The 72089-nt window shown below is 42.0% G+C and overlaps 2 protein-coding genes across 2 annotated transcripts; both read right to left on the bottom strand.

Moving 5' to 3' along the window:
- Positions 1-8132: 8132 nt before the first annotated feature.
- Positions 8133-26289, bottom strand: hs3st3b1b (heparan sulfate (glucosamine) 3-O-sulfotransferase 3B1b). The gene is made up of 2 exons (XM_030754816.1): positions 25430-26289; positions 8133-11097 (listed from the first exon to the last, which is right to left on the bottom strand). Exons 1-2 carry the CDS (start codon positions 26008-26010, stop codon positions 10479-10481), a joined length of 1200 nt encoding a protein of 399 aa, XP_030610676.1. The 5' UTR covers positions 26011-26289; the 3' UTR covers positions 8133-10478.
- A 3525-nt stretch (positions 26290-29814) lies between these two features.
- On the bottom strand, positions 29815-64256 carry cox10 (cytochrome c oxidase assembly factor heme A:farnesyltransferase COX10). The gene is made up of 7 exons (XM_030754815.1): positions 64131-64256; positions 62702-62844; positions 62150-62546; positions 61504-61628; positions 37385-37455; positions 34038-34270; positions 29815-30877 (listed from the first exon to the last, which is right to left on the bottom strand). The coding sequence occupies exons 1-7, from the start codon at positions 64159-64161 to the stop codon at positions 30444-30446; spliced, it is 1434 nt and encodes a 477-aa protein (XP_030610675.1). The 5' UTR covers positions 64162-64256; the 3' UTR covers positions 29815-30443.
- Positions 64257-72089: the final 7833 nt, after the last annotated feature.

Raw genomic sequence — 72089 nt, 5'->3', positions numbered from 1 at the left:
TTCACCTACAAACTGCCAGCAAATACAGGGAGTACACAGTTATGTCACTGAGGCCTTCACTATTTGAGGAAAATCATCCTTAATCAATCTTATTCTGACTAGAGCAGCTTCAGACAACTTCAGTCTGTCAGATACATAAAGATTTAAATGTTTAAGAGCTACAGTTTGTAAAATTTGTTTCCTTTTATGCATTCCTTATTTATTCAGTTGGTTACCATTAACCCAGAAGCAGGTGGTACAGACAAAAGCAAATGCTCATACAGCGCGTTTGTTTGTTGAGGCTTTTTTTAGAATCACATTATATAGATGCAGAAAGCTGCACAACTACTGCATGTGCAGCGAGTTTGCATCACATATAAACCTACAACCTACCATAAAAACAGCATCACTTATGGACTTGAGTGATACACTTGTAAGTGTATCACTCAAGATGTAAGTTAAAAAAAAAACAATGTTCTAAGCTTTGCAGTCAGAATGGACTTCAATGGAAAGACTGTAAAAATCCAACACAGCCAGAAGCCATAAAAAAAGAAAGAAAAAACCCACCAGCAGTCCCGATCACTCGTACTGAGGCAGCTCTCACAGGTGTATCAGCACCAGTCAAAACATCTGTCTTACATACAGTTATTTTATTCATTCTCTTTAATCAGTGGAGCCCACCTGCCTTCTACTCTGCCTTTACATTTCCTCATTTAAAAATAAAACAAACTCTCGGCCATCAGACAGGTGTGTGAGGTAGTTTGCTGCTTCCTGTGTCTGCTGGTGATAGAGATCCATCTATAGAGCCACCAGGGGATTCATGTGACCTGAAGGGAGGATTTACACTTGTGCAGCACTCACTGGTTCTCGCAGATATCATGTCATGAAAGAGCAAAGATGAACCTGCATTCATAAATTAGAGTGAAAGAAAACAAATAAATCTCTTAATGTTCAGTCACTGCATTTTAATTACTTCTGTATTCCATGTGTCATGATCCGAGAGTTTCCTGTGAGACAACATCCAACTTCACTCTACTGTAAATGAAAAAGAGCATAAAAGAGGACAAGCCAAAACCTGATTGTGGCTTTAAAGGATAACAGACTGATCTGAGAAAAACCAAGCCTGAGCTGCATAGGACCCCACTCTGTATGTAGAGGTCATAACCTTCATGTAAACCACCACTGACTTCTGCTCAAGTGCAAGGGCTAATCTACCTTCATACATGCAGTTTACCTCTTGATCCGTCAGTTTCCTCTCAGCGTACCATCTCTGGGGCTGAGCCTGTTGCAGCATGTCTGACATCTGTCAGACAGAGGAAGCACTGGACGGGGAGGAGGGGCGCTAGGTGAAGGGAGGAAAGCCTTGATCAAACGTGGCCCCAGATGTAAGCACTGTATTTGGTGTGTAGCAGACCTAACATCCACATGAAATCTACTCTCTGTTTTCTCAAAGAGTAAACTTAATATGCCATCAGATGTCGTTATGAGTCAAATCTGGATTGAAGCTCAATATTCAGCACAGAAAAGAAAAAGAAATAAAATAAATAAGCACAAAAATCCCAGTGAAAACTGACTGGAGTATATTTTTCAGTAGGTCACTTTTGATCTCTGCTGCGGGTTTGTACACTGTGGGGAATTCCACTGAGACGACGCAGCCTTTTTAGATGGAGCGCACTCTTCTTTATCTTCTTCTCCCACTTAATTCCACTGACACGTATAGATGTGTGTCTAAATTTACTGTATGCTATTCCTGTTTTCATTGTTTATTCTTGTTTCTGACCCAATAAAATGTTTACTATAAAAAGCAAAAATTAATTCAGCCTGTGGAAAAATGCAGTCACTTATGACCGGAAGGCAAAAAATAGTAAACACAATGCAGGAATATATCAGCAACTGCCCAATATGAAAGATTAATACTTTGAAAAGGACTCCAAATATTAGAACAACCTGAAAATGTTGGAGAACAGAATTAGCAGCTGTAAGGTTTGTCTTTGACTCAGCACAGCTTCCCAGACCCATGCTTCCTCGCCCAGCACTTATCCACTGGGATCAGGCGGCTGACTGGAAGCCAAAGATCAGGTCGCTTCTCCGGCCGATCATCATGCAGGTTGGTTGTTGTTGGCTTCTATGGCACTCATGGTTCCAGTGTCAGTGTGCCATAGAAAGTAAAGGAACTCAGGATAAGATCCAGAGGCTAAGGTTAAGCAGCAGCTGAATGCTGAACGAATAATCAGACCAGATTCACGTTATGTAAAATGAACACCAACATGCAATTTCAGGGTTCTTCACAGTTGCTATAGTTGTATATATTGTCAAACACCCAAACAGATTTTGAGCAAAATGTTAGGACCTTATGCATCTCAGCTCGAGTTCTGGCTTGGGTCATGGAGAAAGGAGACCTGTGAAGACCTTTAAGAAGATTCATATTTCTGGAAAGCTAAATATAATTCTCCACATAGACAGATGTTGCAAAACCTTAACAAAGAAACCCCCCAAATATCCAAACAGTCATATACCACAGTAAGTGCCTTTCTTGGGTGAGTCAAAAGCCCAAATTCCATTTCAGAGTGTAGGTAGATGAGGTACAGCAGAGCTGCTCCATACTGTAACCCCCCCCCCCCCCCCCCCCCCCCCCCCCAACACCATCCCTGTGCCATGTTTCTAGTCATTCTGACAAGGTTGTTTGGATATTGTGCATTTGTTTTGCAGCAGCTTGAAGCTAATATGATCAAACACACCACACAGCAACTGCTCTGGAGGTACAGCGTCAAGGGACAGGAAGGGTTGAGGGAAAGGGGGGGCTGAATTGGGAGGAGGTGATGAATGGGAAGAGTCAATAGGGGTTCGCGTGTCTAGTGCTGCCAGGTGTCTGTTCCCATCCCAAAGCCCAAAGCAACAGCCGCCTGTACCCATAACAGCCCTGGAGGCACCCTCGATGACAATAAGAGATCATCTGCAAACTCAACAATTACCCCCTGTCACTCTGCCGAGCTTCTCTGTTAATTACACAAACCATTTCCTTCAAGATGGCTCGCTTGGCTGCCAGCCCGGAAATCTATCATTCCTGTATCTGCATCAGTCGGCTCCATGAACAGGTTAATCAGGTTAGTCGCGAGTTAATACAGGTGGCTTAGATTCAGGGGACAAGCTGGTTGCACGCCAAAAGCACACGCTCCACTTGAACCTGCCCGACTGGGGCTTTTTCAAAGCCTTTTTTTTCCATCACTCACACCACATCCTGTTTGCCTTCCTCTCTGGCATGTCTTTCAGTGCTCCAGCTGAGCAATTACCCAGCCCCAGACCTGTAAATATCAACGATGATTTTCTGATGAGAAGCAAGTCACTACCTGTTTCAGGATAGGGAAATGGGCTTGGTATGAAACCACATGCTGCTGATAGCTCTGTTTGCACTGTATCACACTGGGATGAATCAGGGACTTATTTGTTTACTTGATAAGATATAATTTCCATTGAGGTTAAGCAGCTTAATAGAGAAGCAGTGCCACAAGCATACGCCATCTCCACAGTGGTATTATTGTCTGATAATGTCTGAGTCACATCTTTGACCTTGTTTGGACACCATCATGCTGCCACACATTTATGCCAGTTCATCTGTGGATGAGTCTTCATATGTCATTTTAAGCCTAACAGCAAGCTTTACCTGCCTTACTTACTTTTATGCACGCATTGTGAGGTCATACAGAAATACCCACGATACACATTTTTTGCATATTGGTAGTTATTTTCCCGGGAGGATGTCTGTGCCTGACAGGAAAGGCGCTGCTTGCCCACCTATTTATTTGCCACTACATCACAGTTTGCATTCAGCAGGGATTTCTGCTATGTTCCAGTCATTACAGCCCACGTGTTCCTTGGGGGACTGGAAACCATGACGCAGCCCATTTGGTGTGTTCAGCAAATACAAATTGGGAAGGGAAGTGTAATTACATTAAAAAATGTTCTATTCCATCTGAGTCTGCACCAGTGGGATCAATTCAGACTTGAGATATACTGTTGCATTTTGGTAATTGTACTAAAACATTTCAAAGTATTAATGCTTCCTTATTTCAATAAGTAATATTTTTAGTTGTGTGTTGCAGCAGGGGTCCTTTGTTGGCTTCGGGCAACCAAGCGAGAACACATAAACAACCAACAGGATGTCAGTCAGATATAGACCATCTGTACCCATGATACCACAGAGAGAAAACAATGATTCAGAACTAGTTTTAACTTTAAAAATAGCAGTCATTTCAATTTCTTATTTTATGTCTAAATATTTTCCAGTCAATGCCTAACCCTAGCAAATACAAAAAAAAAACAGGACAAAAATGAAAAACTGCATTTTTCTCAGTACTGTAGAGCTGCAACCTCCACCTTCATATTACCTTTGACCTGATATTACCTGATATTACCTGATATTAGGGCATGTATCTAAATGCAAAACTCTGACAGCAAATTAACGACAAAACAGAAGTCTGCACTGCACCATACCGCCAAGTCAGTGTGATATTTTGGTGGTTAAAACATAAGCCAACTTTGAAATGCCTGAAAGTGCAGTTCTTTGAATGACCACTTGAGGCAGGCATTCAAAAGTGAGTCAGTCCCATAGACTCTCATTGTAAAATCCTCAACTTCACAGCATAAATAAACAGCCTGGTACCTTTAGCTAAATTTTCTCTTTTATGAAAAGTTCTAACAGGTTAAACTGTATTAAGGCTTAAAGTCATGCATGGTGGCATGCAGACTGAGACAGCAGTATTGTGTAGTTGTCTGCTGGGCATCACCACAACTATTTGCAGTCATTAAGTTAATCCTCTCTGCCATGTTTGTGGTGCTGATGCCCCTTGGAGAATTTTGATTGCAGTTACCCTATAAATAATATGGCTTGCTGTTGTACTGATAGTCCATGCAATAAGTCTGCGCTCTGGTTACTAACTAGCAGGCATCCAAGCTTGCTGTTGTTAGCCGATAAATTTACACTACCTTTTCTCTCCCCCACAAAGATGGTGAAGGCCAAAATGCTAAACTCAAAGTCTTTAATAGTGGACTGACAAACCACTTGGAGATGGCGCCGTCACTATGTTCATCTTTTATTTACAGTCTATGGTTGGAATATGCAGAGGCTTAAAATTGTGAAAATTTCAGAGAACCAAGCAAACTTCACTCACAATGTGCTTCGGATGCCACCTTCCTGCCCTGCGGACAGGTAGGTAAATACATCACCTCTGGTATTGTGAATGAGAGTCCTGTTGATACAAAGAGGTGTTTCACAGCCTTGTAAATAAACAGCCCTGGAGGTGTATCTCATTATGAGCCATAAGGAAACACTGGCTGTTTTTACAGGGAGTCAGGGTGTGGGTAGTGAGAGAGGGCATTTCCGATAAGGCAAGCAGACCCACCACTACCAGCAGCCAAACCTCCCACACAGCTCTGGGTCCAGTGAAACCACACGTGCCCCCCACTCCCATAACCACAGTGCCACGCTGAGCAGGAAACAGAAAAACAAAAAATTAGCCAGGACACCCCCCCACCCCCTGCACCAACCCCATCCTCTCACCTACTCCACAGAAAGTCATCCTATAACATCCAGCCTCACACCAAATGCTCTCAGTAGGGTTAAAAGGAAAGTAACAAATATATGTGCCATACAAAGCAGACACACAATAAGAGCAACACAGCAGAGAAAGGAGAAGGTTGTTAGGCTCCCAGAGAAAACTGGTTTGAAAACAGAAACTGTTGAAAGCATTGGAGGCATTTTCTGTTTCCTGTCTTCTTGTTGAATGCTCAGAACATGTTCAGTCCTCGGTCCCTGCAAACTGCCAGAGCCTCCTCAGCTGAGACACCAAACCCCAAGTCGCTCCTGATGGCAGGCGAGCGCCTTTCGTTGCACTTGTGTGTGTGACTGAACTGTGACTGAATGAAAAACACGTTACAGTGAGCTTTGTAGGCTAGAAGGTGCTATACAAGTGCAGACGATTTACCATCTATTGTATATCATCATCTAAGACAAGCACCAAAACAAATATAATGTAATATGATCTGTGGTCCATAGAGATAGGTCAACTGTACACTCTATCAGCAGCAGCAGTCATTCTGTATTTCACATTCACAAGTCCAACTGCCTGAAGCCAAACAGAAGGAGAGGATATGCTCGAGGTTTACAATAGTTTGGGGTATATCAGCACACATAAAGCCTGGAACATGCATGAAGAATAATAAAGTAATACCACTTGAGTTTAAACACTGTTTGTGTCATGTTTAATTCATATCTAGCATGTGTCAAGCTGAACTGAGTTTCTCATCAGACTTTAAAATTTCAGTGAAATACTAACTAGCAGGAAAAGCCTAAACAGCCGCACAAGGAAGCAGCTAAGAAACCTGGATCAGGGAGCTAAAAGAAGCCCCATCAAAATCCATGCACTGCATCCATGGATGCAGTGCATGGATTTTGATGGGGCTGCATCCATGCAGTAACACAGATCTCCAATTCATCAGCAGCTCAGCAGAGACAACACATCAGCTCCAAACATGCATGAATAACCTACCCGAGTGAATTCACAACAAAGAGCGTCTGATACATTTTTCAGCAAAGGCTCACCTCATGCATGCTGGCAGTTGTTGTGCGGCATCAAAACTAATCAAATTAAAGGGTCAGTTCATGAAATATCTCCCTCCAACACTTCCAGCATTTTGTTATTAATGTGCATAGTCGTAGTTTGATTACTATAAATGGACAGAAAGAAAGCTGGTACTAATTGTAGACTTATTTATGGATTTATCACTTATATTATTTCTAAATGGAAGCCACTGAAATTGATGCCGCTATCAATAATTACTGAGTTAGTGATCAGAAAATATTAGACATAAATCTCTTAAGAAAATGAAGGAGGCTTGGGACAGCTCACCACACATTTTGAAATGTCTGTTTTTTATCACTTTTAAAAGATTGTTTCAAAGTTCTTAAAAAAAACTCCTGCACAAAGAACTGAAGAGCATCTGCAGGTTATACAGGTTGTGGTGCAGTATTACAAGGCAGTGTGTTGTGTTTGCTGCTGTTCAGGAAATAAGTCCTTATGAATGCCATGACAAAGTCAGGCATTCACACCGAGGCCATCAGCTACGAGCTAAATACAGAAACCAGAGCGCTGGTAACGACAGTCTGAAGCCAAAACTCTGGAAAAGGTGCAGCTGGCCTTCACTGCTGCTGCTGCTGCTGATGATGATGATGATGTGTACAGAAGACAGTATTGCTGCTATCTACACATTCACACTCTGATGTTTCTTTACTTCACTGTAATTTGCATGGACTGCAATAATCTATATCGGCTTTTTAATAATTCATTTATACTTCATGTTTCAATATAAAGAACTTCAATAACTAACATTCAGAATCCTTGTACACCTCACAGATACTGTATACGGACAGCATACAGGCTTTAATATACAGTCTCTTATGTAGAGTATCTGGTGTAATTCATATTTCTACTTTGATACCTCATATTTATTTTCATATCTTTGCAGCACACATCTGCAGCGGGTCGGGGAAACGGCATCATGATCCTGTCTATGCACATATTGCAGAATTGACAATAAAGTTGACACTGGCTTTGAATTTGTTGATATTTAACCCACATACTTAGAATGAGTCAGCTTCGGTTGAAGCTGACTCATGAAAACGCAACTTAAAGGGACAGTTCACCACAAAATCAGTTCTGGTGCACCAACTGTGCCTTTTTTTGATGCTGGTCTCCTTTTTTTCCCACTATAATTATCCTGTCTGACCTCATACTGTTGCAAATATTGACACAACATGGCTGAATTACTCCATTTCAAACAGAAATGACAGACGCCATTTTGTTTCTAAGACTAAACACCCCCCAGTAGTCTTAAAGGTTAATGACAAGTATTCTACATAAATTCTTTGTTATTACACATTTTGTCTCAGCTTTTATAAAAGATTTTTCTTTCATATAGTTGAACCTTGGTGATACCCTGTGTATGCAGCTTTCATGAAAATGATTATTTAGTGTGTAGTTTGCTGCGTAAATAATGTAACCATGAATCAAGGAAATACAAGTGAAGCACGGGAGGGTTTGGTAAAATATATATATTTTTATTTATTTCTTCATACAAAGAAATATTATGAATGTTCAGTATTTAATCATCTAGAAACATCTGTTCCATTTTGCTCTTGCATCGTGTAAAATTAATTCCTTTGATGTACATACCACAAAATACTTGATTTACACGTCCTTTTAATTTTTGTACATACAGATCTGCTAGTCTAAATACATATTATATGTGGATAAGACAAACATTTCTAACATTTTTAGATCTGAGAACAGGTTGAATAAAACTCAACCGTAACATATGCAGCAACATGGAGTAAACCCATGGGTGCAGGGGTTGGTTTTCCCTCAGTAAAAATGAACAGAAGTCAAATGCAGCCCTCCATCAGCTTACAGGAAAATGTCTGACTTTCCTTCCACAATGTGACAGCTTGCTGAAAGAGGTCACCATAAATGCTTTTTAATAATCAAACATTGCACTAAGGAGAGAAGAGGCGATGAAGGCTTTCTTCAAACACGTTCTCAGTGGGAATACCGTCACTCAGGCAGAACTCAAAACGAGCCTCCGTCACCCCTGCTGGCGACCGCTGGTTTGAGGCCAAACCAGGTAGCTGCTTTCAAATGGAAAATGAGAGAAATAGCAGAATAAGCCATTGCCTGTTTTAACACGAAAGCAGGCTAACTGTGTTGGATGAGACAGTTAAAGAGGCACAATATTTTCTTATTTTCAGAAGGACAATCAAATTTGACTTTTCGCTAAATGGCAGTCCGACTTGAACGAGTTTTTGTGTGAGCACAGGTTGTCTACATTCAGTCTGAGCTCTGCATAAACCTTTCTCTGGACACTAATAATTCATTCCCATCATGCTTGCATTTTCTGGTGCCACACTGAGCATGCATAGCTTAGCACAGCACAGCGTAGCGTAGCATAGCTTGAACGCAGCCCCGTGCCCTTATGATGGTGTACCATCCGCTTGCGAAGACATCACATCAAAGATGACCACCACACATTTTCTCCCTCTTGCATATCAAGAATTCAAGTAGAAAGACAAACACTAAGAAGCCGTGCCGGGGACGAAAGCAGATCGCAACAACGCTGTGTGAAACACGATATCAACATAAAGTTTTTTTTGGCAACGAGTGTTAAGATCGAAGAGGTGACACTTGAGAAGAGTGAATAAGGCATAAAGTATAACGGCCATGGATGATGGCACATGAGGTTTCCTGATGACACAGGAGGTTAGACACTGAAACCCTGCCTGAGGTAATTCTTGCTGTGCTGTGAGTGCTCCACAAAAACCTTTCCTGTTCCTTTGATCTGTTTAGTGTGGGATCTAAGATGGGGCCTGGTGGACTTCTGTTTGAAGAAGTGCCATTTCAGTGAGGTGAAACCTGGCTGTCATTCCTCTGTCATCTTTTCTATCTTTATGCTCGCTTTCTGGCAGATATGCCTCTGCTACCTCATGTAAAGAAGAAGAAAAGAAAACAGGGCACATGCTCCCTCTGACCTGCTGCACTCCAACACTCCTTTTCTCAACAAATCAAATGCCTCTCAAGGAAATTTGATTGAGACTTTGCGTGACCTTTGAACTGAGTAGATAGGGCAAAAGCCTGGCTCTCAGCCAACACTGCTACTAACGGGGAGTTAGAGAGCAGAGGCGCGATCGATCTGCCGGCTGCCTTTACTTGATTAGCATAACGTTAACATGGGCCCTTATGTGGTCCGGGATAGGATTTAACATTTGATGGATGGGCCATTCATTAGAGCAGGCAGCAGGAGCACTGAGAATGAAAGGGCAGCTGTATACCTTAAGCACGAGTGACACAATGAGTATCAATTAGGTCTATTGATCTACCTGTTATTGAATGGAATGGGACAAGAGAGCTGCAGCTCAGGCCAATGACAGTGCCGGAAAACTGCATTATGAAAAAAAACTTAAAAGGATGTGAAACACCTTATAAAAGAATCCCTTTCAGAAAGGGTATGAAGAGGATGAAGGTAAAGTTGTGATGCAAGTATACATGAGGATGCACATGGATAAGTATTCTCCACTTCTCTGTGAGCACTCTGTACCCGTAATATGGTGCGTTTACATTTTTCCGCCCTAGTTTCTGCTTCAGTCTTCGCTGATTATCTGCATTACGAAGCACCAGTAAATCCGCTGAGTTTCCAGGACCACGAGGGAGGAGCGTGAGAATTCAAAAGAAAAATGAGGAATGTTCAAAACAACATGTGGGTCAGATGTTATGTACAAATATGATTAGGCAGCTTAGTGAATTAATTGCTTAGAAATAAAAATAAATTATTATAAAATAGATTTTCTGTACATTTTACATATATATAGCAATACTCCACATCTTGCCTTTGAATTACAGAAAAAAAAAACTTCTCAACAAATTAAAAAAAAAAAAAGCCTTGTAATTTTCACATCAATCCCAGCCAAAGTTATGTCCTGTCATCTGGTAGAACTTCATGTTGAAGGGTCTGTAGAAGTCTCGTAGTCTCTGCACCACCTCAGGGTCAATGTTTGGATGGGTGCGCCCTTTGGTTTTTCCAAGGCAGTGGGGCTTGCTGCTGCCTTCTGCTTTCTTCAGGCACGGGAATCCCTTGGTCTGGTTGAAATAAAAGTGTTTGTCTGTGATGATCCTCTTGAGCCCGAGAAAGTCCTGCACCCGGCCCAGCTCTCCAGCTGGGTCGCTGATCAAGCGCTCGCCGCTCACAAACAGGATCTGGTCCATGGGGAAGTACTGCAGCCAGTTGTCCAGGTGCTTGGCGTAGATGCCAATCTGGATGGCGCTCCATGAAGTGTCAATGAGGCCCGTAGTCCTGTTTTTGAAGGTGAGGCTCTCAAAGGAGGGAATATCGGGCTTCTTAGACAGTGTCTGTGTGTAGTCCGAGATAGCTCTAGTGACGGGGTCCCTCACTACGACGATCAGCTTGGTGTCCCGGGACATGGCGGAGATTCGGGCAGGAGCCTCTCTGGTCACGAAGTAGCTGGGAGTTTTCTCCATTGTGATTTGGCCTTCCAGGGTCTTGGGCATCAGCTCCCTGCAGGAAAAAAGAAAGCAGGCCCAGAAAGAAGGTTAGGAGAAGGGTAAGATGCCGTAAGTTCTTGCATAATGCAATCAAGTTGATGGAGTGTACTGTGCTCTGCAATCAATGACTCACTAAGCCTGTAAAGCCTTATTATAGGGCTTGAAAACCTATTAGTGCAGGCAGCTCTCCAGCATCAACAAGCTCACTCACTCATAAGATATCTCACTTCTGAGCAAAAACAGAAAACCTTTATTTACTCTATAATCAAACACAGGGAAACAACTGCAGGGATTTCTAAGCATGACCAGTCCTCTTGTTAACCATATTAGGTTTTCTCACCCATGCTCATACTTACACCACCTAGATGGTGCAAGATTTCATTTCATTTCACTGTGAATAATTCTGATGAGCCTTTTTTTTTTTCTATATTAACTCACAGCATGTGCAAATTCCATTATCTGAAGTATTCTCCCTGAGCTTGCCTTTCCCCAAACCTCACTGCTGGATGTAATGTTTCAAAGTGGTCACACTTCATCAAAATCCATCAATATGCCAGTGGAACAAATAGGCACAAACATGACTCAGGTATATTTGTGTAATGATTCCCTGCCCCCCCAACAGGACCCTCAGTAAATGCAGCACCCCTGAAAGGTGGTGATGCTTGTTTCAGAAAGGGGATCTGTTTTTTTACAAGACTGGGTTTGGTTCTGAGAAAAGTCCAGTTAAGCTTTAAACAGACATGTCACATGCAGACATATAATCAAAAGCTACATGGGAACAACTGGTTTTGAAGGAAAAGTGAATGCAGTCTGCTCTCTCCGCATCAGATTTCAGAGCTGGTGGCCAAACACAGAGTCTAGATTATGGCGGAAGAGATAAGAGCGGTTTGACTGACACTGAGACGTGGATCATTTTCTCCCTTTGGCCCCCAGACAGGCAGAAAAGAGTAGCCTGTATAACGTACATATGAAATATGTTTCTGTTTTTGGCTGGATGGAAGGGATTCATAGGACTATTAGACACACACACACACACACACACACACACACACACACACACACACACACACACACACACACACACACACACACACACACACACAGCTGACACTTAAGACAGAAAAAAAATCCTAACAAAGAGTTTAAATCATTCCGAGGAAAAATGAGAAAAGGAAAAAATGAAGACAGCGAGCGATATCTGAGGTCAGGGATCTATCAGGGAAACTCTCACAGAGAAGGTTCCTGTTAGGCTTTTGTGCCCTGAAGCTCTTTGAAGCTTTGTTGGTAAGGCCAGAACACTGATATGCCATTGTGTAGACAGTACTATAGTACTGGATCCCATTCAAATACTTTGTAATCCTATGCAAAATGTTTACAGGTGACAGATGCTGAACACGTTCTGTATACTCGGATATCTGAACTGCTTGATTCATCCCCAGAGCTCCAGCTGCTCCTCAGGAATACTCCAAAGCCTGGAATCTAGTTCATGTCCATCTAGCTTATGGTTAATTCATGCAACATCAGCTCTCTGTCGTCAGTGCACGTATCTATGTGAGAGTTTACCCAGGGCAAGGTCAGGAAATCACCTAAACGTCTCGTGGAAATGTTACTGGCATTTTTGTAATCTTAATGCAGCGCCTGTGATCTAATTACAATGACATCATCTTGATTGCTGACACATCAGCAGGGCGAACGGAGCAAATGGGGGAAAATCAAGCACATTTCCAAAAGCACATTAATCGCCTGTTGAAACCTAAACATGCATGACAGCAAGCCATTTCTGGAGATAGAAATGCTAACAGGACATGAGCACACGCTACGTTTTTGTAAAGCACCTCTTGAATGTCCTCAAGGAATATAAACCAAACATGCTCGAGTCAAACTGCATGCCATTCTTCATTTTCTCGATGCACAATGGCGATACTGCCTGCGAGCTTTTTGTCATTCCTTGTGCTAACGTACAAAAAGAGTTCAGAGCCAAACAGAAGAGGCAAATGGCTCCCGAGCTAATCCGATTTCAATGCGACAATGTGGCACGGAGATAGGGAGGAGGCCTGAGTTACAATGTGCATAGTGATAGATTATGCTGATCTAAGCTCAGGGAATCCTAAAAAAAATCAAGTGTTGGGGGTTGCAGAAGCATAAAACTAGGGGATGGTCAGAAAGTGGTGAGGAAACCCCTAAAAGGCGCCAAATCCACAAGAAGAGGGCCCCCTAATAAAAAATCTCCACCTCAGACTTTGCCCACTCTTTCTGCCAAAGAAATGGGAAAAAAGGCAGGAAAGGAGAAAAGAGAGAAAAGGAGGGGAATTTAAGTGGGACAAGTAGCTCTTAGAGAAACAATGCCTATTATGCTCTCTTTTGATTTATGAGGTGCTGCTTTTAAAGATTCCGTCAGCAAACAGGCAATTCTGTGACACCGGGCTCCTCTTTCTTCCTCCTTCTCTTTGAAAGTGAGCCATTGTCCCCGAGCGGAGGGGTGAGCAGGGCAGCGCTGAGGGCACAGGGGCGGGGATGGGGGCAGGGTGGAGAGGGGGCAGAAAGTGGAGGGTGGGTGCTTAGTGGGGGCTGAGTGAAGCCCTTCTCCATCCTTCTCGACCTCAAGAGAAGCCGTTTGGAGAGCTCTTAAGTGAAACGTGTGCCAGAAGTGCCCTGCAAACATCACCCAGTCCCACTGCTTTATACAGGAGACAATAAAACTCCAAATAACTTCACTTCATAAACTATAGCACAAAGCACTTCCTGGCTTGGTGCTAATTTCAAATGTAGTATATATATATATATATATATATATATATATATATATATATATATATATATATATATATATATATATATATATATATAATGTATCATGTTTCCATTGGGAATGTTTCCAAGTTGAAAGGGAAGCCACAAACAATGATAAGACAGAAAGCAGAAGCTGCTGTCACAGCACCACAGAAGGGCCACTGGAGTGGCCTCTTGGCCTGCATTTTAAAGAGACCTCATCCCATCGGTGCTAAACGGCGAGCAGAGAGAGGGTTATTTCTATCTGATGTTTCTGCCTCCCTCCTGTCACATTTGATTTGATGATAACGGGCTGCCGCTGAGCCGTCTGTGTCACAGCATCCCTGACAAAATGACTGGTTTGCTCACAGACAAAAGGAAAAGAGCTATTTGGCGTGTGCCGGTCGATTTTACATTTGATACAAAAGGTTTTCAATTGTCTCACATGTCTGGATGTTGAAAGCATTTGAATCTCAAATTAGGGTTTGTTTATTTGAATACAGACAAATCGGAGGGCATTTAGTATCGACCAGAAAAGGGAGGGTGTGGCTTTACTCTTACTGGCATTTAAAGCTAAAGCGCTTGAATTCCCTGGAGCGAGTGTTATCGTCCTGTGGGAGGTAACAACAGCCAAAACAACCGTACTGTACAGTGCTCTGAGCAGCTCTGAGTACAGGCTGAATTAACCAGTGTAAGAAAATCAAACAAATCGGCCACTTCAGGGAAATCAGGCAAACACTTAACTTCATGCTGAGTTTTCTTTACATCCACTCTGGTCTCTTTTCCAATGATCTACAAGGTTCACTCGACCCTTGGCAATCAGGCCTTGAAGTCTGATAGCAAAGTGACACTTCACAAGCGGAAAGAAGGAGCGGGAGGAAATGAGGGAAGAGGTACTGAAAGGCTCCCTTTCTTTGCCAAGGGCCTCTCTCTGAGCCCTTCTCATGAACCAATGTGCATTTTACAAAGAAACATCTTTATTCCTCGCCCGATGATAAGGATCTCGAGCACCACTTGTTCGTTCGCAGTCAAAACTGTTTTAAATTCGACCTTTTCAACCCCAGGAGACAAGAAGCGTTTGAGCCCGATGTGCAAACGCAGCAAAATATGTTTGATTTATTTTTTGGAAAACAATGTAGAAGATGGAATACTATGAAAATTCCTTTATTCTGAGTTTTGGGGAAAATATGAAAGTATTCATGGATGAGGTTTTTGTTCACAGCAGCCTGCATATTATAAAACAGCAGTAAGCAACATGTTTATGCCACACACACACACACACACACACACTCTTCAGATACTACTAAGGGAGGCGTGCATGCACGGCTCTGCTGGTTCACAGAATATTTTCAAAGTAGCATTTAAGTACATGCAGAAGCCACGGTGGAGTATATTTCAATATTTTGAAATATACTCCACCATGCCAGGAGCCTGACATTATATTTACCACAGAGCATGGCTTTGGCTAAATTAAAAGAATAAAGAAGATGGTTTATGGCCACTCCAGTGCAGAGAGGGAGGAGAGCTCTGAACGCAGTCGCAGAAGCTTCGTCTGGTCTCTCTTTCAAGCGCTCGAAGAGGAGTCCAGGTGTTAGTATGTGGCCACTTAAAGCTTTTTGACAGTTCATTTCCTGGCTGAGAAGAGCCAGATACCCCTGCTTAAAGATGAGATCTTGCAGGAGTGTAGGCTGAAAGGTGTCTGTGTACATCTTTATCTTACAGCTTTATGTTGATGTTTCTCTGGCAATTCCCAAAATAATATACATTCCTTTGGGCATACAAGCCTTCATATTTATATGTACATTTCACACATATGTGCAAATTAATACCTAAAAAGTCACCAAATGAAGTCATCCTACAGCTTGGGTTCACTGCATAATGGTTTCACTATAAAGGGAAGGTGGCTGAGTGCAAGCCCTTCCAAATCTTCTGTCTGCTAAAGGGATTAATAATGCAGGCTACCCTGGTATCACACTCAGACCTCGACAGCAGGACCCTGCGTGGGATGGAGCATATCTTGCAGCTAAAAGGAGGAGTGCAGCTTGAAAGCAAAATTCCTCCTCAGAATTGCTGGGAATGCTGCTGTCAAGAGTGCCTGTCAGTATTAATGGAGCTACTGCAGACCACTTTCGACCCTATCTCTGTTGCTCTACTAAAAAGAGATTCTGTTTAGAAAGTCCCATCAGCTCACCAGCAATAGTATTTATCACAGCACTTCTGCCAACAGGGTCTTATCAAGTGGAAGAGAAGGGAGCCAAAAGGAAATGGCCAAAGATTTCATAACCAGTTCTCAAAGGTCAGAGTATAATAAAGCAGCTACCATCTGAACCGTTCCTGGAGCAGCATAGATTAGAGCGGCCAAACTGGGGGAGCCTTCATTTCGTTTCTTGCTCTCTGACACTGAAATTCTGGGCCTGAAGTCCTGATCAGGGTGATGAATGTAACTCCCAGACCCTGAACTTCATCAAGACGCTGCGCTACGTCAAAGCAGCCTGGGAATATTCTGACCCTGCAAGTAAACAGAACGGCTAACCCAACCGTCACAGCCCGTCTATCCATCATTTTAAGCTGAAGTCAGGGAGGTGCACCTCACTGGTGTGGAGCTCTTTTTTATTATTTTAGCACCTCTTACAGAAGGACTGTGAGTGTGAAACGGTGTTTAGGAGGGAGGATGAGTGACAGAGAGGGAAAGAAAGAAGGGGAGCCGGGCGGTTTGCAGACTGGTTTTAGATCAGACACTAGTAAAGTAGAATAAATAAATAGAGAACAAACCACCACATATAATGCCATGGACTTTATGTTTACACCCCCTCTGTAATGTCCTGAAAACACTTAAGTGAGGTTGAGACATTCCTCTCTGATGGGTAGCACTGCAGAGGCGTGACAAGCACATATTATTCAATTTTGAAACTAACTATCATTTTTCCTACTCTGAAGATCTGTTTTCAAGTCCATTTGTTGCTATTTGGCACCTTTGGAAAACAACACAGGAATGTACGGAGCCGCAGGGATTTTTCAGGAACCACACCGGCCTGTGGCCATAGGCGGCTGCCTGGAATTACTGAGCGCTAATAACCCTGCAGTGAAGCGAGGGAGCTCACCATGTGGCATAAATAAAACAGAGGAGTTGCTGAAAGGGATGGTGGAGAGAAGAAAGTACCTCCTCCTGCCTTCAGTGTGCAAAAGTGTCTCTTCACAAGTGCTGGCCTATTTTTCTCCCTTCAGCCTAAAAGAAAGATCCCATTATCTGGGTCTCACTTAAGACTACATCTCATCACTTTGTTTGACACGTGATACAACATGATTCACCTGACACTGCCGCAGCAATCAAGCTGCTCACTGTGTGTCCTCAGCCAGGAGATGGACACACTTTGAAAGCCTCCACTTGGTGATACTAGCCAAAATTTGTTTAGCACTAGTAATCCTTTCTAATCAGTGTGAGTGTTTGCTGAAGGTGTTACCCTGGAGCCAGCCATGCATTTCACCACTCCATCAGTATGAGGGTGTGACTGCATGACAGCTGGGATGAAGTAAACCGATGAACCGTGAAAGAAAAAACAACAGGGCAAACAACAAGGGGAAGCTGCAGGTGAAGACTCGGTTTGAGCAAGTGCTTGTGCACCCTGTGTGTATTTGTGTGTATTTGTGTGTGTGTGTGTGTGTGTCTCAGCAGATCTGGGTGTTGTTGTGTGGGTGTGCAGGCAGAATCAGCCATTCTGACTGCTTTCCTGACACTTGACATGCACCAAGAGGCACATGACTCCTTGATCTAGCTACAGCAGAGATGAATAAAAGATGAAACAGACTCAAGAAGAACTTACATGCCACCACCCCCACTCCCTAGGCGCACATGCAGTCACACACACAGAGACAGAGGGAGCGAGCGAGCTACTTTGCATCCTGTTTGAATTGGCTGTCACCCGTAACTGCCTGCACACCTTTTTGAAGACAGGTGAACTACAAAGTATGTGTGCAAGAAAGAGGGGATTTCCTCTCTACTGTATGTCACTCACCGAGCCCAAAATCATGTTTGCGTGTGTTTGGGCTGTATCATTTTGCCTCTATTACTCACACTGCAGCTGTTGCTGCAGGTTAAATGGTTTACAAATTCCTAAAGACAGCCTGCCTCCCAAGCAAACATATAATTAGCTATACTGAGCAGGGATAGCATGACAATTAACCTGCTCCTTTCCGAGACGGAAACAGTGGCAGCAGCAATTTTTATCCGTTAATCTTTCACTTTTCCTTCATCTTAAGCATAGATTTTGTATGCAATATCATCTCCAAGCAATAACCCTGTCTCCAACATTATGCAGCTAAGTTATGTTTAGGTGCACTGCTGACTATAGATTCCATTCAGAGGCATTTTTCTCTTAGGGGTGGTTTGGGGGGGGGCACACAGAGCGCTCAACACTGAGAGGAGCAGGGCTTCTACCCAGACTCTGACCGGTGGTTATGTTGGACCAAGAAAAGCTGCTTTGCTATAGTCAGAGAAATACATGTATATAAGCATGTTATATGTCAAGTCACCTTCCTGGGTTATGAAAGTGGTGCCAGTGTCGTCTTCACACAGACATATAAATCATCTGAGCAGAATTTTTCCATTTTTTTCCACCAAGCAAAACAAATTTTGAAAATGATTTCTGGATTTCTAGCTTCCAGATATCCAATGTTTTTTAGTTTTTTTGTGTGTGTGTGTCAAATTAACACAGACCCTCTCCAGTAATATTAATATCACTTGATATTGTGGAGTAGTTGCTGCCTCCAAAGATAGTGAGTGCAGTTTGCAGGACTGTCTGCAGCTTGAGATCAGTTAAACAAGCAAGAGAAAAACTGCACGTGGTGGGAAAATAATTGGCATTGAGTCGAGTTTGGCCAGGTTTGTCTTAGAGGTGAGCTGAAGTGTTCTTACTGCTCTTATGAGAGAGAGCCCAGCAGCACTGGGAGTACATCTAAATGGAGAGAGTGACTAGTGTCGAGCAGCCAAGGTGGAGGGAGACAGCTCGAGGTTTCTAATGAGCTCTGCTCTTTTACTGCCAGGCTAATGGAAACCTCGGGAGACCTTCGTTTCACTCTCTTTCTATGTGTGTGTGTTTGTGTGTGTGTGTGAGTGTAAGAGAGAAAGTGTGTGTCCTCCTTTCTCCCACAGGCAGGCTCGCTCTCCAACACCCTAATGGCCACCTCTGGGACTTAATACCTGGGACAAGTGAAGCTTTAAAGATCCACTGTCATCAGTTTTTCCTGTCCTCCCACTTCTCAACTACTTTTTCTTTCCTGCAGCAAAGCGCAGAGGACTCACCCGATTAACCCATCTTTAGAAGAGTAACAGTAAATAATTAAGAAAATCATATAAAGGTGTTTGTCTCCAGCAGCCTCCAGGGGAACCTCTTTAATGTGCCAAAGAGTGTTTATTTAGCAGCAATGAATGACCATTATCTCTGGAGGGAGGACGTCTGGCTCTGTTCTGACATGTAAAACAACATCCAAATTATCGCCTCATTAAAAAGAGTCATTCACACATAGCACAGAGGGAGGGTTTGAACACATCATAAGCTTCCTTTCTTCCTCCAACACCACTCCATCAGAATCTGCATTTTACTGGTGCTGGGCTTGAATTACTGTTTTGCCTCAACGCCATTCAAACCTCGTTCTGTGATGCCACTGTTTACTTACACTGACACACACCAGTGTAGCGCCACCCTGGTGTGTGATTTTGCATAGCATGCTGGCATTGTGTAATCAGAGGACTTTGACATCTAACAAATCAGGACTTTTACACAGATGTCACCGCATGCACTGCCAGCCTTAAGGCGCACAAACACACACACACACACACACACACACACACACACACACACACACACACACACACACACACACACACACACACATTCCACTCTTGTGCCTTTTATACAGAACTACACAGGGAAAAAAATAGTCTTCTCAAGGTGTGTTTGTGTTGTTGTCTGTGTGTTTGTGTGAATGCCTTTGTGTTTTTTTCTTTGCATCATCCACTTGCTTCAAATGTTGACAGCAACTTCCTGTCAGCCTCCTCTTTTATCCTCTGCTGCAGCAGGAGGTTGTTGTCTGTTGCAGCTATATTGTCTTCACTGGTGTGGTTCATATTCTCTGGATACCAGCAGGAGAAGCATGGGGGATGCAGGCCACCGCAGCACAGCGCTGCCACTCCCTTCTCCGCAGGTCTTCCTTTTCACTGTTATAATTAGGGAATAAAAGCTGTCTTTTCACTCTTTCTCCACCTCCCCCAAGGTCACTCTGTATTCTTGACCGGCCTCTGACACCAGCTTAGGCAAAAAGGAGAGGGCTTCCCTCGTCTCTCTACACTGACCAAAGCCTTCTCTGGTAGTGGGCCACTTGTGGTCAGTGAGGCCTGGAGTGAGCCCCGCCCAGGACTGGACAAATCGAGTACGACATGCGACGCTATTCTTGCATATCAGCAACGCAACTGCACAGCTGGAAAATGGAAAATAAGGGAGAGCTTTGAGGATGATGTTGTGGGGGAGGAACTCAGAGGCACTGATGAGAAACAGGGTGCCATTGATAAATAATCCACCCATATGGGAACTGAAGGTGGAAGTTTGGCCAACACGCAGGCACAGTTTCAAACTGCTTGTTTTTATGTTGGCCACTGCTATTGAGGATTTGAGCAGAGGATGTGAACCTGCTGTCAGCTGTACGGTTGGCTGGCCGGGCGCTCAGTCCCTGAGGAACTGTGGAGTTCCAGGAATCAGGAAACAATCAGAGGGCCAAAGTATCTAATCATGAATCTGGCATTGTCTTCACTGCAGCTCCAACTGAACGAGAGCCACTTACACTTTCAGTACTCAATGATTTTTATCAAATGCAGTTTAAAAGTAGTGCAAAAAAAAAATCATCCTCCTGTACATAATTCAGTAGGTTTGTGCTGTCATACAATTGGTTATGAAAGGTTATAAAATCCCCAGTGGGGCTTGTAGCTTCCAGCAGCTTTCTGTAGCTCTGCAGATGGTCAACACACAGACCCTGTCAGCAAGCAGACGTGGGTCTGACCCCAGTCAAAGGCCCTTAACCCACCTCTACACATTACCTCCAATCAGGATGGACCAATCAATACTGGCTATCCCAGAGGAGCCAGGCCACTGAGACGTTTGTGTGCGCTGTCTGACTGTTTCAGTCCTTTGTGACATCAACTGAAGATTATTTGTGGCTTCACAGCTGAGCCTATTACAATCAAGCTATATGCATTGCATGAACAACACTTCGATCTACCCACCGACTTTCTTCAAACATCTCATGTATGCAAACATTAGAACTTGATGTTGTTTTGGTCTGATGCCTTTAAATGAGGCTCTATAGAACCAGGTGGCCTTTTTGGCCATTGAGAGGAAGAAAGGAGGGTGAGGTCAATGGCAAACAGAGAGCGGATGGGTCACCTACACGGAAATAGGAGCATCCCTGTGGTGAGCAGATAAAGGATGTGCACCCATCCAGAACTGTGTCTGACATGGTCAGGAGATGCAGTCTGACTACCAGTGGGGCAGAGCTAGATAACGGCTTTCAAAGAGCAGCACAGACTTCCGCAAGCATCCCGAGTCTGATAGTGGAAGTTGGTTTCTTTTTTTTGGGAAGCCCGCTTTTCAGCAATGCTCCACTTGTCCTTTTGTGGTGTTGTGTAAGTAGCTTTTTAAGTCTGTTTACCTCCACAGTGCTTTACCATAGACTAGATACAAAGGTTGACCAGAGAGACATCCTGCTGAGGGGAGTGCTGATTCAGACACAACAATCTCTGTAGAGCTGGAATTAGCTTTGACTGTAAATCACATCTCACAATGACTGAAGGTGGTAAATGTGGGAAGTCTCTAAATTCACAACCAGAAACAAACGTTTAACTTGAAACATTTTTGTGCAGACGTCAACAAATGACTGACAGCCCTGAAAGGTTCTAGTTAAAATAAGCTTGCTAACAGCACAACTTAACACCACAAAGTTAAAACCTACGACTCCTACCACCATAAACTGCACCCTGCCCAAAATGTGTACAGCTTGTTGTTTAATGCTAAAGCCACTCCAAGGGAGGAGCAACAGCGTCAACAGTGCCTGGCCCTGACAGTGAGCTAAGACCAGAGCCCGCGACACGACAGCAAAACCACAGCACAGTAATTACATATCAAAGCCCCTTCATAGCAAATACGGCTAAATGGGATATGAAGAGAGCAACATGCGCCACACTCTGACAGGGTGAGATGAGGACTGTAGTTAGGAGTAAATAAAATACTTCAAGTTGAAGGAAACAAGGTCGCTGTGGAAGGAGGGAAGCTTTTAACTAATGTGCATGAGTTACAGCGTGCCACAGAGTGATGCACAACATCATACAAACTGAAAAAAAGAGACATTTATAGCAAGACTGATGAATTTAAGTTACCTAGAGTTGCTTAACAACTTTAAAACAAACTTCTACAAAGTCAGAAAAGCCAAATCGCTGCATTCTGATTTGTTTTTTTATGTTTTTATGCATTAAATCATAAAGATTTTTTTAAATCACTGCCTCTTGGTGTTTCCTCCTGTAAAGCACTTTGTAACGTCTAACTAAAAATCACAAACAGCTGCTTAGCTACATATCTTTGTTACATAGTAGCATTTGACAAATTACACAAAAAAACGAAAGCGGCTGCTTCAAAACACACTCGCTCTGCTTTCATTGAGCTCCAGTGCCCATTTTTTTGTGAGCTATTAAACTTTTCAGGAACGAGCTGGCTGCAGTTTTGCCATTAGTGTGTGTGCTGAACATAAGCATACATCTTTTTACAATTATTATCAGATAACACCAGTTTCACTCACACACCCCAGGAAACAGGTGCAAACAGAACCAACGTTCCTTTTCGCACTCAGTCACAGCGCCCTGCTTAATTCTGAGTCACTCTTTCTGTGTGTGTGCGTGTGTGTGTGTGTGTGTGTGCGTGTGTGTGTTCGTAGGGGCTAGTTCATGCATGACCTCACTGTGAAAATGTGTACCTCCTGATACAAGGACCCCTCGGTCAAAAGCATGAATCATGTGTTTGTCTTTGGCACAAATAAAAAGCGTCAAAGAACATCAGAAATACACAAAAGGACTTGTTATCGCCACCTCCTTTCATTTTGAACCTTCTCTTCCCGCTGCCTCCCGACTCTTTCCTGCCCTCTCGATCTCTCCGTGGCTGCATTTACTTGGTGGAATTCCAACGCTAAACGCTGCGTGTCCATTCGGGGGGAGGCGAGGATGGTGCAAGCAAGTTACAATAGTGCATGGCAGGAAGATTGTGCAAATCAACAAACAATGAGAGGTGAATTACACAACTCAGACACACACACACACACATAACTGTCTCCATGAATGACCGTGATCTCTGATCATATTCCCACAGAAAATATTTCAATGCCACACAATTTTGCTTCTGTCTGGAAAATTTCAGTATTCCCTCCCAAATTGCCAAATCATCTCCAGTATCTCGTTCTAATGGGACACTGAGGGGGGATCAGCAATGAATTAACTATAATTTCCCTTCTCTGTCCATCTTCACCGGAGAGAAGAGAAGCTTTTTTTCCCTTCACTGCAGGACTGCTTACACCAGCTGTTTCACTGTAACATGCACTTCTCACTGCAGTTCTTCCAGAAAAGTATTCCAGGACAGATTTCGCTGTTCCGAATCTGAATGAACTTTCATAAAAAAATAAATAAAAAAAGGTATAATGGATTTTTGTTTAACATAAGTGCTGTTTAGATTTGCCCCCAAAGCATAAAATGTCTCTGTCACCAACAGTGTGTGTGGGACTGTACACTGCTATCTCTCTGATAGAAGACAAATAAAATATGTGCGCTTTAAAAACACTCCAGTCCTGACTCCTTTAGATGCTTCTGAACAAAGTATTGACTTTCAGGGCCTAAAAGCTGACTTTGCTTTTCCACATTTCCCTATGCAGAAAAGTTGGAAATGCAGGAGGTGGAAGTCGGTTAAATAATCTTCCTACAAACTCAAACCGGTAACTCAGTGTTTCTATGGAAGCAATGGAAAAAACAAAAATCACAAAAAGGTGATCAAAGTTATGGTTTGATAAGCTCTGACTTTTAATATTCAGGTAAAAAAAACACAAGAATGAACCAGATTTTTTCAAGCATGATATTGACATGGCCAAAGATAACTGGTAATTTCTCACATTGTATCTGCAGGTGTAATTTTAATAGCCAATCAATCGATAAATTGATTCAAGTAAAGGCAAATTAATAGCTGGAACCTAACCTGCATTATAAACCCTGCATTATAAAAATATCGTGCAAAAACCGTACAAAAATACTGACCAGCCGAACAGATAAAAATCAGTTAGTAAATCAATAAAATGAAACAAAAAAAATGTGCAAAACTCATGTAAATATTTGAATATATTTCCGTCTGTGCTGTGACCTGCCGAGTGTGGGCATTAAGCTCAATAGTCCCTCAGCTCCTCATATTAACTCTTAAGTGACCGGGATCATCTCAGACTGTGGACCTCTGAAGATGTTAAATGGCTTTTGTTCCACAAAGAACCGCTGCTTTGTCCTGTAGGCTTTTAATGCCCATTGATATCAGAATAATCAGATCTAGCGGATGTAAAAAGCACTAATGCAGGTCAAAGACTGGTACTATTTATCTTTGTTAATTTTTCCAAACTCATCTGACAAACCACCTAATTTTGACCATTTTTAATTGGATCCTAACACACTGGGTCTGATCAGATCTGCGAGAATTGCGCTTCAAGCCTCTTATCGTACCGCTGAGTAGGAATCTGCCCGGATTTGCTCACTAACGGGAGGTGAGAGGTCACTCGGCACTTGACTGTAGTCCACGCAATCTTTTGGTCCTAATAAATAAGACATAATTTGATGAAAACCGCCCCTCAGTCTTAAAACAATACGACTCAGCCGATTAAACTTCAGAAGCAGAGCGGAATCTCGACAGAAAAGCCTGAACATCCCCGTGGAGGTGCAATATTGCGCCGCGTCCAACAGAGATCACTGCACGTCGCAGAAACGCGCCAACCCGACCGTGAGCTTCATAATGCACTTTAAATTCTTCAGTTATTCCAAACAAAATTATGCTCACAATATCTAAAATTAAAAGTCTGCCATCAGTCTTCAAAATTCAGAATTAATTAAAAATGTCTAGTCTGTGCAGCCAACATCCAAAAGAAGGTAAAGCGAGAACAAAGCAGAGGTCACAAGCTGCGTGTTTATGTAGAGATTTGTGAAATAAACTCAAAACTTGATGGCTAATTATTATAATTTGCTGTGCTTTATAAAGCAATTTATATGCAATTAGATGTGTTGTGTTGTGTTAAAACGCGTTAATGTCGCTGGGTGTAAAAATGAATAAGCTTACTAAATTGTGTGGAACGATAAATGCGACGTAAATTAAAGTATGTGAAAAAGTACAGCGTGTTTGGCCCGTGTTTGTCTGGCTCACCGAATAAACTCAGCATCGCTGTCCTGCAGAAATGTCATTTTCTTCTGGTTAAACATATTCAGCTTCCATCCACAGAAATAAAGGCCAAGTCGTTAGTTTTACCTGTACCACTCCAGCCCGTTCTCATAGTTGCGGTCGAAGAAGTGCGGCTCCGCTCCCACGGCTCTGATGTCAGGATGAACCCGGAGAAACTCCAGCAGAGCCCGGGTCCCTCCTTTCTTCACCCCGATGATGATCGCCTGCGGCAGCTTCTTGCTCCCGGAGCCGTTGGAGAAGCTGGACATGGCGCTGGGCTCCGGAGCTCTTTGGTGCTCTCCGCGCATCCCGTCCCAGTCTTCGGTTCGGTCAGAGTCCAGCTCGTCATTGAGCAGGTCTCTGGACGCAGCGGTCCTGATGGACGGCTCCTCATAGTCGCTCTCTATATCCTCCCAGGGCTGCGGTTTGGCCAGCAGTCTGGACACCAGGTCCGTCCTGCCGCTCTCTGTCCTCTTGCCCACCGCAGAACTCATCTCCTTGCCCCGGTAACTCTCCACTACCAAACTTGGCATGGTGGAACAGTAGCCCACGCAGGAGTACAGCATATATACCCAGATTAAAAACATGATGCTGAGCAGTATAAGTTTCTTCTTTACGGGGCTGGACCAGAAGGCATACAGGTTGTGGAAAAACAGGCTATATTCCATAAGCCTTTCGGTTTAAAACCATATCCCAGCGGCGCATATTGCCTAACTCACTCCCGGTGGCACCTCTGCAATCCTTGCAAAATTAAGCACATGCTCATCAAAAACTAAAAATAAATAAACCCTACAAATAAAACAAGCAAACAAAAACTACTCTAAATAAAATCGAAGGGAACGATGTATCCAGGAATGGAAAGGCATGGAGGAAACGGGAATCACAACTGAGGCTAAATTTTGGGAAAGTATTGAGTTGCGACAGGCGCACCACAGCCCCGCTCTGCCCTCATCTCACGTTTGCTCGGGCTGCTGGAGGAGCACGGGACGTTATAGCGAGACACGCGCGAGAATGACGGCGGCAACGACCAATGGCTGCGAAGAAGATAAATATGCAAGGGGTTTGTTGATACAAGCGGACCAATCAGAGGCGCGCATGGGCGAGCCCGGCCGTGGGATCCTCGGTATGGAAATGAGGCGTGTGTGCGGGACTGCTGAGAGTTTGGAAAACGCTCACAAAGAGTTCAATTAGCGGGAGTTCCTCGTTTACGCGACTTTAAATGTTTCATTCAAGTTAAGCGGACATCATTTGCACATTTTTTCAACTAACTCCAAATGTTTATTCTAATAATAAACTCTAAAATAAATGTTATCGGAAGACCTAAACATAAGAAAAAAAAACTTGTGAAAAAAACAAGATTATATAGGTTACATAAACAATACAAAAATATCTAAATTAACAGCGACTGGCCGCAGTGTGAGTGATACTGAGTGAAGGTCACAGCCAGAAAGCTGAGCAGGAAGCGTTCACTTAATAAGTTACTTGACAATTTATTTTGCACTATTATCATAAATTTAAAATTATTCCTCCATGAAAAACAATAAAACTTATTAACAACGCTAGACTAAATAATAATAATAATAATAAGTCTGTAATTTCTAAGCCTTTATATTTTCCTTTTCCCTTTAACACGTGTGTTAATTGGATTTTTTTTTTTCAGGCATTATAATAAGTTTGCTCACTTCTCCAGTTTGGTTTTTACAAATTATTAAACACTCAGCGTGTTAATAAACAGCGTAAAGTATGAATATTTATTTTGATAATCCAAAATAATGGAGGCAGTCCTCTCACGTGGCTTGTTGTTCTAATATCCTATTTCTGACACAAACTTGAGAAGTCGGTTCAACTGGAAAATTAGCAGAAAATCACGATTTTAATCTACAGTTATTCATCTTTTTTTTTTAATAAAAACGTGTTTTTACTTAAAAAAAACAAACAAACAAACAAACAAGAAAGTATGCTCATTAATGAAAAACTATCCCCCGCATTAATATGACCACATTTTCAACCATGTTCCAAATCCGAGCATGTTTTTACTGAGTCTTTATAAGTTGCTTTTTTTCTTTTTTAACTATCTGGGAAAGTTCAGCAAACAGAGAATAAAAAAAATCCAGCAGCGGAAACATGAATTGTAGTTTCAGTTTAGAGAGAGAGCAGCAAAGGGACACCGGAGGTTTTTCATCCGGAGAGCTTTCAAAACAGAGCGGGAATTAAACTCGGGACCTCCAGTCCCCTTATGAACCTGCCAACCCACTCATAAACTCTCCTGTATGGCTTTGATTTTAATTGCGCAGATGCGTGTTATTGTACACGAACAAGCAGGATTCACGTTTTCAAAGTTCTGGCTGTAATAGTCAAAGCCACGGCGTAATAACGTCTGTAATTATTATAAGAACATCAGATAATGTAATCATCACGAGCCCACAGTGTCACGCACAATCAGAGCACTTCCAAGAACAGATTTGTCTTTTTATGTGTAATTCCCCTCGTGGAGAAATATTACATTGCAGTAGAAGGACCTGTTGATGCTCCACGCCGACTTTATTGCAGGCTACTATCCCCCCCCCCCCCCCCCCCCCCCCCCCCCCCTTCCATGCCCCCGTGGCATCGCAGTCAGTTTTTACTCTAATATTCCTGCAGGGACTTGATGTTTAGTTTCAGTCTAAATATTTCTTTAGTTTTAATGCAGCTATTTGGATTCTGTTTTGCAACAACCAACCTTTGAATAGAGGCCAGAGGTCATCATTCACCCTGAGATCTCAGGGCTTGAAGAGTCGTGGAATCCGAGCTGCTGCACAGCATTTCCCCCTCCTCTGATCCGAGTCTCAGCCTGGATGTTAAAGCTTTCTGCACCGGGCTGGACTGCGGGATTGCTGCTCGGGGAGTCTCTCCTGTTTACAGATGCATATTTCGCTCCTCACTTTGTTGACTCTGGCATGAAAGCTCCCACTCGTGCTGAACTGGCAAATCACATCAATGATTTAACGACTGATATCAGCAATGGGGAAGAAGAGAGACCTCCATGTTTTTATGCATGGAGGAGAGTGAAATAAGGGAGACGAGTACTCATAAAATATTGTTGACTTATAAAATAATTATAGGCATTGCCTTTTTGAAGTTTTTCTTCATTCTACATTTGAGTAAATGCGATAAATCTCAAGTTCGAAAAGCACAGTAATGTAGGAGTCAGCTTTTATGTACTCCTATATTATGTAATACAGGAGTCTGTTTTTATGTAAGACATTATTACTAACAGGAGCTGTGGTATCCTTGTAAATCACTTAAAGATCTGCTCCAGACATGTTTTAGACATCTACATTTTTCTGTTTAGAACAATTATTTTTTTTTGAATGTCTGTTGCAGAAAAAACTCTGCTTACCAAAATAAAATCATCTTAAAGCATATTTTTACTCCTGAAAAGCAGCAGTAACAAAACCACCACAGCATTATACTTGTGCTGGATATTTAAAATTATATTCAAGGTGGCACACAGACACAATAATAATAATAATAAAATACTGTCAAACTACGCCGCAGAAAGATGAACCCCCCAAAGCTTAAACACATCCAGGAGACGGACTCTTTAAAAATCCCCACTTGTTGGCTTATTTTGATTTAATGTCCAGTCATTTTAAACAACTTCTGTGCATTTCCTTCTGAGAGTGAACTTTCCCCAGACTCTCACTGGTAATTATAAAGATTAAAAATATTTTTTTAACCTTAAAATGAACAAAAGTTCAAAAACATCTTTCTTGCATAATTGGAGCAGCGCCTCTGCTGTCAGCCCGGCTACACGCTGGACACAAAAACATGAAAAGCAATTAAAGCTCGGACCATCCTGGCTGACGGTACAAGGCTGCACCAGACTCATCAGTCCACCTCTATAAGAGCACATGTTCGAAACCACAACAGGCCATCACTTTGAGCCGTGAAGGTTGGTAAAGACATTCAATCTCCACACAGGTTGCCCCCCCCTCCCTCCCAGCTGTAGCAGCTGGCTCGATCGCTCTCCTTCCACCCTCTGATATGAAACTCTGTATCCGGTCAGACACTTTACGAGGATGTCGAGCCGTTTCAGGTCTCTCGGCCTTGGCTAAATCCTACAGCCCTCTTTTATGGCAGGAGGATGGCAGCGAAGGGAAGGGGGCACTTGTTTCTCCGACTGCGGTGATGGAAATGTAACCAAATACCAAAACTAGGGGCAAAAGGCGGAAGGGGAGCACATGCTGACTGACAGGTGCAGAGGTGGTCTGCTAAATGGAGCTTATTGGAGGGACGGTGATTTGTTCTTAAAGCGAGCATATCCACTAAGGCTTTAATTGAAACCTAAATCCATACATCATGTGCACGGTGAAGCAGCAACACCTAACGAGGTGTGTCAGCAGTTCGTGTGTGTTCTTTAAATATGTATAAAGAAACCAAGAGCATGTGCAGTTATTAGCACAGAGTAAATGATGACACAAAAGACAGAATCACAATCATGACGTGTTTATTGTTGGAGAGCGTTTGCCCTTGTTTTTTACAGGGGTGAAATATTCCCTTTTATTTTGGTGTAGGCAAACCACATGGAATTAAAGCATTACGCTAACGAATCGAGACCCATCAGTGAGGAGCAAAATGCAGCAAAGGTCATTAACCGTCAAGTATCAGGGATCAAGTGAAAGTCGAGCAACAGTCAACATAACTGCTATGTTGTAGCTGCCAAATAAACCTCGATTTTTTTTATACACACTGATCGAGCAGCTAACATATTCCGATAAGAGTCTGCATCTGTACAATGTACTGCAATTTATATTGTCCACAGTATTTTAAAATCAGTCATGTAAAGCACAGATCGAGTGGTGGGCCCTGCTATAAATAAATACAGAATGTATGTACAGTACATACACATTCAGAGGATTACAACCTGATGTAATAATTCAGTGTGTTTTCTGTAATTCAGCTACTACTTCCAGCTCATTTCCTGATATGAAGTGAGCACTGCTGGCTTGGATTAAACACGTGGACATAATAATGTGCCCACAGGACACTGAAGTATTGTGGTTTAAAAAAAAAAAAAGGGGTCCCACAGGCCCCTCCAAGTGTCGGGATAGCTATGAAATTAGTTGGCTGGAAGTGTGAGTGGTAAAGATGCTGCAGGCAGAGTGGCACCCTCCTGATTTCTACTATACTTTTTGCAAGTGAGTGCCAGCAGCAGCAGCATGGGCAGGTGCCACAGGCTGCAAAAGAACAGCTTTCGGGCACTGCTGCGGTCTCCCTTGTGGTAGAAGCGGAAGGCCAGGTAGCTGATGTACAGGTTGATGGGTAAAGAGATGATAGGGAAGGTCCAGGTGGTGACATCCAGCACGGGCGCTAAGGTCGACAGGCCGATCAGACCCAGGCTGTGGCGCAGGGCCACCCGCTTGCACATTGTGGGGTGGGTGACGGACATCATTCGATAGCCACCTCGGGAGTAGTCTTCCCTCAAGTTCCAGCTGAGGGCGTTGAAGTGGGGGAACTGCCAGCTGTACAGGAAACCGCCCAGCAACAAAGCACCTATGAGGAGAGACGGACGAAGACAAATGTGTGTTAAACTAACGTGCTGCTGATTTAAACTGCACTCAGAATAATGCTAGGCCTCAAGTTCATAGCACAAAGAACAGCAACTAGCTACAACCAAGGGATGCAGAAGAGCGTTTCTGAATACACAACACATTGAACGTTGAAGCAGATGGGCTACAGCAGCAGAAGACCACACCGGGTGCCCCTCCACTCAGATAAGAACAGGAAACTGAGACTACAGTTAGCATAGGCTCACCAACACTGAAAAACAGACAGAGGGCTGGAAAGCATTGCCTGGTCTGATGGGTCTCAGTTTCTACTGTGACATTTGGATGGTACAGTAGGTGACGTAAACACCACGAAGGCATGGATCAATGGTTCAGGCTGCTGCTGGTGTTGTAATTGTGTGGGGGGATATTTGCTTGGCACACTTTGGGCCTCTTAGTACCAGCTGAGCATGATTTAAATGCCAGAGCCTAACTGAGCACTGTAGCTGACCATGTCCATCCCTTTCTGACCACAGTGTACCCTGCTCCTGATGACTGCTTCCATGTGCCATGTCACAAAGCTCCAATCCTCTTTAACTGCTTTCTTGAACATGACAACAAGTTCACTGCACTCCAATAGAGCACCTTTGGGATGTGGTGGCAAAGGAGATTCACATCATGGCTGTGCAGCTGACAAGTCTGCAGTAACTGTGTGAGGCTGAAATGTCAATCGTTACCAAAATATCTGAGAAATGTTTCCAGCAGCTTGAACTGAGGCATTTCAGAATGCAAAAGAGGGTTTAAGACAGTATTAGCAAGGTGTACCTAATAAAGTGACCAGTGAGTATATATGGTATTTTACAAAGCCTTATTTCTTAATGATTTGTTGTATCAAAAAAAAAAAAATCTCATTCATAAGAAAATGATTACAATAAACTAAGTAAATGGTTAAGAAATAAAGTGTAATAATAAAGGTAATAATAAAGGTAATAATGAAGGTAATAATGAAGTGTAATAATAGTGTAATAATAAAGTGGAATAATGAAGTGGAATAATAAAGTGGAATAATAAAGTGGAATAATGAAGTGGAATAATGAAGTGTAATAATAAAGTGTAATAATAAAGTGTAATAGTAAAGTGTAATAATAAAGTAGAATAATTAAGTGGAATAATAAAGTGTAATAATAATAGTGTAATAATAAAGTATAATGATAAAGTGTAATAATAAAGTGTAATAGTAAAGTGTAATAATAAAGTGGAATGAGGGGTTTCTTTTTCCACCTAGAGGCAGCTTTTCTCATAAGTATTATTCTTAGTCATAATGAGCTGAATTAATAAGTCAAAGCAGAAGAAGTGTACTAAGTGACAGGAAGGGAAAATATCTGCTGTAACCCTCTCACCCTGACACTCTGCTTCAGTGACAGTGGCCTGTGTTTTACATCCTACATAACAGCAAAAAGAAGAAAAAAACCTCCCAGACCTGTGGGTATAATGAGCAAGTCAGCACAGCACACAGTAGTTGAGATTTTGCCCGACATCCCGCAGAGAGAAACACATATGTGATGTTTGTTTCTATTTTAGTAAAAAGGTAAAGTCCCATAAGAAAAGAGGAAACACATACTGGGTATGACACTGAACGGAAACGGGTGCACACTGCTTTGAGAGGCCAGGTAACCCTTTAAATAACACAGGCTAATTTATTTCTTCATGATGATTTCAAAGTACAAATTAGATTTAGCCCAAAAAAAAATATGCAGCATAAATATGAAGACGAGCATTTGTAGGACAACTTTACAGAGCAGCAACATAATGCAATCTCACACAGTTATCATAACAACACTGGATGTGTCCGCCACACATGCTGAACAACCTGCCTCAGTTCTATCTTTCCAACATCCTGAATGAATATTAAATTCATCTGACACTTTGCTCCACAGGAACAGAAACACTAACACGGTTCAGGAGCCCTGGGCATTATGTAAATACAGTTTATGGGCTTTAAAATTAGGCCTGCTTTCACACTAAAATAAGTCAGCACAAGAGCTCAGCAACATGATCAAATTACTGCTGCAACACAATTATTTTCACTGAGATTTATGCAGTTCATGTAATGATATCACTATTATGAAGGAAAACAAGCAAAAATGTATATTTGAGAAGGTGAAATCTGTGATTTTGGGGCAGATTAGTTAAAAAGTAGGCTTGATTTGACTCTGAGCCTGTAACTTTGTAACTGCTAACAAGCTGCAGTGCTGGAAGCCAAGTACGTCCATATGCAGCCTTTAGTCCTGCGCAGAGGTTGGAGGCAGGAAACAGCAAGTGTGTTTGAAATAACACACTGGGTTTGAACCTCCTCACAGTCTGGCACAACTAAAAGTTGAATCGTGATGTTATGACAGCAATCCTGTGGCACAATATGGGGTTCATTGTGCAGTAAATCTGTAATTAATCTTTTAATAATGAGTGATTTAGCTCTATCAAATGTCTGATAATAGGGGGAGTGACCTGTACTTGTTTTCAGATCACTTGCTCCCTCCTGTTCAGCAGTCTAAACCAGAACATATTTGATTTACAGTGATAGAAAACAGAGAGCAGCAGTAAATCTAAATCACATTTAAAGAGCTGTGTGCAGCAGATATTTGGCATGTGTGCTTGATAAATCTTTTCAAGCTGCAGGTTTTCCTACAACTAACTTTAACATTTCTCTGCTAGTACCAAACACACAGATGCAAACCTTTGGCCCTGACGAGCTCTGACGGCATCAGGTGACTCTCTGACGTCCGCGTGAGGGCCAATCAATACATGTTTCTGAACCTTTATCCTGTGATGAAATACCTCCAGAGAGGAGTGGTCTCTCCCAGGCTGGGAATATCACTCTTCATGGGGGACACACCGGTGTGATTCTGAGTATTAAAACTATGTGAATCTGAGTATTAAAACTATGTGATTCTGAGTATTAAAACTATGTGATTCTGAGTATTAAAACTATGTGAATCAGATTCTCTGGCCTTCTACAGATTTCATTTTTTTCAAGACTATTTTTCCCCACACTTATTTTTATTGAACAATAACACCCCATCCAGTAACTTTCCACCAACATGCAGAACTTTATGGTGGCTTTTATATGTCTGTGTACGTCTAATATTATCTCAGCTGGTGACTCGTACCTGGCTCCAGACAACCTGTGGCCGCAGTCCAGCCCATCACAGGAGGTATCGCCCCCACCACTGCTCCCACCCAGGTGTTGGTGATGCTAAGCCTCTTGAGTGGTGTGTAACAACAGGTGTAGAGAAAGATGTTGAGGGCGCCCAGGAAGCCTGTCAGGGGGTTTACTGCCAGCGTGAGCAGAGCAACTCCAGGAACCCCACAGGCTAGAGCAAAGGACACTGCATGGAGGGGGCTGATATAAGGAAAGGAAAGATAAAAGAAAGAGAAAAAGCAGACAGGGAGTCAGCTATATCAACTAGACAAAGAAAGATTACACAATAACAAGTTTAAAGGAAGATTTTCACATTGTTTTGTTCAGGTTCACGCTCAGGTGAAAGCATGGGAACTATGTGGTGATGATATTTTCTAGGCCCTTCTAGGCAGACACCAGATAAGACAATAATAACTCCAAATGTTCAGTACAGACGCACGCAGACCCGAGGGGGCCAGCAGTCAGCAGCCGTGCGTGGCTGAGGCTCAAAACGGGAGGCGCGGAGGACACTCATCTGATAAGAGTTTGTCAGGGATAAAAGCAGCGCCGCAAGATGAAGAGCACGAGCACACGCCAGAGATCAAAACTAGCTGAAGGAAACCACTGCGGTTCAGGCTTTTAGCTGGATGAAGGCTTCCTCCTCCGCCCCTCGTCTTTAACTGAAAGCAGCGATGGCAAAGTCTGGTTCAAATTCACCAGTAAATGCTTCATAAATTAAAGAGGGAGGAGATTAAAATCTTGACCAAATGCAGGCCTTATTCTTCAAAAAGCAAACGGGGCTTTTATTTTGGTGGCGTGGCCATGCGGGGAGATTGGAGCATTAATGTGATTAGTGGTGTTGTGTCTTTTTTATGTGGGCTGAGATGGGGCCGTGCAGGCTGGCTTTCGGGCAGCTGACAGTCTGGCTCTGGGCTGGCTCAGTGGGGGTCAAGGAAGGGAGCAGGTCACATGGCCTGAGGTGGGTTTAGTGTCCTGTGCTTACAGTGGGACAGAGCCGCAGTCATAACGTCAGGTTGGTAATGTCAATACAGAGAGCCCAACATGTTTCCTTTTGGTTACACCACAATCAAGGTCATAGATTCAGATGTTAAACGGTTGAAGAAACAAGATGAATCTACTTAAAGCCTGTAATCTGTCAAATACTCCAGTGGTCACAGAGTGCAAAGGAAACTGTGGAAAGCAACACTTCTGTGCTTTGCAAATGTGTACGTCTGACCAGAAGTAAAGTGGCTGGAGGGACGGGTGTCAAACTGGAAACTGACTACAGATTTATGAAACCTACTAAGGCTTAACAACACACACATAATGGCTATTTATACAAATGATTTAAAAGATTTATTCTGAGCAAATAAAAAAGCCCAAATCCTGGAAAACCAGCAGACTGATCCCCTGACATAAACTCTCCCACACAAATTCTCAAGAAAACATTCATCAAAAACAGTTTTCCTTTCTAATTTGTGTTGAAACTTACACAAAAAATCCAAAATTTGACTGGAGGCTGCAAAAAGTGCTGAGAGTGACTGCACGTCAGCTCGCTTGCTGTTACTGGCCTTTAAATAAATGTCTAATACTTTCCCTGTTACATGATTTAAAATGACTGCAAATGTGATTCAAATACTCAAAGTTCGGCTCCCTTAACAGAAATACGCAGTGGAAAAAATGTTGGTAAAACTGAGATGTTGATAGCTTTAGAAAAGCTAGTGAGAAATCTTTCTGTTAGCGAGAAACATGGGCAACAAAATGATCCAAGGGCAGGTTATGAAACTCCACACTGACCTCAGCATGTTATAACTTCCACACTGTAACTATCTCTTTGCATTGCCCTCCTTAGGGAGACTCAAAATGATCTACTGCATCACCACATCTGGAGGCCTCAAACTCGACAAGATCACGGCTAAGAGAGGGCGACTGTCGTCCGCATTTCCCAAAAGAAAAAAAACAAACAAAAAAAGAACGTTTGGAAAGATGATATACTATTGTTCTAATGTAATACGGCAAATGACTGCCAACACTGACATCACACTGGGCGGAATAAGTCTTGCAATAAGGACAAACAAAGCTGGGTAACATGATTTGACTCGAACAGAGCGCTATCCTAAAGGCAACACAGAGATGTGTAAAATGCGGTCTTCTGATGGCTTGTTTGACAGGACAGTCCAGCTTGCCATCTGCTCTCTGTCTCCACACGAGATTGTATGTGTGAAGGAGGAGATGGGAGACATGGAGAAACAATGAGCAAGAGATGCAGCGATTCTGTGAATCTCAGAGACAGACGTGCGCCTCCCCCGTCAGCGACAGGCTAAAAGCCAGAGCGACGAGGCAGTGTTTAGACAGAGAGAGAGTATTTCCAATAACCACCTCAGCAGCACGACTACACTTTTAAACAGCACGTCAACAGAGAATTCCTTAAACTGGACTGAGATAGCTGTGGTGTGGATGAAGAACCAGCTGCGGTACTAACACGATCAGGAGGATAAAAATGAATGGCAAAGGTGGCTGAAGAAGTCCATCTGGGTTTATGCATCAGTGAAAATCTTTGTGTTTGCCTGCTGCTTAAAGTTGCAGTCTCACAAAGGAACGGGCAGAGACGAGCATATCCAGTCACTGAGTAAGATTTGTAGGAGCGTGGCAATCCACATAGTTCACTGAGCACCAGCACAGAGGTTACCTGATATCTAAAGAGTATAGGTAGCAAAGTAAGGGTGCTCAGGTAAGCTACACCCTAACCTCAACCTCATCACTCCTCCTTTCCAGCCTGCTGACAAGTTCAAATTACACCTGGCAGGTGTAAAGCAGAGGCTCATCACTGCTGGCATGCAGTTCTGCTCCTGGTAGGTGCAGCCTCTGTCTGCCACTGCCCCACAGAACAGCTACTGCTCTGCTTCAACACCACAATAACTCAAAAAGGAAAGCTGGAACTGAAAGGTGTAAATCAATATGTGCTACTGTTTTATTTAAGCCGTAATTATCATATCGCCTGCAAAAACACACAGGCTCCGACATCACAAGCTGCTAGGTCAGGTTTCACCACAGGAAAAATATCCTGCTAAGGCATAAGGTAAGGATCAGGTCAGTGAGCAAGAAAACAGTACCGCACTTTGTCATTCACCCAGTGAGATGTACAAAAGTTAGCCTGGGTGGCTGAGCAGCTGTCACACAGCGCTGCTGCAATAAACTCAAGCCCGACTCACGATGAGCTGCTTCACTTCTCTGCTCATCCACACTCTCTGCCAAAAGCCTTTCTAAAAAGTACAGATGGTGGTTCTACGCCAAATCAGTCATACAGGGTTTAATTAGCAAGAACGCAGCCTGTACCTGATCTGTCCTCTGACGAGTGGACGGTTCTTTGTTCTGTTCATGTTGGAGTCAAAGGGCATCTCAAAGTACTGTGGAGACAGAAGAACAGGTAGGTTAGTGCAGGAAAATGACACAAGACATGAGACAGAAAGAAACGAGGAGGAGCCGTCCTGTGAGACATTCGATTTTGTGCTGCATGAAGCACTGAATATTTATCAGTTTGTTCAATGAGAACTTTGGCAAAAATATGTTTTTTTAGGTACATTCTTGCACATCTCTGCACCACAACTCAAAAGGGACAAATGAGTTTTCAACACGTTGCACAAATACATTTTTCTTTTCTTTTTTTATAAAATTCAAATATTGTGCAGATACGGGGGGCGGGTGTGTGTGTGTGCAGCTGTACCTGATATTGGTTAAGCTTTCACAGAACTGTGCATGATGTAGGGTGCCTCATGCAGCAAATATGGGAGACTTTCACTATCACTGCCAATGTGAGCCTTTCTACAGCGGTGAGAACCAATGAGAGGAGACCCACTTTGGAAATACAGGTAATTCCTTGAGTTTGTTTTCCTGCCCTCCTGTGTTCTGTGTCTAGTCTGCATTCCTGTTCCCATGTTTGGTTACTTCCTGTTTTATTTTGCTGGTCTCATGTCTTGTGTGTGTTGTGTTCAGTTTTGCGTCCCCTTGTCTCATCAGATTCTGTACACCTGTGTCTTTGTTTGCCCAGCTGTGTCCTCTCTCACTAATGACTTCATGTGTGTATCCTCAGTTCTTTGTCACGTCCTCCCTCGTGCCGTGTGCTCTCTCACTGCACGTTTTCCCTTTTGTCTCAAGAGTTTTTGCATTTCTGGCTCCAGTCCTGCTTTCTTTTTGTATTTCTGAAAGAAACTTTAGCATTGAAGCTGCTTTTCTGAGTTTAAGCCCCATCTCCAAAGTCCTGCATTTGGGTCCCCAGTCTGCCTGCCACACAGCCAACACATGACGGTACGGTCACAGCAATTCTCTGAATCAAAGGCTCATACTGCAGTTTGGGAGTAAATGGAGGTGGAAGGTGGAGGCAGCAAGCTAGCTGTTGGGTGGGAGGTGGTAGTGGTGGGGGTGTTCTGGGATACAACTATGTGCAAAACTACTTATACTCCTGTTTTATGATCTGCTCTGGAGGAGTATGCTTCAAAGTGCTCCCATGAGATTGGCAATGTGTGACTAAAATGCAAACATATGGGGTGCTTAAATGCAGGAACTGGGTAATCTGTGTGTGTGTGTGTGTGTGTGTGTGTGTGTGTGTGTGTGTGTGTGTGTGTGTAAGAGAGAGAGAGAGAAAATGAACATACGTGTGTGTTTCTTGCCTGATAAACCCTCTGACTAATGAAGAAAACAGATAAAGTATGTACACTGTGGAATATCAAGATCCATCTCTCCTGATATATGGTTCACATGAAATCTAATATAGATAATCCACTTTTCTCTTCTTAAACCCCAGTTACCAAATTTACTGCACTCATTAAAATCATATCATTAAAAAAACTGGAGGAATACACTGCCCTTGGTATCATATAGATTTTCATTTCTAAGGTCATTAGGGAGGGGGCTACACCATTAATCTCTGATACAAAAGATCTCTCATAATAAACGACAGTAATTTGGAGCAAAAACCACTGATGCAAAGATCAAGCATGCTTGATAACAATGTGGCCATTTTACATTAGTTTGGTGTTTGGGAGGCACACTGAGCCTTTCAAAATACTACACACAGTTCAAATACTACAAGTATTTCATGTGGACTGTTGTCATGAAACAGCTATGATTTAGTCTCATTGCAACTTGTGCCACAATTTTACATCATTGTGAAGATAAAAGAAGGAGTAAAAGATGAAAAAACTTATTTACCCTCAGGTCTGTATTTCTTATGACCATGAATTAACTCCTTATTAGGTTGCTAAAATTGCAATGGCACTAAAACACTTTCCAACAAGTTTCTCATACTTGGATCAACCAAGTCCTGGGTTTTAAAAAATGGACTTGGACTAGGCTTAATCTACGTCTAGTAAACTAAGCCTGCAATTAATAGTATGAGTTATCTTCATGCACGCCAAAGAAAACGTCTGTCTTCTGTTTTCCATCTTTGGTTCAGCTGTATTGATGTACTGGCCTGCTGGGGTCTGGACTGGAATAGGCTAATGCACAGCTGTATGTAGCTGTAGGACCCCAAGGCCCAGGCCAAGGTGTTAATTCTATTTCCTGGGTCAGGAAATGCGTCAGGAGGTCAGGGGCCGCATGAGAGAGAAATGCACTTTGTGGCCAGGCTAGAGTGTAGCAGTGCTGAAGCCGGCCTCAGGCAGGCCCAGGGCCAAGCTCACTGCAACACTGCTCACATAAAAAGGACCCACTTAGTTTCCAATAACATCATCCCACATGGTAAAAAACAGGCCCAGATACTATGCACAACAGGACTCTGTCTATTGTATTACAACAGGCACAACAACACACCTGTGTGATACAACTGAAGGGCAGTAAAGGATCCATCTTCCACTGTTTGGATCATGGTGTCGTGCATTTGCAGATGACTAAAATGGGCCGGTCCTGCTCCCTGAGCCGTGTTGTCGTTTCACAGTTTGTCCGGTCCCGCTCGTGTTCCTCCCTCTCTGCCTTTTAAGTCAGATTGCCTCATCTGGTTCGCATCAGTGGCCTTCACAGCCCATGTCATTATTTCCGCCCAACATCGCCATGTGTTACAGTGGTGGCATTAAAATAATTAGGCCATTTGTGTTTTGTGTGCATGCACGTGTGCTGCTACAGGTAGGTCTAGAATTTGTAATGGGTTGTAATTGTTGACAGGTCTTCAGCTTCACTGAGTCCAGAGACCTTGATTGTGTAAATCACTGACTGTGGATGACGGTCACATTATTAAGTAACAATTTCAAACTCCACTTTAAGACCAGAGTGGTGTGTTTATATAAAAATGAAAATGTGATGAGTAGTGAGACATATAAAAATACCTGCATTGAATAGCAGTTTGTGCCTGAAATGTTCCCCCCCATTTAAAAAAAGTAAAAAGAAGTGAGCGTTACTTATTGTGACAGGGTCTGGAAAGGACTTTGACAGCCTCTCTTTATTTTTGGTATGAACAGTATGCTAATGCTCAAATACAGTTTGAGTTGTGATGCGTGTGCACGATGCCTCAGAAGAAGATATAAACAGATCTTTGGGGTTCTTTTTGTTTTCAGCCTCGCGGCTCTGCTCACATCACTCACTGATACACTGTGACGTCTAATTGAAACGGATGGCTCCCGTTTATTTTAAGAGCTCCGCAGTTCACTCATCATTCATTCACTGACAATGCTAAACAGTGTAGGAAAATAGGCCATTTGTAATCATCTACAAGGTTAAAAAATGGATCAGGCTCCAGCTGATGACTTCCTAACAAAAATAACTCATCCAATACCATTTCCAACCCCACAGATCAGCTTAGGATATGCAGTGAAAGAGTGGTGTAGCACCGGAAGTTATGGACATGAATGCTGCTTTCAATTATGAACACACACAAACACACACACACATACACAAAAACCCCTAACTGTAGGGACAATTATCTGCCAGATGATGAGGATGGAAAGCAGGGGAGCCCAAAGGAGAGGGGGTGTTCAGCCAGATCCTTTGAGCTATCAAAGAGAGAACGTGATCCACCGCCAACCACCAGGGTTCAATTGATAACAGGCTTGGGGGAGGCGTTTCCTATTCTTGCGTAGAAGTGTATCTGTTTGATGGCTCTAATTTAAACACTCAGGCAGCATAATTTAAAGGCATAGTTTAACAAAGTGTGCAGAAAAATTCCTTTCATTTAGTACATGTCATGAAGCTGGCCTGTAAAAATATTAAGAAGAATGAACAGAGAAAAATTTAGATTAGTTGACTGAACACCTAAAAACAATGATGGGAAGTGAGGCGATGGTCAGAGAGGAGCACTACAGTAACTACACACTGTGAATTTTCTGTGTTTACTCAAGAGGCAAAAGTGTGCCTAAACACAGACACGGGGAACAGACACGGCTGAGCAGCTGGAAGGCTTTGGCTCACAGACACATCAGCTGGCCTCAACTGCATCTCCTCTCTTGTTCTGGCGAGGAAAACCCAGGTGCACGGGCTAAACCCGACAATCACAAGTCATCACTTGTCAGACTGTCACCTGTTTGCGCGCTGGAGTTGAATAGCAAAGTCAAACATCCACAGGGGTGGGTGGTGCTCTGCTGCATGCCAGCCAAGTCTACTTAAAAAAAGCATGAGAGCTCTCAAAGGCCCCTTCAACACCAACTGTGAACTGTCTCTGATCAGCCACTTGACAAACAAGCAGCCAAAGATTTGCATAGATTAAGCTTTCCTCAGAAGTCAATTCAATGATTCTGGCAGACGTTCACGATGTTTTGAAGTCAAATGAAGGGAAATAAATGAGACAAAGGAGACGGGGCATGCAACCTGACTACTCTCAACAATAAACACTGGTATGGCAGATCAAGGTTATTTCAAGGGGTTTCCGCCGTGCAAGCGAGTCCACTGCGCTGTCACAAAAACTGTAACTGATGTCTCCTGAGTCAAATAAATACTCTTGGAACTACACTGGCAATGCTGTAATTTTACACTGCTTTACTGAAAAGCATGTTAACCACTTCCAAATACCTATTAGTACTGTAAGGATGAACCCTCGGAGCCAGTCTGTGAAGACAGCAAAGAGGGGTGCTGGAAAATACAGAAGACATAAGAGAAGGAAGGAGGGCTCCATAAAGACAGGGTGTTGGTGCTTTACACCGGAAGACACAACTGTCTTCATCTGTATTCAGCTGCACATGTGCAGACCGAGGACAGATTCTAGTCACATTACATAAAAAGTGTCACGAGCAGTAGCACAGCTCTTATGAACTGTTCTCCACAAAAATGTAAATGCAGGCTTCTCTTTAATGCTTAAAGCAAACAAACAAACAGAAACTACAGAGCATTTTTAATGTTTGCTGCACCCTGAGGGCATCTCCCTCACTCCATATCTGCACGCAGCAATATTTAGATCACACTACCTGCAGTGGAGGTGAGATAAAAATGTGTGCCTGTGTCTGGAATGCTGCCTATGAACAGCTGGCAGATGTGTTTGGGGCTCTCGATGTGATCAACGGTAGTGGATGAGTTTGTCTGATTAGAAATAAAAAGCTGTTTCATGACTGTGTTCGGAAGTAAACAATTTGCTTTTCTGAAAACAAGCAAACTAGCCAAGCTGAAACAACCCATCCTTCTTGGCCTTCTAAAATCCAGCCGCACTGCACTGCTGTATGCCGTACTTTCTTCCCACGCACCACTTTACAGGCTGCAGTACTCCGTCTGGCCAAAGCGTGGATCACGTCTCCCTTTCAGCTGTGTGCTGAACCCACACCTCTTCTAGCTCTCTATATAGTGGTCTGTGTGGAGCTGTTGGCAGCAGTTCAGCTGGCACAGCTTCCCTCTTGATTAATGGGCCGAGTGTGGGACAGTGAAGCGCTAAACTGTCCCCATGTTAATCAGCCAATTAATGCCGAAGAGAGCTGCATTACCTCTGCCCTGCCGATAATCAGTCCCGTTGCCTGTGAAGATACGGGCAGGATGTGGGGAATCTTACTGCCGGGCAGAAGCACGCTGTACACTCAGCGCCTGGAGCACGAAGAACGAGGGAGTGTTGCAAAAAAGGAAAAAACTGAAAATGCAGTTTTTCTTCTAATTCATTTGATCAAAGGAGGCTTTGACAGTGGCTGCTTTGCCTCCAGAAGAAAGGTTTATGCTGCACAGCTAAAGATAAATGAGTGTTATCCATTTCTGTTGTGCACAAGGAGGCTGGTTTAAGCTGCTGGGACCCAGCCTGGTGGGAATATGGGTTTAGAAGTGATACCGTAGTTCATCTTACTTTCCTTGCGTGTCATATATTATCAATATTTTCATCTGTTACACAGTATTATGACTAGGCCACAGTGCCTCCTAGTGTGAAGGAGGGCTCAGATTACAAGCCAGGCTCTTGCTGGGAGGCAGTGGGGATGAGTAAACCTTCAGGATTAAGGCATCCTCTCTCACAAACAGAGATTTCAGAAAGAGTACAGAGCACCCAAGAACCAAGATTGGTAAATTGGTGAATTTAGTCAAAATACTGGACGCATTCATACCATTAGAACATTATACAAACTCTGGCTTATGGCTATGTCCTTGGGGGAAATGTTTCCAAGTTTTCCGAGTAGAAATAGGTTTGGTATAATTTCTCACAGAACTAGATGCTGGCTGGCTGACACTCATTTTCACTCCACAGTAAACGTAACTATGCAAACAAGGGGAATTCCTTTGGAAAGCTGGCCAGTCATATCTCTAGTCTCAGCCTGATAAGTTAACGTTCTTACTAATGAGGGCATTTCACTCCAGTTCCTGATTACCATTAACTGTGGACACACTTGACTGCTTCCCTTTCAGTCTCACAAAGTGTGGGAAAACATATTAGTGAAAGCTGAATTCATAGAATCAGGCTGTGTGTGTGAGTGTGTGTGTGGTCACTTGTTTAAAAAGAAATAAACAGTCCTTTCCGCCATCAGTGCGCATTTGGAAGTAACTGTGAGGGCGTGACTGACATGACATGCAGTTTGAAAGCCTCTCAACAGTCCGGGTGCAGTTGAAAAAGCGGCATGTGCATGACCATGTGTATTTCTGAGAGAATGTGAGTGTTTAGATTTTTTGTCCACAGCTGTGTCTGACCACAAGGAGTTTGGAACGGGTGTGAATGGCTGTTTGTGTGCCTGCTTCACTGTGGCTCTGATATGGCTAGATCTGGAAGAAAGGCATCCTGGGAAATTAGACATGATAAGGAAGGGACACATATGAAAGCCCTCAGTGTTCTCTAAAACATGACAGCAGCCATCACCACCTCTGGCAGACTTGTATTTGTGGCAGTGACCTGTGGCAAAATCCACTCTTCATCTCTAGACAGGCTCATTCAGCAAGGCTTTCAAATCAAAATGAGGACAGGAGAGGAAGACAAGGCAGAGTTTGTTTACAGCCTGGACTTTCCCCACTCACACATAAGCATTATCTTTTAAGGACATGAACTTTCAGTTCCACTTGGAAATGATCTACATTTTAAAGAAAAAAATCAAAATGGAACAAAAATGTCAGAAAATATCAGAAGCATGACAAGATGATCACACTTGTGATTGCCAGCATTTGCGTTTGCAGCCATTAGATGTTCACCCATTCATCTGAACGGGCAAGTGTGTCCAAACTTTTGAGTGGTGCTGTATATAGATGTTTTTGGCCTTTCTTGGAATAGGACAGTGGAGAGAAGTGAGCTACACCAGCGCCCATATGTTTATCATAAACCAACTGTTTGATTATAAACTACCAAAAGTATAACACCTGGCATGCTACCCCCATTCTTTTCAGTCTGACATTTCTAAAGTGACAAGAAACAGAATAGGAAAAGACTAAACTGTGTGTATTTGGAAGCAGAACATATGCAGATACACACAATGCAAGGGATCTGACAGTAAACAGTGGCAAGAAGCAGCAGGACTAAATTATTTATCCACGAGTGACAGTCTTGTTTGCTGGAGCAAATAGGAGAAGAGCGTGTAAACAGGGTAACAAAGTTTCTGTCAGAGTCTGTCCTCCTCCACTACCAGAGCTGTACCCCTGAGACCCATCCCTTCTCACGGTGTCTCTGTATCTGTGTCTCCTCGTCTCTCTCGCTATCCTCTCAAGTGGAAAAGCAACCAGTTAGCATCTTGATGGGTTAGAAGTGAGCTGTCAACTATCTGTCCTGTGAAAGCAACAAATATTCCTGCTGTCAGGATGTGGCAGAACACAACTTGTAGAGTGCCTGCGCCCTGGCACCGCTTCTCAAAGAGAAGTTACTAAAAAATATAGATTATTTTCTCACTAGTCTTTCACTAAGTATCTGAAAATGTTCATTTACAGGGTTATTTCATTTTAAGATAGTGGATGTGGGAAGTCAACTGTCACACAATATCAAGAAACCCTAAAATGAATGCTGCATTAACATTAACCAAAGGGACAGTATATCTACTCACCAGCATGAAAATTTAGGCTTTTAACACAGTTCAACGTTGCTTTTCCAAAACTATCTGCGGGTATGACAGACAGCCAGTCACTGGTTAGATGTCATACACACTAACTGGGTCAGTAAAAGCCAAAAATCACCCTCTGATACCTGCCGCATGAAGTGATTTGTGAAAAAACTGAGACAATAGTACAATGTGTGTTCAACATTAACACCACCACACTATACAAAAAAGGTAAACTGGCCTACAAAATGGTATTTTAATTACTTTATATATTCCTAGCTTAATATAGAGAATACAGCATGGTTATGATTTATATATTAAACATATACATGGAAAAAATAGCAATTAAAGTTTTAAAATAAGCAATGGAGTTGGTGCTGTGCCCCCTTTAGGCTCACCTCTGCTTTTTTCAGGTATTGCAGTTAGAAAGCGAGAGTGGACGGCTGCTTAAAACCAGCTGTCAGTGAAGGTTTCAGCCCGTTTACGTCACAGGTGCACTGATGGATGGAAACACCATCACCAGCCCAAAGGGGCCGGTAGCAGGCCAATCAACATGCACAGCAAAATTTTTTAATGGATGGCCACCAGACCATTGGTTAAGTTGAACCCTGTGTAAGTATCGATATTGATCACCAATAGTATTAATAAAATATCAATGAACCCTTAAAAAAGTGCCATTATTATTGTAGGCTGATGAAAACTAGATACTTCCCTGTCACATGGAAGCAATTATTACCCCTATTCATGAGTACCAATACCAGCCTATAGATGTTAAATGTTTAATTCACTGGATCTGATACATACTGCATGTAATGCACACACATACAGGTATAACCACCCAAGGGTTCATTTTAGATGTCGATCATTCTGAAACTCATTACAGCTGAGTGGGTGTAAAATGAATGTGAACACAGCAGCTGCTACGTCCTTCTGCTTCAATGAGTCACTACAAGGTTATATTAATGGTGCTCAAAGTACAACAGCCTTTACTGTTAAAAGCCCTTTTTTATGCATTCACATCTTTTGTTTTGGAAGCATGTAGGCACACGTAATCTCACACAGACAGACTCTTTGCTGAATTAAATCTGAATGATCACACAAGGTCTCTACAGCAGAAACAGCCATGAGCATTCATTAAGGTGAAACTATGACAACAAAGCCTTAATGACAGAAGCCCCTTCAGAAACAGACTCGTGTTATGTAGCTACATTCAGCAGTTCTGCCAGTTTTTTGTGGGATGACAAAGGAGACACTTTTAAATCTGGCTTTCAGGTGAGACTTGGAAAAAAGAGGAAACAGTTATTGGAATACACAGCACTGAGGGATGAAGTGATAATATGGTGTTGTATAAGCGTGGGGGTGGGTGGATGGATGGATATAAAAAAGTAAAACAAGTTTGACTTCACCATCTCTTTGTGATCCTAGGTGAAGAGAAAACAAAAAGCATTGCCTCATGTAAGATGTTGAAAGAAATGAATAGAGACGTCAAAACGTGAGCAAATATGTACATACACACCCAGGGACACACACTTTGAACTGTATTGTAAGCAGTAATCAGCTGTTATTACATGACACAGTCTGCCAGGCTGCCATGTTATCATACACCCAAAGATCCTTTTAACTAGCACACGCCCAATAGAGAGTAATGGCTTCCTCAGATGAGAGGAATTAACAGGTGAACCAACGCGTCTGCAGAATGTGATACCCAAGCACAAAGATGACACACTTACTAATGCCTCTTTTCCACTAGTACTCAGTCGGCTCGACTCGGTTTCATTCGTTTTCCATTGCAATTGAGCACCGCCTCAGTAAGTTGGCCCTAAGGTCCAGTGACGTCATTTGTATGCAACACAAATGGTCATTCCGCCACTTCATTAGGTATTAGGGTTTAATATTTTTCCCGAAAATGACATGAATCAAATCCCGGGAAATGACGAGCCATTTCCCGGGAATCCCGGGAAAAAGTTTATTATTTTTTTATTTTAATTAGGCCTTCTGTAGCCTGTGTCGGCCTTAACCTATTGTGATATTGTAGAGGTAGCTTTCCAGCTATGTCCTGTTATGCCCAGTAGGGGGTAACGTCGGCTTGATTAATGCAATAAAACCTACATCTCTGCATTCGAGTGCTCGAGCTATGCGGTGTTGTATCGTTCCTCAACACTCCCTTAACAAATATAATTAGAATATTCCTCCATTGTACATGGAATTATACCAAGATATTTTACAACTGCTGGTGCAAAACAATACGGTTCATCTCCACAGCATTGATAAAGGCTCAGCCACGCTGTCGTGGCGACATCTGTTGCGCTATATCTCCACCAGTGGAACGCTGTAATAGTCATTGAAAAGTTAACTACCATACTACACTATAATATGGCATAACACAGGGCCTTGAGTAATGCACTACGACTTGGTCATTGCCATTCTGGCAACAACAAATTTATAACACCGTGTCTGAGGGTTAAGTAGGTTCGCTGTGAATCGTCTTTTGAAAAACTGGCCAATCCTTATAGCCTAAAAAATATACATTTTACTCAACTCCATTTTAAAAGCGAAATATGTTAAAGCAATCTATTTCATGATAATTTCTTCACACATTAGGCCCGTATCCTAATTCATGATTGTTAGTAAGCGGCTGCAAACGAGGAAAAGAAACACTCGAAGTTAAACAGATATTTCTTTATTGTTCAGGGCAGGCATATTTTATAGGCTATATAATGCAATATAACAATATATAATAATATAAATTATATAATACAAAATACCTTAGGGTAAACACATTGCCTACGATTTCAACAAATTAAAGAGGAAAAAAGTACAACTGTGTAATACCTCTATTAAAACGCTTGAGATGAAGGCTGAAGCCTTAAACGGAGGCTGAACGTGCCTGAATGAAGAGTAATGCTTTTCGCATTAAACGAACCCTTCTCTCAATATTTCCTTAAATTTAACATTCTGAAGCTTTCTTTCTTTCTGAAAGTCAAATCGACGCGCGCGACTTGTTTCCCGGTTTCCCGTCTAACGTTTCCCGGGAAACGGGAAATGGTTCTGATCGCATTTCCCGGGAATCCCGGATCCCGGGATTAAACCCTATTAGGTATGGCTGTTCAACTGCTTGTTAATGCAAATATCTAATCAACCAATCACATAACAGCAACATAATGCATTTAGGCATGCATGTGCAGTTAAGATGACCTGCTGAAGGTCAAACTGAGCATCATTTTCCTCCACAACCATCTTCAGGGTTTGCAGAGAATGGTCTGTAACAGAGAAAATATCCAGTGAGTGGCAGCTGTCTGGGTGAAAATGCCCTGTTGATGCTAGAAAGGAAGGCCACAGTAACTCAAATAAGCACTTGTTTCCCTTGGAGCACATGGGCTACAGCAGCAGAAGGCCACAGTGGGTGTCACTCCTGCCAGCTAAGATCTCTGCTGTGACATCTGGATGGTAGAATTTAGTGTAAACAACATGACAGCATGGACCTATCCTTCTTTCTATCAGCGGTTCAGGTTGCTGCTGGTGGTTTAATAGTGTGGGGGTATCTTCTTGGCACACTTTGAGCCTTTTAGTACCAGCTGAGCATCATTTAAACACCACAGCCTACCTGAGTATTTTACTGATCATACCCATCCCTTTATGGTTTATTGAACATGACAATGAGTTCACTGTACTCAAATGGCCTCCACACTCACCAGATTGCAATCCAATAGTGCAGTTTTGGGATGTAGTGAAAGAGGAGCTGTGTGATGCTATCATATCACTATGGACCAAAATCTCTGAGGTATGTTTACAGCAACCTGCTGAATCTATACCATGAAGAATTAAGGTAGCTCTCAAGGCAAAATTTGGCCCAACTCAGTCCTACCAATGTGTTTCTAATTAAGTGGTTGGTGAGTATATCACACTGGCAATAAACATGGATTTTTATACTACAAAGAAGTGCTAATCAAATGTATATCCTCAAAGGGATTCCAAAATGTCATATTTTTTAGTGTTTCTTGGCCCTTATGTGCCTGAGTTTTAGCACTGTAACAACTGTAATGACACAGTAGATCTGGAGAATATTTCTGCTTTTAAATGAGACTATTGTGAGCAAAACTCAAAGGCCATCCATGATCACATAAAACAACCTTTTTATATGCAAAATATCAGCTGTGGCATTTTTCAGCTGTTCAGTTTATCCTTTGTGATTACATAATGAAGGACTGAAGACTTTGGGTGAATATGGTGTGAATAACAGTCATTGTAGACCAGGCAAGAGACCTTTTTAAATTTCAAATATGTGCAGGAGCTGAAAGCACACAAAACAATTATTCAAGCTACAGAATAGTAATAAAAGACAGCTAGTCTATATCTGGGGTTCCTAATAATAATGTGATGTCTTCATAATGATCATCAGATACAGAGCACTATACAACAGTAAAGCAAAGGGATCTCTGAGGACTTTTCTCCAACAGATACAATAGCTTCTCTGCTGACAGTGAGAAGCAGAGCCACAGCTGTATAGGAGAGGGTCCAGTGTGGGTTAAGTGGTGGTTTTGTAGACCCTGTCTGAGATGACTTGGCTGTGTGTGGCTTTCAGTGTCAATCCGCATGACTACGGCTTCATTTACCTTAGGTTAAAGATAACAGATGCCTCTTTCATTTCAGAAAATGGTGCGAAATGTAACTTTCCATGTGTCATTTTGAAAAAAATACACTCATCCCCACCTTTGAAAACAGAGAAAAAAGTCTGAGAATGTAAAAGCACAGGAAAAGACTTGGTGCGTGTCGGTTACCATTTTGTTTTCCAGCCATGATGCCCTTGCCCCAAAAGCTTCTCGGTTTGAATCAAATTAGCATGCAGTGTTGGCTCACGGGCACGCCATAAACAGGGCTGCTTTTGTTAATTATCCATGGATCTCAGCGTTACAAAGAGTGTTCCTGCTCGCCTTTGGCTAAGTTACGTTGAAATAGAGAGGGTGAACTAGTGTTTTATAGGCGAAAAAAATACACAAACGCATAAATGTAATGTATTAAGAAAACAGATGCTCTAAATATGTATTTCTCTGCCTCCTTACTTTAATTAGCCTCACAAAGCAACAATTCCTTTTTTATTTCTTAGCTGTAAAACTAGAACGATTCATGCATGAAGCAGTAATTTTTTTAGAATTATTTATCTCCCTCATGTCTGAATAAGATCAAGAGCCTGTAATGTATTAATATAAAGAGCACAAATATCTGTGAGCTGTGGAGCTGTCTTTGTATCCACATGTATAATTATCCTTCCAGCAACTAAACACAGTAAGGCAGGAAAAAAACTATTAAGTTTCAGCTCAACTGAAAACAGCAGGTCATTCCATAAAATGTATTATTCACTTCTCTGTCACAGTTTTTAAAGCGCTACAGTACATATCACCACACAGTATGTTCTCATCTGACTAACATTATCCTCACAAAAGACGTTCCACATCATTGCAATGTCATTTGCTTTTTCTGTCATGATACTTTCACGTGGTTCGTGCCATAATGGCTAATTTTGAGCTCAGCTTAACAAAAAACACTTGGTCTGAGGATGGTCTTCATCCAGTAGTTTACATTCAATAACCAGGCATGCAGCTCTCCGGCCCCCGACTTGCAAATGCTCAACAATGCAAAGGCGACTGACAAACAGAGAGGCTCACTTCTAAAATGGGGAGCCCACGTCCCCTCTCTCAAGTCTGGGTGGTGTCGGCGTCTCGGTCACTGAAGCCCATAATAACAATGTTTAATCAAACACTAAAGGCTAATCAGGGAGGTGGAGAGGAGGTGCTCCACCTGCCCATGAGCCAGGCATTCCCTCGGGTGAAGTCAGCTCTACTGTGGTGAAGTGTGTTTGAAGCAACAGGCTGTGGCACTGAAAGCTCTGCAGACGTGAGTGTGCATCAGCTGAGTGTGATCCTGAAAAAAGATGACACGTTTCTGACCATTCAAAGTGAGAATTATTTTTCCTCCTTCGGTTGTTCACAAGAGAAAGTGACATACAACACACAGTATACCAGTATATGCAACATTCACATCCAGGACAAATTAATCTTGTTTCACTAAAATCTCTAAGAGGAGTAAAACACAAATATGAGCAGAGTTTGGACGAAGACTTATTATGTGATCGCTGTGTGCACGTTTCACTAAAGTCTGATGGATACTCAAGCAGGGATGGACGCCTCACCATGGCCAGATGAGCTGATCAGACCACAGCATCTTCCCCTTTCCATGTATGTTAAAATTACCATTTTAAAACATGGAAAATTGCAGCTGTTAAAAGTACAGAGGTAAGAATATTTGGTATTCGTGGTATAAACACTGCAGAGGTTTGCTTTATAATATTAATATTGTTATTTGATTCAAACAGGAAAAAATAAAAGGAAAGCTGAAGAAGAATGACAAAGACCTTCATTTAGCTGTCACCAGTATTTCTTTAAATTCACTCTCTTGGACTGATTTCCTTTTATGAGGCAGTTTTTTAAGGATTCACATCAACAGAAAAACCACCACTAGTATTTCATTAGAGTAAGGCTGCCGCCTGCCAGAACTCTTAGAAATCCACCTTTCCTACAGTTCATCTACTTCATTAAGTTTAATCTGCCTATTTACCAATTAAATCTACACCCATGTCAGAAAACACTCAGTACATTAAGCTTCAGTAATCACACAGACATAAACAGTCAGGTGATGTGATATCTCCCCATGTTTGTTTGACCTCTTGGATGGGTGTTCTGTTAACTGTAATTTCCCCATTGTGGGATCAATAAAGTATCATCATCATCATCATCATACAAGCTTTTGAATAAAGGTGCTGTTCATCTACAACACTGGTAAATTCTTCTAAAAGAAAGGTAACAAACACACAAATAAACCACTGTGACATTATTAGAAACCAGAATATTATCAAACCTTCTATCTAAGCCTAACACTTAGCCTAGCAGCAGTATATGCTCTTGCCTAATCTTGTTCATTATCTCTGGGGCATATAATAGATGGCTTTACCCTTCGTGACTTTATCAGAGGATAGCATCTGTCTCCCATCTGAGCCTACAAGAGATCCATTTGTACAGTTTGAAATGTACTGGCACCCCACAGATGACAAAGACAAAAGGCTTTAAAGAAATTAAGTATTAAACAGGGCTGTCTAGTTAAATATTCATTTTAATCCAGCACTAACAGAGAGATACAAATCAGCTCCTTTTTGTCCTCTCTTGCTGGGCAATTAAAAAGGTATTTCCATCCTTTCTCCCAGGCTGAATTAACAGCTTGGTGGAGACCATAAAACAAAAAGACAAAGTATGTATGTCAAAGATCAGCCTTCTCTTTTGTTTTAAATGCGCTGGTGGAAAACAGGATCTTAAGAATAGCAGCTGCAGTAAGAAAGGCCTTTCCTTTTTTGTAAAAGTGCCCATTTGGCAAAAGCACCGATGCATTTGACCTCTCACTTAATAAAAGCAATCCACAAAGTGTTTGAAACAAAATCATTTGACAGACAAAACAAATGGACATTTAGTACATGCAATAAATACAATGAAGCTACATTCACACTAACAGCTTTAGTGCTCAATTCAGATATTTGATTCAAATACTCTTTTTAGTTTAGCCATATTTACATAGAATGATAAATCATCCAGCCTGTTGTAATTATTAAAAATAAGAGGACAGAGATCAGCTGAACAACTAAGGGCAACCCTGGGAACACACCAAGTATGGCTGATTAATGTTTCCAGTCCTAATCACTACGGACGATACTTGCCATTCGTGTGTTTCAGATGTATCACAGTAGCAGCTTTCCACTTTGTGTTCCTAAAATTAGAGCTAATTAATTTTTTTTTTAAATAGGTGCTGCATTAAGCTGCACAGGGCCAATCAGGAAGGCAGAAAGTCAGACACAGGAGCAGAATAAAGAAGCTGGTCAATATTCAGAATGAAAAACCACCTCTGGGTGTGATTTTGAGATGTCTTTATAAGTCTAAGCATGGCTTATTGTAAGAGTGGCCTAATAACATGTCTAGCAGATATCTTAAAAATACATTCTTTCAAAGTTCCCCAATTATTAGACCCAGCAGGCAGCTGAGCTTGCAATACATTGGCAGAAATCCTGATATTACAACAGCACAATCCTTCTGACACACACTGTCCAATTAAATTAACCAACATGATGCTCCCTTAGAAAATGCAGAAATCTGCTGTGATATAAGGGACACGAGTTCTCAGTACAGTTGATGATTAGTTGACAGTTTTCATTTAGGGAGTCAAATACACTGATTCACATAACCATGATAATTTGTGTGATTACTTTCTGAACACTACAATAGCCGGACTATGTATAGAAAAGAGCTGCAAGTCCTGCACAATACCTCTGACATGGATGTAATTATAGATAAGAAGCCAGCATTTTAAATACGTTTTTTTATGCTGACGTTATCTGAATTTGACTAAGTGTGATTTAAGGACTTTAACCAAGACCAGCTTGTAAATATTAAATCAGAGGAGTTCAAAACCCAGATTCATGGATTACATTAGATATGCCACAAAGCAAGATTTAAAATGTATAATGCGAGGGAAATTCCTGGTTTGATTCAGATCACATTACAGGTGACAGCACACCAATGGGACACCCAAAGCTTTTGATAAATATGATTAAAAAGATGACTTCAAACAATTATAGATGCTAGCTAGAGAACAATGCTGCACGTAAGGACGTGTTTGAAATGGAAGACTGGTGGAGTTCTGTTGGAAGTCTGAGCTTGGATAGATGGTTTGAATCAGAATCAAATCCTGTTATTCTGCTGATTAAAAGGTAGATTTAGACATACTATTTATATAGTGTGCTACGAAGATGGTACTCAGTGTCATATTACAGTTTACATTCAAATTAATTATTGCAAAAAGACTGGTTCTACTGAAATGGAGTTTTGTGCAAAAGTCTTGAGCCATTCTCATTTTTTTTATATTTTGCTGGAAAATACTATTTAATGCCTGTCAAACTGTGTTATCACTGACATTTCTGATAGATTTGACTAAGGAAATGGGAACAAATCATGTTCTTTGCTAAGCTTTCTGTTATGTGTAGATACAACAACACTGGTCCATCCCTTGAGTTGGTGCCGTTTATGCTTGAATGATTTCAATGGTCATTGTTAATTGGCTTAACAAGCAAAAAAAAAAAAAGCTAAACAACAAAACATTCGTTTGGAAATGGTCGGGTACAAGGATGACCTGAAAATAACTGAAAAAGCAGCCAATGTCCAAAGAAAAACTTTGAGAGATCTTCAGAAAGAACTATTGCTCAAGACAACTTTTAAAAATTACAGGAAAATCTGGCTCCTTGGAAGCAAAATATAAAGAAACGTGAGGCTCCAAACCTTTACACAGTATTATATTTTAAGGAGGTTAGGAAAAAGTAAACGCAACACATCATTATCTGGAAATGGAAACAGACTGGCATTTATATATTGTTTTTCTAGGCTTACTGACCACTCAAAGCACTTCAGACTTTAACCATATTTAACCATACATTCATACAAGGCTTTCTTCTATGCACTGGTAACACATGATTATCTGCACAACCTGTGCCTGTGTTCAGTTATGCGCCCATATACTCTTAAGGGCTGACCAAGATGCATGGAGAACGAAGCATGCAGAGAGGGTAAATAATGCATGCCTACACAGGACACAAGAGAAGGGTGTAGCTTAAAGTGGTAGGAGTGGATGGGCAGGGGGCTTGTGGGGGCTCGCTTGTGCGTGCCAGTCTCAGACAGCTCACCACAGAGCAGACACACACACGCGAACAAAAGCTCAGTGCCTTCTTAACAAAGACAGAAATGACTCCAGTCAGCCACAAAGAAAGCCAGCTTGAATTTTCATCAAAACAAACAACTGATGATGCTATCAAAATAGCTGAGCACTAATTATTTGACAGTAAAAGGCCATATCAGGTTATATTATTTATGCTGCTGGGGACTTCAGACCACCCCTCTGTATTTTAGGCTCCAGCCTCAAACTCTCATCTGACCCAATTATCCAATTAGCTGAAGCAGTGGCCAGACTGGAAGCTGATGACAGCTGGAACACCTGCAGATGCTGCTCTTGGTGTGGGGTCTAGGAGTTATGTGACCCAGGCAATAAGTACATAACTAATCTGAGCTGGGATTCAAAAACAGACTCAAGAGGAAAGCTTTGAGCTAGTCATTTCTTACAGGGTACGCTCTCCGTGAGTATGACTGGTGAACACCTCCAAACAGACTTCAGTAGAAATCTAAGCTGCTTTAACTGGGAGGTCAAACAATTACATCCCTTTGCTGTTGGAACTCAGCATAACACAGACATGACAGCATTAAGCCTTTCAACTGTGGCAAGAAACTCTAGACGGTGACATGCCATTGTTACGTGATTTCCAGTGCTTACACCCTTCCGTCAGTTTCCTAAATAGAATAACATCTTAAAAAGAAACCACAACATTTCAGTTTGCCCTCTGGGCACTTCCAAATGGGACAAAAAACAGCCACGCTTTTTGACAGCTCAACTGAAGGTCTCGCTGCCACTTCCAAATGCCAAAGCATTCCTCTCTCCCTCAAGGCGTTCTCCGCCTTTCCTCAAGGTGGTTCAACAACTGTGTGGTCGCACTACTGCACCTCATTAGATGCTGAACATTAAGGGATTATGGCAGAGCAGCAGAATCCATCGGAAGTGATCTTCACAAGAGTCTCTCTGCTTTGATTGTCTGTCAAGGTTTTGTTGATTTATTTTTTTGTATTAAAAATGCTTTGATCACACCTGACTGCACTAACAGAAAAGCACCAGCATTTTTAAGATGAAAGGAGGTTTTAAAAAAAATGGCAGCAGATCTGAAGATGGGATGTTTTTCTTCTCCATGGTTTGTTTGACTTTCTGGATTATCAAAAACAAATGCATAATCAGAGTGCTAAGCTCAACTGCACACAGGTGAGGTTGTGTCTTAGAAAGAGGGTGTGAGTCTGTTGTAAAGAGGTGGAAAGTATGACCACAGTGAGAATGTAACTGGCAATTAAATAGCAAACAACATCCCTGCTGCTTCTGTGTGCATAATTACATTCTCCTCCAAACAAAGCAAAACCAACAACTGTTGCATTGTCTGCAGAAGGCCACATACTTTGTATACTAGACAACCATAGGGAAACAAACACAACCCACACTGAACAGGTTTACTTCTCTAACAATGTTTATGCTTTTAAATCACCTTTTAAGATTTCCGCTTGCACGACTTTCAGCGTACTTCAAAGTCAGCGTACTTCAAGACAGGTGGTTAATTTGTCTGAAAAAATAAGCCCATCTCCAACTCCTTCCAATTAAGACTATGATGACATGCAAACTGTGCCCACAGAGAACAAGGAAGGAGAATGAATCCAACTTGTGTGAGGACACGGCTCACATACCAGCAACTAGCACAAAAAAGGATGTCTGGGGCTCAGAGTAAACACTGATGGATTTCAGGCTTAAATACTCAAGGCCATTTGTGAAAACAGAGAGAAATGTTGGAGTAATACTGCCACCAGGATCTCCTACAGTACACTGTGTATTTATCTTCAGAAAGCATTCCCAAAATACTATACGTTCTACCATGACACTTTGACCCACACTATAAAGCAAAATGAACATCAGCCTCCTTCATACTCCTTAATTCAAGAATTGTCTGTTTACACAATCTAATATTTTGTTTTCATAAATGTATACTTGAGGAAAAATATATGTCTAGAGCTTTAAAAGAATATTTAATACTATTTGGCCAGTTAGTTTGATGGGCAGGAATTCAGTTTTCCATTGTCAGATCAGTTTATGGAGAGCGGCACTACAGAGCCGTCAGAAACACTGTTTCCCTTTCAAAGTAAACTAAACACAGGAGGACCTGCAATGCCGCCAAAAGTAAATTCAGGGAATACAGTTTCAAAGTCGTGCCAAAACAGATGAAAGCCACAATAAAAGCAATCTCCTAGAATGCATGACACTTTTGAGACAGTTTTATCCTTCTGTGCATCCCACATCAAACAGCACACACATCACACTATTAGTCAAAAGCTACTCAGCAGACTCAGAGGAAGGAAGGAGCGCAGCCACCTGAACCTGTGCAGTTGTCAAACAGGCTGGGCATTCTTGCTTCACTCACTAAATGCAGTGCTTGACAATTTCCCTGCCATCCTCGAGTGCATCTCTAAACCCAACATAGTGGTAGTAATGGGACAAAACTCATTAAATTCTTCTCAGTGTATTTGCTGACTCTTTTCCTCACTCTACTGTCTCTGTAACATTATGTCTACACAGATAAAAGCACTGATCTCAATCAAGCAGTAGCACACAAGATGCAGGATCGACTCCCTTAAGGAGAAACTGTAACGCTGCAGATCGCCATGCAAAACAAGTCCTTGTGTGAGGCCAACCAGACAGACGTCCCTGAGCCATATTTGATGGAAGAGAACATTAGTGGATAGTAAGTCAGTGGTTCTTTAGAGCCAAAGGAGCACAAATCAGAATGATCTCTGAACCTGAAAAGTTTTTTCCTGGTGTGAATAACAAATAAGCGTGCTTAATGTACACTGACCTATTGATGTGCTTGTTAACATGAATACTCTATTCAATTCCATTTTACTTATATAGCACCAAATGGACTAATGGTAAATGGACTAGTTCTTATATAGCGCTTTTCTACTCTGAGCACTCAAAGCGCTTATACAACACGCTTACATTTACCCATGCACACCCATTCATAAAAGCACTTCCATGATTAACTAGGCTAAGTGCTTACTGTCTAACATTCACACACATCCACACTCCGACGCAACTTGGGGTTCAGTATCTTGCCCATGGATACTTTGGCATGTAGCCCAGAGCAGCCAGGAATCGAACCGCCGACCTTCTGATCAGTAGGTGACCTGCTCTACCTCCTGAGCTATCCCACAACAGTCACCTCAAGGGGATTTATATTGTAAGGTAAAAACCCTACAATAATTACAGAGAAAACCCCAGCAATCAGATGACCCCCTATGAGCAGCACTTGGCGACAGTGGGAAGGAAAAACTCCCTTTAACAGGAAGAAACCTCCAGCAGAACCAGGCTCAGGGAGGGGGGGTCATCTGCTGAGACCGGTTGGGGGAGATGGGAGGGAGATAGGACAAAATACATGCTATGGAAGAGAGGCAGAGATTAATAATAACTAATGATTAAATGCAGAGTGGTGTATAAATACATAAAGGTGAGTGAAGACGAAAGCAGCAGCCTAGGCCTATGGCAGCATAACTAAGGGAGGGTTCAGGGTCACCTGATCCAGCCCTAACTATAAGCTTGATCAAAAAGCAAAGTTTTAAGCCTCTTGTGTATATATTATGACTTGTTTAAGATGACCTGGTCAAGTTCAAACCGTGTGTACGAATAAAGAAAGGTGATTCAAGTGACTCTGAATGGGGCATGAGAGCCAGATTTCTGCAGCAACAGTCGGATGGTAGGGCCAGAATTTGGCCACAATGGGTCCAGCTTGCCTTTTATCAACTGTTCATACTGGCAGTGGTGGTTAAATAGTGTCAGGAATATTTGCTTGGCACACTTTGGGCCTCTTAGTACCAAGTGAGCATTGTTTAAACACCAAAGCCCACCTGACTATTTTTGCTGACCATGTCCATCCCTTTAGGATCACAGCGCAGCCATCTCCTGATGTCTTCTCCCACAAGGAAAAATGCACCGTGTCACAGAGATCAAATCAGTCACTAGATCTCAATCCAATAAAGCACCTTTGAGACGTGATGGAACAGGAGATTCACGGCTGTGCAGCCGACAAATCTGCAGTCGTTGTGTGATGTTATTATGTCAGTATGAACGAATATGTTTACAGCACCTTGTTGAATCTGTGCTACTAAGAGTTAAGGCAGTTAAGGCCTGCTAGTACAAGGTCCAACAGCGTACTAGCAAGATGTGCTTAAAAAAGTGACCAGTGAGTGTAAGTCAGGCATACAGTCCAACATCTGACCACCTTTTGTCTCAGCCCCAGCTGACACTGCGTTACCATAGCGACCATAAGTCAGGAGTAGTGATATCTAATCCACAAAAAGAGAAAAGAGCTAGTTCTCTTCAAGACATGCTTACCTGCTGGTTTCTCATCTTCCCAAAATGCTATTATTCAGGTTTCCTTGGCTAAACCAGTTAGAAGCAAAAGGTCTCTGAGTGCCTTTTGGTCCTCCCTGACACAAGGACCACGAAACAAACCAGACATCTGGCTGTGATGCCAACGGAGACGGAGGGGCACGGGACCCGTTCATTAAGATCATAATCTTGACTTAATCTGAAACTAAATGTTCGACTTTTTTCTGACCATGACGCACCATCATACAAACAACCAACCAGCATCACTGGAACTGTCAAGTCATCCAGTTTTATTTATGTTCTCCAGGTCCTGCAGTGAACAATTCATCATGAATTTTCCAGGGTCTACGGTTTAAAAATGATAACACTGACCTATTCCTCTACAAAGTCACTTCATAAAATACATGGAAAATATGCATGCTTTTCCAGTATTTTTAATTATATGTATTTTCTGCAGGTCTTAGCACATATTCATTTTACAAATAGAATTTGGACACTGCTCTGGACATTTGAAACTAGACCTGAAGAGACCAATGAAATACGAAGCCAAGCTGTATCCTAACCTCAGGCTGAGTTAGTGGAGAAAATGAAGACTGACAGGATGGATGTGAAGGAGGGCCCACAGATAAAGGAACACGCGTGACACGAACAGTGCCTGCTGCCTCTTGCGTCACTCAACGCTGTGAATGTCTGGTCGAGTCTGAGCTCAACTATCTGGTGTGGAAAGAGGGAGACATTTTTCAAATACCTCAAGGATATTTACACACCTGCTGAGTGTGAGGTAGAGGTGTACAGAGGAGTCAGCTCTGTTTCTCTGTTTCCCTAGCAATGGCCTGACCGACTCTATTTAGGCCTGACCTCAGCAACAAAACAGGACGTATCTGCACCTACGTGATGCAATACAACTTTACATTTAAGATGATCAGTGTTATTACAAACTTTATTTTACTTCCTGGAGCTTTTTACAGTTCCAAAACAGTGACTGTAGCAGTAGTAGTTAGTAAGGTTGGGGTGGGGGTAGGGGAGTCTGCTTCCAGGCCATGAACCTGCAGTGTAATCAACACCATTGTCAAATTACAGGCCAAGGACACCACTAAGCACAGTTCAATCCAGGGCTGAGGGAGAGGTCACCCATTATGTGAATATTATTAAGTCACAAAACAAATTCCAGTGTCAACATTAGAGAGTAGACCCTACTTACTCTAGACATTCTGTCTAAGAACGCCAGCTCTCCTTTGTTTAAAGCTTCAAAATAGCTTTCAACGTGGAACTAATGATAGCATTACAGTTAGCTCAATGCATTTTTGAGATGCGTAGCAAAAGAGGAATGTAGGCTGGGTAAATAAGGGGATGTGCTGGCTCGTTTCACATTTTCTGGAACATCTCTTAAAGCAACTCTAAAAAAGAAAACTGTGGATGTGGGTCCTGGTTAACAAGCACATTCATGTTTTCATAACATGTCGACAGAAAAATATATTGCACAACAGCTCTGAGATGGGTCACTTTGGTTCCAAAAGGAAATTAGTACTAAAAAACAAACTGATTCAAGACCACAAACATCTGTAATGTTTACTCCAATTCTCGAAGCAGTTAAAACAGGACATGTGTTTAATATTTCTTGCTTTCTGGGACTTTTGTGTTTTCAATAAATTTAACTGGGATTAATAATTTTTACACAAAATTGCCAGGATAGTCCAGGAGTAACTGTTGCTTCTGTAAATCTTGTCAAATTGAATACTCCCTGACAATTTACTGAAGACTGAAGAGGGGCTGATTGCATTTCACTGCTAAACGATGCATGTTGAATGGTTTCAATCAAACTCAAATGATTTTAATGCAAGGTCAAAGGTGACTACAACTACCTGTTTTGTGCAAAACACATGCAATAAACATGCTCATACGTACACTAACACACACACACACACAAAGCTTTGAATGAAGACAACAAACCTGGTTAATTGAATTGGCAGCACAAGAGGCAAGGCCTGTTCCAAGAGATGACACGAAAAAGATGATTGGGTCAAAGGGCACTGGAGCCATGGCAAAGCCGGCTGCTGCAGTTGTAACCACCAGTGCTGAAATCAAAGAAAAATAATCATTAAAAAAAAACACAACGCATTATTGTTTCTTTGAGTTTTACTTTTCAAAATAAAATGTAAGACATGAATGTTTGGTTCCAGTAGATGTTTGATTCTATGTAAACAACAGGAAAACAGTGACAGCACATTAGCTTTCACCGTGGGGCAAAGTGGACAGCCTTTTCATGCACTTGGTCTGAAAACTAAGAGAATGAGTTTCTGTATTAAAACTACACACTTTCAACTGCTCCGAGGCTCCACTGAAAGATACATAGTAATAAGTTCATTGTGAGAATCCATTACAGTGCAAAATGAATTACAGTGCAGCTTATGAGGCAAAAAAGGAGCACATTAACGCTCACCAAGACTCACTCAGTGAATGATTGGCATGAATCCCTGTTTATCATATTCTGCATCACAGATACAACACAGTAGATGACAGAAAATATGGAAAACTATAATAGGTCCAATTTAATATTGTAATATTACACTTAATAACTAGGTATTAAATACTCCACCTGTCAGTTTAATTTTTGAAAGTCTTGCGTAGATATCCGGTAAGTCAGCCCTATCGACCTTCAGCTGCTTCCACTGTCTATCCAGACGTGCCTGTTTTTCTTCTTCCGTCTCAACCTGGACATGTGGAGGCTCATCTGGACTTCCAGCCTTACAGGAAGCTGAAACATTCTGCACTGCTGCATTTTCTGCAGTGGGCTTCAAATGGGAGAATTCAGTTTGTGGCTTATGGGTTCCATCCTCTGGCTGTGGAGCAGCATCTGTGGCTGCAGGATTGATGGTTGGTATTCTCTCAACTTGCCTTTCAATGCTGTCATCTCTCTCATCCACAATAATCAGGGCAGGTGCCTGTTTGGGGATGGCACGCTGGTGAAGCTCACCAGTGTTCTTTGAAACATACTGGGGGGGGGGCAAAGCAGGGAAATTTATTGGATAATTAAAGAAGAAACTTCAGTAGCCTCAGTATATGGAATAAATCAGCATTAATAATAAGCAAAAAAGCAAATATTTTCAACAAACCAATTACATGAGATACAGGATCCAGTAAAAGATACCTGGCGTTTAAGGAAGTTAAGATGTTGATATGTCAGCCAGTTTGAAGGCTCTCTCCTGTGAAGTTGAATAAGGCTGCGAGCAATCTGGTTACACCGAGGAACATTCTGAGCTAGTTTCTGTTTCACACTTACACCAACAAAACCTACAAGAAACACAAGACACTATGCTTAACTATCAAAAAGCACTGTTGGCTTGGTTAGACTTTCTTGCTCATTAAAAAAAAAATAAAAGGCTTAAATGAAAACTGTGTTTCCCACATGTAGACTTTACCTGGGTAGGTTGCCCAGGTATATTTCAGCATCACTGCATCCAAGAGAATAACGCAATGAATTTACTATCAGGCAATCACACTGCTCTTATCTGAAAGTTCGAGTGCTAGCCCTTCCCGTCTCATGTGTCTGTACTGGCAGCACAATGTTCTGGTGGTCCTCATCATTCAGCTACCTCTGATCAGTGTCTTGGCTGTAAGGATTCTCACTCCACTGTCTTGGACTGCAAGCTGTGATAGAGAACTGATTCATATGCAAACACATCACTACCTGCAGTTCACAACAGTGTAGCTGGACCTTAGTTAAGAGGCACTTTAACTGCTTACTGTCATTTATTAAATTATTTAAGACAAACATGGGTGTGCATCATTTAGTGCGCACTCCCTACTGCCACAAATACAGTCTAATTCTGTGGGAAACACTGGAAAACCAGAAGGAAAATGCATATTTATTTTTGCATGGCACATGGACAGGGAAAGAGGAGAAATAAACTGAATGGCAAAAACAAGATGGATGGATGGATAAACCAAACCAGCAGCCTTTAACATGGTTTTCATATCTATTGAGCAAAAGTCAGAGATACAGATATTCCATCGTGCTCCTGGCCTCCAAAAATATATCCATAACAAAACTTTGTGTTACAAAATTAGTGATAATAACATTCTCATTTCTTACTGAACCTATAAGAAGGAAAGCTATTCTCTGCTGGATTAACCATTACATATTATGGTGCTCCTCATTTCTAATACATGTTATTTACATTAAAAAAGCGAGCTCAAACACTGCAAACACCAATGTGGATAAAACATTAACCGCACTGTTTTGACAGCGTTCTTACACCGACCTGCCAGGGATCTAGTTTATGCTTAAACTCAATATTGTCTCTCCTTTAGCATAAACTTTCAGGATTTTGACACCATAATTAAAATTACAGCTACTTTTTGTTATCTGCAGATGCGACCGACGTCTGTCTGAGGTACCGACTATCTATAAACAAGGTCACTGTTAGCCTACTGCACACAGCTCAGTTGCATCCGGCTAGCTATAAGCTAATGAGCTAGCTTCTGCTTAGCTTCGAGAAGTGATTTAAGCGAGCGCAGATTAAAATGACTAAAAATTACATCCGTTTGAACGAGATACCACTTTTATTGCGTGTTACCTGACAGCCTGCTACATGGCGTTTTATACATGTTCACGAATCATAAAGCCGGCTCCCCTTACGACCCCAGTTCACATGCAGCGAGCCTCCATTTTGACCTCGTTAGGTAAAGAGAAGCACTTCCGGGGAACAAAATGTTAAACGCGGAAGTGAGATTGGATCAGCCGGTAACACGTAGGTACCAAAGACATAATATGTCTATGGTAGGCACTAGTAGCCTGAAGCGTGGTGCTGCAGATACTATAACAAGTAACACTTACATGTTTCAGATCATCAAATTATAATATTACCCTATTAAAACCAGAGTAAATACAAAATACATTTTTAAAAAAAAGATTTTGCTTACTGACATTAAAAAAATATATCCAAACCTGCCTGAACTCATCAGTCCATGCAATTCTAAATACATACACAGTGCTTAGAAAATTAAAGGAATATGTCAATAGGGAAAAATTGGTGCTGGATTTATACACTGATATGGACTAGGTAATGTGTTAGGAATGAAAGAATGACACATTGATGGAAATGAAAATAATCAACCTACACAGGAAATTCAAAGACACCCTGAAAATCAAAGTGAAAAAATTATACAGCAGGTAGTTCAGTTTTGCAGAACTTTCATGCAACAATTCAATTCAATTCAATTCAATTTTATTTATATAGCACCAAATCACAACAAACTGTTGCCTCAAGGCGCCTCAACAAATTGTACTCAGTAGTTCGTATGACCCCCATGTGCTTGTATGCATGCCCGACAACATCAGGGCATGCCCCTAATGAGACAATGCATGGTGTCCTGGGGGATCTCCTCCCAGATCAGACTGAGCACCTGGACAGTCTGAAGTGCAACCTGGCAGCATCAGATGGACCAAAATATAGTGTTCCAGAGGTGTTCTATTGGATTTAGGTCAGGCAAGTGTGGGGGTCAATCATTAGTAGGGATGCGCCGATCCGATATTCAGTATCGGTATCGGTCCGATCCTGACCTAAATTAGAACTTTTCAGATTCTGCAGTAGAAACGCATTTAGGAGAATGCTTGTGAATATAAAACATTACTTGATTACGCTCATGCAGCCCCCAGTTTTTCAACATAAACACTGATAACACAACAGCAGCAGTCAGCTGTTTTACTGGAGTCTGTTTGCACAAGCGCAAAGAGGTGGAGCCGGTGAGCTCAGATGGAGTGGTGAAATGTTTTTCTAGCATCCAAAAGAAGCTTTTTCCCCTGTAACCACCATTAAATCTTTACTGGGAAACAGCTGGAGGTCCTTCATCAACCACCTGATCAGTAAGTGAAGAAAAGAGAACTTTGTAGCTGCTCCATCCACCCTGTTTGTTTAACACAGGGAAAAACTGCAGTACGGAAGTTAAAATATGCAGATGAACTGTTAATATGAAAAAAAGTATTTCTTATCCAGTTACTTGGGTAATCAATGAAATAATCGATAGAATACTTGATTACTAAAATAATCGATCGTTTCAGCCCTAATGAAATTTGCAACATACCATAAGCCAATGCATCACCTTTTCACATAGGAGCAACAGGATTCAGGTGATAGAGCGATTGTTGTAAGTAAAGTTCATTTATATAGTGCTTTTCACCGACAAAAAGTCACAAAGTGGTGTACAATAATTAAAACACAATATAAAAAAAAAACAGATAAAACACCATGTTAAAAACATATTAACATTACCATATTAAAAGAAAAATAATAAAAATAAAGTCAACAGAAAGCCTGATTAAACAGGAAAGTTTTCAACTGTTTTTTTAAGATGCCACAGAGTCAGCTGGATTGGATTTGTATCGGTATGTAAAATATTGGCATCGGTATCGGACATAAAAAAGTGGTATCGTGCCATCCCTAGTCATTAGTATCAATTCCTTCATCCTACTCTCGCCATATGAGGCCAGGCAATGTTGTGCATCGGTAGGAATCCAGGACCTACTGCACCAGTGTAGGATCTGACAGTGGGTCCAAGGATTTTATCCCAATACCTGATGGCAGTCAGGGTGCCGGTGCCTAGCCTGTAGAAGTTTGTGCGTCCCTCCATGGATATGCCTCTGCAGACCATCACTGACCCACCACCAAACCAGTCATGCTGAACGATGTTACAGGCAGCATAACATTCTTCGCGGCTTCTCCAGACCCTTTCAGGTCTGTCACATGTGCTCAGGGTGAACCTGCTCTCATCTGTCAAATGCACAGGGTGCCAGTGGTGGACCTGCCAGTTCTGGTATTCTTTGCAAATGCCAACCAGGCTCCACAATGAGCACAGGACCCGCCCTCATGAAGTCTGATTCTGATTGTTTGGTCAGACACATTCACACCAGTGGCTGCTGGAGGTCATTTTGTAGCTCTGCAGTGCTCATACTGTTCCTCCTTGCATAAAGGAGCAGATACCAGTCCTGCTGATGGGTTAAGGACCTTCTATGACCCTGTCCAGCTCTCCTAGAGTGACTGCCTGTTTCCTGGAATCTCCAAACAGCAAACAAGATGATTCCCAAAGAGATATTAAGCAAAAATCTTGGAGTATCTCAGCATGGTGTGCAGTGTGTCCTTAATATTTTGAGGAAACTGGACAAGTAGAGGAAAAAAGAAGAACCAAAAAAAATATCTGCAGCAGATAAACACAAAAAAGGACAGAAAATCAGTCACAACAGGTCTCTTGGCATGAGTTCAAACGTGAAAGTTCTTTTCAAATTGAAAAGTGGGTGTCTACAGACAGCTGTAAAACACAGTAGAGGGTCTGTTGAAGTTTGGGGCTGCGTTTCAGCCAGTGGTTTGGGGGATTTTGTCAAAACTGATGAAATTAATAAATCAGAAAAATATAAAGATTTTGCTCCACCATGCAATACCATCTGGAAAGTGTCTGACTCACAACAGCTTCATTTTTCAGCATGACAATGACCACAAACACACAGTGAATGCAGTAAAAGCATACCTGGATAGAATAACGCACAATGGAATGCTATCAGTCATGGATCAGCCTCCCCAGAGCCTGAACCTCAACGGTACTGAAGCAGTGTAGAATCATCCTGACAGAGAATGAAACAAAAGGCAGTCAACATCCAAAGAAGAGCTTTGAATGTCCTTCAAGAAGGCTGGAGAACTATTCCTGAAGACTACTTAAAGCAATGACAAGAAAGTTGCCTCACAGGGTTCAGACTGTGCTGAAGACTAAAGATGGAACCAAATACTGACTTACAAGCTTGTTAGAACTGTACAAACTCTGTTTTTGCCTTACAGTATATACTGTATTTCCATGTGAGTGTGTACATTTACTGCGGTAGCGCCGGTCTCTGGCTGCATGACTGCAGATGCTCGTCTCTGGATGAGTGATCTGGAACCATCATTTCGTTGTGTGCCTTGTGTGCACAGTGTTGAACAGTTGAATCTAACATCTAACATTTTCTTAGCTCAAGACTTTTGCCATTACTATATGTAATATATAATTACGCATCATACAATGTTGGACTTCAATTAGCAAGTTTCCATTAATGATTTTTTCTGTACTCTAATATTGGTGTTTTACTCATTAGAAGTGAGAGTATCAAAGAATCAAAAAATGCCAGTAAATGACCAGTAAAGGTGAAGATGGGTTAAAAAATAATGTCTAATTCGATGTCTTGTCTGCTGCCCTTGTATGTTTCTAACCAGCCCCACTGTTTGCCCTGTTATTTATGTGTGCAATCATTTTGTTGACCCTGAATGCCACCACAGACAAGATGGAAACCTTCTGATTAATGTACTCTCCACTGCTTTATTTTACAGATTGGCTTTAGTCAAGAAAATATAATAAAACTGCATGGTTGCCTGTTTCAGTGCAGTTTTTAATTTCCTCAAACAATAACACTTTAATCAGAGGAAAATGATTGGTGAGCTGATTGTAGAGATCAGATTCAATGTAAAGAAAAAAACATTCATTGTTGTTTAGCAAACAAATGTCAAGGCAATCTAATTTTGCAATTGTTGTGTACTATACAAAGCTGGGTCATTATTTGGAGCACAATCATTTGACAAGCATGCTTTCTGTTATGACTGGCCCTGATGCAAGTATTCTTTAGCATTGCCATATTGTCTGAGAACTGAAATCCTACTGCACTACAAGCTGAGCATCCAATTCTCCTGATTCATCCCGACCACTTCACTGTCAGCTCCCCTCCAAAGATTACACAGTGTAATCTTCATGCACCATCAAGATGCAATGGGTGATAAATGCCAACAATACACACAAGGCCATTCAAGTAGCAGCACGAGAACACCTTTATTCCAGGATATAACCGTTATGTTGTGCTCTACAATATTTCCTTACACATTGACCCATTCTGCTTCTTTACATTAGGTTTAGTCGTGAGGGGTGAAGAGGGGGTTATTGCTTAGTTTTATGCCATATCATTTATTTCAGGTACTGTTAATACCACTCTAGTTTTCCATGTTCACTTTGTAAGAACACGGATTCTTTAGGTTGAAACCTACCAAGTTAATGGCAATGCAGAGCACTGCATCAAAACTCAGTCTTTGGAGCAGTAATGTTACAGATGCCAGCAATGAATGTCATTTTTAATAGAATATAAGGGATCAACATTAATAAACAGGCTTGTTCAAGAGCAGGCAGCCAAAACTGCTCTTCTGGACTGAAACGAAATAATATTTTTTGTTGCACCAAAGCATTTTAAAGAGCTGCCAGTAAATATGAACTCACTGGCTCAGGGGAGTAACCTCCAAGAAACCAGCTCGCTTGTCCCTCTGCATTATCATTAGTCTGGCAGCTTAATTTGGCATTTCTTGAACTTAAATACAGGCTTTGTGGTAAAATACTGAAAAAAGAGACTGACATTGTGGATGTTCTCTGAACGTCAGGAACCTCCATTTGTTTAGATAATAAAACGATGCTCTCCATCCAGTGAGCAAAGACAAAGCTAATCATGCTTTTAGCGCCTTCTGTCCCTAAGGTAGACCAAAAGACAGGACCTTTAGAACAGATGGACAAAGTGGAGTAGAATGGCTCAGAAACAATGGGTTTGTGAGGGTTTGTTGAACCCACTGGGAACTTTCAAAGGATTTCTACAGTCATTCTAACCCTGATGGTGGTCTCGGTATGAGGGGTTTTATCATGCTGCTTTCACTGCTTCTTAAAAAAAAAACTCCTTCAAGAGAGAAACAAGGAAACAAAAGGAGTCAAGGCTTGTATTGTTAGGGTGATGACAGTCTGATGCTCACCAGGGAACATTAGGTTTCAAAGAAAGTACTACACCCATTGCAATAGGGTGTAGTACTGCAATAGTAGACTATGCAGACTACAGTATGACTCCTGATCAAATTGATCTTAATTACAGCTCAGACATAATTAATATCATGTGTTTGGTGTTTTAGGCCACAGTCCAATTCAGCTCCTCGCTTGCATGAAGGAAAAACAATACTATGGTGGGTGTCCTACCAGTGAGGCAAAGAACACAGGATAAAGTTTTTAGCATTCACAAACCTAAACCTAGCGTATCATAGCTGTGCACCAATCATTTTAGTCTCTGATAAGTCAAATATCAAAATGTTAGTTTTAGGCTAGCTACTATAGCATGTTATTACAACGAAACATGGATAAATCAGAAAGCTATGATTAATGTTATGTTTGCAAATGCCTTGGCTGACAGTAGCTTTCTAACAGCAAGTAAAACATAGCAACATTTGATACTTTTAGCCAGCTGAAGGTATTGTGTTAGCATTTCAGCTCAGTTACATGTTACAGGGCAGACTGTTACAGTGGGCATGGTTTTCAAAGCGTGACATCTCTTTTAAATTATGCTTAAACTGAGCAAAATAAATATTTATGGGACTTTATTATACCATACAATCTGTGAAGCAAGGCAGTGGAAAGCAGATGCTAGCTTGTATTGTGTTGGGATCTCTGGCTGTCTGGTGAACTTTGCCTAGTAAGAGAAAAAGACAGGTTTCCTCAGTAATTTCAGGTGTCCAGGAACTTACCCAGGTGCCTATTTAAACACAGCTTGTTGGCACTTTGTGGTGAAAAGGTGACATGTTGAATCAATTGAAGGTAGCATGGGCCCCAGACTGTGTAAGGAAAGCGATGAAGGGTTATTAATAGACATTAATAACAAAGGGCCAGTTACTCCTCACAAACAGCCTGCTGTACACATACAGCCCTCACAAAATGGCCGAATCATTTTGTCTTCTACTTTTATATGTTTCACACTGGCGTACACACTAACCACATAAAATGAAACACTTCTCCCAGCAAGCCTCAATAAATGGCCTAGTCCAATAACAGAGGCCTCCTAGACCTGTCATCGCCTCAGTTCATCTGTTTGGATTTACAAGCACTGTCCCAGAGGTTTTAGTGCCATCACTAATCCCACAGGGATAGCCATCTGAATGGCTGTGGAGTCAGACCTTCTAAAAAATGGCAAAAGGCAGACAGTGCTACATAACTCCAAGCAGAAACAGATGCAGAGACTCTTTTGTGTTTATAATTGATTTTCAAGGGCAAAATTTTGTTGTCATAGTTTGTCTAACGAGCTTCTGGCTGGCGCCCAGTTGCTCCTCACCCACACGGTGTCAGACGTACCAGCCATTCACCACCCTGGCCCCAGTGGGATGGCACCATGCTGGAATACTGACATCAGTCGTGGAATTTCCCTGTGGGACAGACACTCGTTCCATTTTAAAATACATGGCGACTCGTTTTTAAAGGTATTTTGAGTTGGCGAAGCAGCCAAAACCTCCTGAGAAGAACTGGTGTTCACCCTCAGCTGCCTGCCGGATGCCTTTCCCCCTTTCCATGAACAACAGGTATTCTCAAGCCCTATGGCCACCAGTGTTTATGTCTGAGATTGCGGGTGTCTTTGTGGGCCTCCACGGTTAAGCTTCTAATTGGCCATGGCTCATCAATCACACAGAGCAACCCCGTTCACCCAAAATCTCATCCAAACAGCTCAGAGGAATGAGACCCTTCGAATGGACTCTATGTCTCCCAAAGGCCTAAAAGTAGGCTTAGGGAGGGGCAAGCGGTTTGTGAGAAAACCACACTTTTTCCAAGCTCATGTCATGCAATGTATGTGTCTGTCCTTTGTCTTTCCTGACATGCACAAACTCCTTCCCCAACAAACTAAATTTCATTACATCTTTAAATGTTATTTCAAAATGTCTATGGCTTCACTTTCTTCTTCCCTGCTATCTCCTCTTGAACTTGGACTCATGATGATTTGTGTGTCAACCAAAGCACATTTTTATTTGACCTAATTATCTTGGTGCAGTAGCAGTACCGCGAAAAGTGAAAAGCCAAGTCACATAACATACAACCAGGTTACACTCTGCAGTTTACTGGTTCTTCATGTCAAGGACCACAGTCCAGAAGCATGCTCCAGACGGGGTCACGTGGGTCGTAACATCTCCCTTGCCATTGCGCAGCAGTTATTTGGTTTGGCTGAACTCTTGAAGTCCATGATTTGGCCACAGTGTAATGCAGAGCCCACAAATTTGTCAAGAGGAATAAGAAAAAGTCTACAGTGTGTGCGGTTTACGGGGTCACAGCAGAGCTTCCACATTTCTTCTCAACCACAGACAACATGCACAACACGTGGTGTGTTTTTTCCATTAGTCTCAGTGTGTTATTTATTTATTCCTTCATTTCCCTTTTCCTTTTTTCCCCCTAATACTTTTCATTTATTCACCACAACGAGCTGTGTTTCCTCATGTTCATCCCTGGGAACAGATGAAGGTCATGGTGATTTGGTGAAGATCAAGTCTGATAAGGACCGCAAACAAATCGGTGGTTTTCTGTGGTTCCTCTTGCCTTTCATAAACACAAACACACTAATCATCCCTGAAACTGGTCCATGTCTAATTCTCTTCAGTAACCAAGAGTAATCAGCTGTGTCATCCCTGTCGTAAATCTCAGGGCAGCAGCGGCTCCCGGCCCAGATGGGAATAGGCCTTGTTCAG

This window comes from Archocentrus centrarchus, chromosome 19 (genome assembly GCF_007364275.1).
Source record: "Archocentrus centrarchus isolate MPI-CPG fArcCen1 chromosome 19, fArcCen1, whole genome shotgun sequence".
Taxonomy (NCBI): Eukaryota; Metazoa; Chordata; class Actinopteri; order Cichliformes; family Cichlidae; genus Archocentrus; species Archocentrus centrarchus.
This window is presented reverse-complemented; position numbering and strand designations above follow the sequence as displayed.

Bases quoted from the DNA above. Each gene is read 5' to 3' on its own strand.
- hs3st3b1b (XM_030754816.1), bottom strand. From the start codon at position 26,010: ATGGAATATAGCCTGTTTTTCCACAACCTGTATGCCTTCTGGTCCAGC. The intron at 11,098-25,429 runs GTAAAACTAACG...TTTTTCCTGCAG, and splicing joins AACGGGCTGGAGTGGTACAG to GGAGCTGATGCCCAAGACCC.
- cox10 (XM_030754815.1), bottom strand. From the start codon at position 64,161: ATGTATAAAACGCCATGTAGCAGGCTGTCAG. The intron at 34,271-37,384 runs GTACAGGCTGCG...TCCTTATATCAG, and splicing joins CTCGTCAGAGGACAGATCAG to CCCCCTCCATGCAGTGTCCT. The intron at 30,878-34,037 runs GTACGAGTCACC...CTCTCCTCATAG, and splicing joins CACAGGTTGTCTGGAGCCAG to GTGCTTTGTTGCTGGGCGGT.